The sequence below is a fragment of the Thunnus albacares genome, chromosome 22 (genome assembly GCF_914725855.1).
Source record: "Thunnus albacares chromosome 22, fThuAlb1.1, whole genome shotgun sequence".
Classification (NCBI taxonomy): Eukaryota; Metazoa; Chordata; class Actinopteri; order Scombriformes; family Scombridae; genus Thunnus; species Thunnus albacares.
Window position 1 is genome coordinate 711,611 of NC_058127.1, and position 62,834 is coordinate 774,444.

General features: G+C 41.9%; 3 protein-coding genes across 4 annotated transcripts in view; all 3 read left to right on the plus strand.

Moving 5' to 3' along the window:
- The window catches only part of LOC122973781 (RLA class II histocompatibility antigen, DP alpha-1 chain-like), a 32,903-nt gene extending 26,241 nt beyond the window's left edge, over positions 1 to 6,662 (plus strand). The window contains exon 4 of the mRNA XM_044341516.1: positions 6,116 to 6,662. Coding sequence (XP_044197451.1) covers positions 6,116 to 6,237 — 122 coding nt within the window. The 3' untranslated portion in view covers positions 6,238 to 6,662. The remainder of the gene's footprint in view (positions 1 to 6,115) is intronic.
- Positions 6,663 to 31,343: 24,681 nt separating this feature from the next.
- On the plus strand, positions 31,344 to 40,492 carry LOC122973479 (H-2 class II histocompatibility antigen, E-S beta chain-like). Of its 2 annotated transcripts, none has more exons than XM_044341042.1 (7): positions 31,344 to 31,453; positions 31,829 to 32,098; positions 36,261 to 36,474; positions 36,657 to 36,724; positions 37,379 to 37,492; positions 39,697 to 39,727; positions 39,806 to 40,492. In XM_044341042.1, the coding sequence occupies exons 1-6, from the start codon at positions 31,399 to 31,401 to the stop codon at positions 39,720 to 39,722; spliced, it is 747 nt and encodes a 248-aa protein (XP_044196977.1). In that variant the 5' UTR covers positions 31,344 to 31,398; the 3' UTR covers positions 39,723 to 39,727; positions 39,806 to 40,492. The 2 variants fall into 2 exon arrangements, with proteins under 2 accessions (XP_044196977.1, XP_044196976.1); XM_044341041.1 differs by having other exon boundaries at positions 39,812 to 40,492.
- Positions 40,493 to 43,384: 2,892 nt separating this feature from the next.
- On the plus strand, positions 43,385 to 57,080 carry tfr2 (transferrin receptor 2). The gene is made up of 17 exons (XM_044342440.1): positions 43,385 to 43,414; positions 43,498 to 43,572; positions 43,606 to 43,708; positions 45,625 to 45,817; positions 45,895 to 46,035; positions 49,524 to 49,632; positions 49,712 to 49,954; positions 50,117 to 50,256; positions 50,327 to 50,502; positions 50,576 to 50,695; positions 53,125 to 53,207; positions 53,881 to 53,944; positions 54,056 to 54,194; positions 54,496 to 54,580; positions 55,290 to 55,514; positions 55,616 to 55,756; positions 56,786 to 57,080. The coding sequence occupies exons 1-17, from the start codon at positions 43,385 to 43,387 to the stop codon at positions 57,029 to 57,031; spliced, it is 2,313 nt and encodes a 770-aa protein (XP_044198375.1). The 3' UTR covers positions 57,032 to 57,080.
- Positions 57,081 to 62,834: the final 5,754 nt, after the last annotated feature.

Below are 62,834 nucleotides of genomic sequence, written 5' to 3' on the forward strand. Positions count from 1 at the left end.
GTGTGTTAATGTTTCTGTGTGTTTCTGTCTCCAGATGTTGAGGTGAAGCAGTGTGTTAATGTTTCTGTGTTTCTGTCTCCAGATGTTGAGGTGCAGCAGTGTGTTAATGTTTCTGTGTGTTTCTGTCTCCAGATGTTGAGGTGAAGCAGTGTGTTAATGTTTCTGTGTTTCTGTCTCCAGATGTTGAGATGAAGCAGTGTGTTAATGTTTCTGTGTGTTTCTGTCTCCAGATGTTGAGATGAAGCAGTGTGTTAATGTTTCTGTGTGTTTCTGTCTCCAGATGTTGAGGTGAAGCAGTGTGTTAATGTTTCTGTGTTTCTGTCTCCAGATGTTGAGATGAAGCAGCGTGTTAATGTTTCTGTGTTTCTGTCTCCAGATGTTGAGGTGCAGCAGTGTGTTAATGTTTCTGTGTTTCTGTCTCCAGATGTTGAGGTGAAGCAGTGTGTTAATGTTTCTGTGTTTCTGTCTCCAGATGTTGAGGTGCAGCAGTGTGTTAATGTTTCTGTGTTTCCGTCTCCAGATGTTGAGGTGAAGCAGTGTGTTAATGTTTCTGTGTTTCTGTCTCCAGAGGTTGAGATGAAGCAGTGTGTTAATGTTTGTGTGTTTCTGTCTCCAGATGTTGAGGTGAAGCAGTGTGTTAATGTTTCTGTGTTTCTGTCTCCAGATGTTGAGGTGAAGCAGTGTGTTAATGTTTCTGTGTGTTTCTGTCTCCAGATGTTGAGATGAAGCAGTGTGTTAATGTTTCTGTGTGTTTCTGTCTCCAGATGTTGAGATGAAGCAGTGTGTTAATGTTTCTGTGTGTTTCTGTCTCCAGATGTTGAGATGAAGCAGTGTGTTAATGTTTCTGTGTGTTTCTGTCTCCAGATGTTGAGGTGAAGCAGTGTGTTAATGTTTCTGTGTGTTTCTGTCTCCAGATGTTGAGGTGAAGCAGTGTGTTAATGTTTCTGTGTGTTTCTGTCTCCAGATGTTGAGGTGAAGCAGTGTGTTAATGTTTCTGTGTTTCTGTCTCCAGATGTTGAGGTGCAGCAGTGTGTTAATGTTTCTGTGTTTCCGTCTCCAGATGTTGAGGTGAAGCAGTGTGTTAATGTTTCTGTGTTTCTGTCTCCAGATGTTGAGATGAAGCAGTGTGTTAATGTTTGTGTGTTTCTGTCTCCAGATGTTGAGGTGAAGCAGTGTGTTAATGTTTCTGTGTTTCTGTCTCCAGATGTTGAGGTGAAGCAGTGTGTTAATGTTTCTGTGTGTTTCTGTCTCCAGATGTTGAGATGAAGCAGTGTGTTAATGTTTCTGTGTGTTTCTGTCTCCAGATGTTGAGATGAAGCAGTGTGTTAATGTTTCTGTGTGTTTCTGTCTCCAGATGTTGAGATGAAGCAGTGTGTTAATGTTTCTGTGTGTTTCTGTCTCCAGATGTTGAGGTGAAGCAGTGTGTTAATGTTTCTGTGTTTCTGTCTCCAGATGTTGAGGTGAAGCAGTGTGTTAATGTTTCTGTGTGTTTCTGTCTCCAGATGTTGAGGTGAAGCAGTGTGTTAATGTTTCTGTGTTTCTGTCTCCAGATGTTGAGATGAAGCAGTGTGTTAATGTTTCTGTGTGTTTCTGTCTCCAGATGTTGAGATGAAGCAGTGTGTTAATGTTTCTGTGTGTTTCTGTCTCCAGATGTTGAGGTGAAGCAGTGTGTTAATGTTTCTGTGTTTCTGTCTCCAGATGTTGAGATGAAGCAGCGTGTTAATGTTTCTGTGTTTCTGTCTCCAGATGTTGAGGTGCAGCAGTGTGTTAATGTTTCTGTGTTTCTGTCTCCAGATGTTGAGGTGAAGCAGTGTGTTAATGTTTCTGTGTGTTTCTGTCTCCAGATGTTGAGGTGAAGCAGCGTGTTAATGTCTCTATGTTTCTGTCTCCAGATGTTGAGATGAAGCAGTGTGTTAATGTTTCTGTGTTTCTGTCTCCAGATGTTGAGGTGAAGCAGTGTGTTAATGTTTCTGTGTTTCTGTCTCCAGATGTTGAGGTGAAGCAGTGTGTTAATGTTTCTGTGTTTCTGTCTCCAGATGTTGAGGTGCAGCAGTGTGTTAATGTTTCTGTGTTTCCGTCTCCAGATGTTGAGGTGAAGCAGTGTGTTAATGTTTCTGTGTTTCTGTCTCCAGATGTTGAGATGAAGCAGTGTGTTAATGTTTGTGTGTTTCTGTCTCCAGATGTTGAGGTGAAGCAGTGTGTTAATGTTTCTGTGTTTCTGTCTCCAGATGTTGAGGTGAAGCAGTGTGTTAATGTTTCTGTGTGTTTCTGTCTCCAGATGTTGAGATGAAGCAGTGTGTTAATGTTTCTGTGTGTTTCTGTCTCCAGATGTTGAGGTGAAGCAGTGTGTTAATGTCTCTGTGTTTCTGTCTCCAGATGTTGAGGTGAAGCAGTGTGTTAATGTTTCTGTGTGTTTCTGTCTCCAGATGTTGAGATGAAGCAGTGTGTTAATGTTTCTGTGTGTTTCTGTCTCCAGATGTTGAGGTGAAGCAGTGTGTTAATGTCTCTGTGTTTCTGTCTCCAGATGTTGAGGTGAAGCAGTGTGTTAATGTTTCTGTGTGTTTCTGTCTCCAGATGTTGAGATGAAGCAGTGTGTTAATGTTTCTGTGTGTTTCTGTCTCCAGATGTTGAGATGAAGCAGTGTGTTAATGTTTCTGTGTGTTTCTGTCTCCAGATGTTGAGATGAAGCAGTGTGTTAATGTTTCTGTGTGTTTCTGTCTCCAGATGTTGAGGTGAAGCAGTGTGTTAATGTTTCTGTGTGTTTCTGTCTCCAGATGTTGAGATGAAGCAGTGTGTTAATGTTTCTGTGTGTTTCTGTCTCCAGATGTTGAGGTGAAGCAGTGTGTTAATGTTTCTGTGTTTCTGTCTCCAGATGTTGAGGTGAAGCAGTGTGTTAATGTTTCTGTGTGTTTCTGTCTCCAGATGTTGAGATGAAGCAGTGTGTTAATGTTTCTGTGTGTTTCTGTCTCCAGATGTTGAGATGAAGCAGTGTGTTAATGTTTCTGTGTGTTTCTGTCTCCAGATGTTGAGGTGAAGCAGTGTGTTAATGTTTCTGTGTTTCTGTCTCCAGATGTTGAGGTGAAGCAGTGTGTTAATGTTTCTGTGTGTTTCTGTCTCCAGATGTTGAGGTGAAGCAGTGTGTTAATGTTTCTGTGTTTCTGTCTCCAGATGTTGAGGTGCAGCAGTGTGTTAATGTTTCTGTGTTTCCGTCTCCAGATGTTGAGGTGAAGCAGTGTGTTAATGTTTCTGTGTTTCTGTCTCCAGATGTTGAGATGAAGCAGTGTGTTAATGTTTGTGTGTTTCTGTCTCCAGATGTTGAGGTGAAGCAGTGTGTTAATGTTTCTGTGTTTCTGTCTCCAGATGTTGAGGTGAAGCAGTGTGTTAATGTTTCTGTGTGTTTCTGTCTCCAGATGTTGAGATGAAGCAGTGTGTTAATGTTTCTGTGTGTTTCTGTCTCCAGATGTTGAGATGAAGCAGTGTGTTAATGTTTCTGTGTGTTTCTGTCTCCAGATGTTGAGATGAAGCAGTGTGTTAATGTTTCTGTGTGTTTCTGTCTCCAGATGTTGAGGTGAAGCAGTGTGTTAATGTTTCTGTGTTTCTGTCTCCAGATGTTGAGGTGAAGCAGTGTGTTAATGTTTCTGTGTGTTTCTGTCTCCAGATGTTGAGGTGAAGCAGTGTGTTAATGTTTCTGTGTTTCTGTCTCCAGATGTTGAGGTGCAGCAGTGTGTTAATGTTTCTGTGTGTTTCTGTCTCCAGATGTTGAGGTGAAGCAGTGTGTTAATGTTTCTGTGTTTCTGTCTCCAGATGTTGAGATGAAGCAGTGTGTTAATGTTTCTGTGTGTTTCTGTCTCCAGATGTTGAGATGAAGCAGTGTGTTAATGTTTCTGTGTGTTTCTGTCTCCAGATGTTGAGGTGAAGCAGTGTGTTAATGTTTCTGTGTTTCTGTCTCCAGATGTTGAGATGAAGCAGTGTGTTAATGTTTCTGTGTTTCTGTCTCCAGATGTTGAGGTGCAGCAGTGTGTTAATGTTTCTGTGTTTCTGTCTCCAGATGTTGAGGTGAAGCAGTGTGTTAATGTTTCTGTGTGTTTCTGTCTCCAGATGTTGAGGTGAAGCAGCGTGTTAATGTCTCTATGTTTCTGTCTCCAGATGTTGAGATGAAGCAGTGTGTTAATGTTTCTGTGTTTCTGTCTCCAGATGTTGAGGTGAAGCAGTGTGTTAATGTTTCTGTGTTTCTGTCTCCAGATGTTGAGGTGCAGCAGTGTGTTAATGTTTCTGTGTTTCCGTCTCCAGATGTTGAGGTGAAGCAGTGTGTTAATGTTTCTGTGTTTCTGTCTCCAGATGTTGAGATGAAGCAGTGTGTTAATGTTTGTGTGTTTCTGTCTCCAGATGTTGAGGTGAAGCAGTGTGTTAATGTTTCTGTGTTTCTGTCTCCAGATGTTGAGGTGAAGCAGTGTGTTAATGTTTCTGTGTTTCTGTCTCCAGATGTTGAGATGAAGCAGTGTGTTAATGTTTCTGTGTTTCTGTCTCCAGATGTTGAGGTGAAGCAGCGTGTTAATGTTTCTGTGTTTCTGTCTCCAGATGTTGAGGTGCAGCAGTGTGTTAATGTTTCTGTGTGTTTCTGTCTCCAGATGTTGAGATGAAGCAGTGTGTTAATGTTTCTGTGTGTTTCTGTCTCCAGATGTTGAGGTGCAGCAGTGTGTTAATGTTTCTGTGTTTCTGTCTCCAGATGTTGAGGTGAAGCAGTGTGTTAATGTTTCTGTGTTTCTGTCTCCAGATGTTGAGGTGAAGCAGTGTGTTAATGTTTCTGTGATTCTGTCTCCAGATGTTGAGGTGAAGCAGTGTGTTAATGTTTCTGTGATTCTGTCTCCAGATGTTGAGGTGAAGCAGTGTGTTAATGTTTCTGTGATTCTGTCTCCAGATGTTGAGGTGAAGCAGTGTGTTAATGTTTCTGTGATTCTGTCTCCAGATGTTGAGGTGAAGCAGTGTGTTAATGTTTCTGTGATTCTGTCTCCAGATGTTGAGGTGCAGCAGTGTGTTAATGTCTCTGTGTGTTTCTGTCTCCAGATGTTGAGGTGAAGCAGTGTGTTAATGTTTCTGTGTGTTTCTGTCTCCAGATGTTGAGGTGAAGCAGTGTGTTAATGTTTCTGTGTTTCTGTCTCCAGGTGTTGAGGTGCAGCAGTGTGTTAATGTTTCTGTGTTTCTGTCTCCAGATGTTGAGGTGAAGCAGTGTGTTAATGTTTCTGTGTTTCTGTCTCCAGATGTTGAGGTGCAGCAGTGTGTTAATGTTTCTGTGTTTCTGTCTCCAGATGTTGAGGTGAAGCAGTGTGTTAATGTTTCTGTCTCCAGATGTTGAGGTGCAGCAGTGTGTTAATGTTTCTGTGTTTCTGTCTCCAGATGTTGAGGTGAAGCAGTGTGTTAATGTTTCTGTCTCCAGATGTTGAGGTGAAGCAGTGTGTTAATGTTTCTGTGATTCTGTCTCCAGATGTTGAGATGAAGCAGTGTGTTAATGTTTCTGTGTTTCTGTCTCCAGATGTTGAGGTGAAGCAGCGTGTTAATGTTTCTGTGTTTCTGTCTCCAGATGTTGAGGTGAAGCAGTGTGTTAATGTTTCTGTGTTTCTGTCTCCAGATGTTGAGGTGAAGCAGTGTGTTAATGTTTCTGTGTTTCTGTCTCCAGATGTTGAGATGAAGCAGTGTGTTAATGTTTCTGTGTGTTTCTGTCTCCAGATGTTGAGATGAAGCAGTGTGTTAATGTTTCTGTGTGTTTCTGTCTCCAGATGTTGAGGTGAAGCAGTGTGTTAATGTTTCTGTGTGTTTCTGTCTCCAGATGTTGAGATGAAGCAGTGTGTTAATGTTTCTGTGTTTCTGTCTCCAGATGTTGAGGTGAAGCAGTGTGTTAATGTTTCTGTGTTTCTGTCTCCAGATGTTGAGGTGCAGCAGTGTGTTAATGTTTCTGTGTGTTTCTGTCTCCAGGTGTTGAGGTGAAGCAGTGTGTTAATGTTTCTGTGTTTCTGTCTCTAGATGTTGAGATGAAGCAGTGTGTTAATGTTTCTGTGTTTCTGTCTCCAGATGTTGAGGTGCAGCAGCGTGTTAATGTCTCTGTGTTTCCTGTCTGCAGATGTTGAGGTGAAGCAGCCAGGTGTTGGACCTGCAGTGTTTTGTGGACTGGGTCTGACTGTCGGTCTGCTCGGTGTGGCAGCTGGAACCTTCTTCCTCATCAAAGGAAACGAGTGCAGCTGATTTGCTGGGGCTGATGATGTCATGTAAACCAGCTGTTATCATGGCTGTGCATCTCATGTTTAAATCAGGCTTTAGTGTACGACAGGATTTCACTTTTATATCAGTTATGTAAATCTTTTTCCAAGAAATGTAGTCTGTGTGTTTCTTTAGTGATTTACAGGTGAAATGAATTAAACTGTTCATTGAAACTGGGCCAAAATACTTTGATAACTCACATTTTGTTATAAGTTCAGTTTGTATAACAACTGTTCAAACATCATTCTGATAACTGATATACTGCTGCATCCTGTATAGTTATTAAAAAGCTGTTGAAACAGTTGTTATACAGGATGAACCTCTACTGTCTGTGTGATGTTTGCTGTATCAATACTGTTGGTATGACACTTAAATTTCCCTCTGGATTAATAAAATATTTCTAATTCTTATCTTCTACATCTGGTTTTGTCACTAAAAACCCACACAGAGCGTTCTGAGCTGTGATCACCTGATCCAATAATAAACTGACACTTTGTAAAAAAACAGAAAGTAAAATCCACAAATGTCTGCTCAGTTGAATCTATTTCATTTCCATTAAATCCTGCTGCTCTGTTTCCTGGTAAAGAAATTAATTACACTTTTATGTTCATGTGGTTAAGATTTCTATGAAATGATGTTTTTAATATAATTACAATGCTAAATCAGTGATTGGTAGTTTATTGATTTACAACTAGATGTTACTAAATGCTAAGTAATTCAGGTTGTTTGATTGTTAATCAGCACTTTGAGCTACATTAATGTTTCTCTTTTAATCAGACTGTCAACTGTGATCAATCCAAATATAAAACAAATAAAAGAAGACTGTGAGATTTTCCAGGAGAGTTTTATTCACAGCTTTCACAGGAGCCTAAATGAACTGATCCAAACAGGTAAGAGGTGGAAGCAGCTTTATACTTCTCCTGTTCAGCTGTTTACATGAACACACATGGCAGCATGAAGCTCTGACAGCTTCAGCTGCAGGACTTCAATAAACACATCTGGATGTGTGTCAGCAGGTCAAAAACCCACCACAGACCTCCATTATAAAGGATACGCCTCCAGCTGAAAACAAGCTCAATCATTATTGTTTCTGTTATCAATTTTTAAAACATAAAAGTTTAAAATTGGTTTTAGTCTGCCTTGAAAATATGTTATTGATGTGACATCATCTTAATGTAAGAAGTCAGATACACACTAATGTACATGTGCAGTGAGCCACACAATGCAGAATACAACCAGGAAGGGTTAAGTGTTGAATTAGTAATATACATTGAAATGAACAGAGGCCATAGTGGTTTTAACAGTTTAATAACTGCTGCAGCTTCTGCACAGACATTTTCTTTCAACATGTTAAAGCTTTCTACTGTGGGAAAATAATATCATTCATTTATTTTGTGGGGGAAAAAAACTGCACTAGTAAAACTTTGACCTTTAGCTTCCAAATAAGGATAATTCACTCATCAACAGATTGTTGAATCACTGAATGAATGGAGTTTGAGCTGTGACATCATCCATGTGATAATATACTATACTGTGCAGGAGCAGCTGTGTGCTGCATTAACTTAAACATTATCATGTTAAATAACATACATAAACTATAAAAATAAGCATTAATAGGCAATAATGATGCACAGTGTGTACAGGTCTCACTGCACAATAATAATAGAAAAAGAATAGAAGTACAGCCATCGATTCCATAAGACAGTTTTTAATGCCTGTGTCAGGGTAATCAGTCAGTTCAAAGCACAGGTAGGAAACCACAGTGGTGCATCTCAGCCAAGAGATCAGATAAAGGCGAGTGCCTTCTGTGGGTCCTCACAAGTGCAGTGGCTCTCTGGGATCCAGATGACAAGCACAGCAGGGAAAACCAGGAGGAATTTTCATGCATCGTTTGTGGAGCAGCTTCTTGTATTCATTGAAGCTAAGGCGTCTGTCAGTAACCATCTTGGAGTAATCAGAAAAACCATCATGTTATTCATCATGCGTTTGCGGTCCTCAAACCTCAGGAACCTTGCTATGAGGGCTCTTACTTACTTACAGATTTTGTGTAATTATAATACTACATATTACTGCTGTATAATTGACTCTGTTACATAGGGAGACCTACATGGGAGACCAGGGACAGTTGTAACAATTTTTGCGATTTTCCCAGTAAATCAAAAACCATTGGAACTGGAACAGTCCATTTGCTATATTATAAACTGCAGTGTATCAACTACTGAAACATTGAATTTAACTGGCTTTAGGAAATATGCACAGGTTGCAAAATTAATTTAAATACAGTCACTCCACTGTTACAACTGTCCCAGTGTACAAGGAGGGTTGTAACATGTCAAAAATATACATGATTAATCAATCAAATACTCATAATGAAAAAGAATATTTAACATCCATGTTACTGTGAGTGTTCATTTCTTTTTTTAAAAAAAATAATGAATACCTTCTTTCACACTACATGACAAAAAAGAGCCATCAAATTATAATGCAAGTAAATTATTTAATGGGTAGAACACACATCCTCAAAAAAGTTTAAACATGAAATCAAAATGGATTAGTATGTGTTTTTAGCTATGTATAGTAGCATTAGAGTATAGCTGTCTGTCTGCTCTGTATGTTAGCTTCACAGCAGGTTATCCAGGCATTGCACAGGAACAATAAATACACCGCAGATATACATATCAACACTAGAAGAGAATAGAGAATATAATTTAAAGAAAACGTAGCATACACTATAAATATAATATAAAATATAAACATAGGATAACTTATTATATACATTGGACAATTGTGCAGTTGTTGAAGTCTTTAAAAATGCAATAAGGTAGAGTAGGAGTATAGTATATTATACAGTGTTTCCCCTCGAATATTCTTCAGGCCTGGTGGTATGCACCAAAAAAAACCTAAAGAGACAAGGCACTCAATCAGCTGTGTGACTCAATGGTCACACAGCTGATTGAGTCTTTAGTAGTCTTTAGATTGGTCTTTAGTAGATTTTTTAATTTGGCCTTGAATGTATTTATAGAGCTACAGTTCCTCATATCATCAGGTAGGACGTTCCACTGAGTTGTGGCTTTCACAGAGAAAGCTGACTGCCCAAATACAGTGCGATGAAATGGTCCAATCATCTATATAGGATATTCTGGAGGATCTAATAGAACTTACTGAGCGAGTGAACACAAAGTCATAGTGGAAAAGGGGCCAACCATTTAACATGTTATAAACTAGGCACAAATTTGAAAATAATGTAAAATTCTCAAAGCTCAGTAAATTGTATTTCTCCAGAACCCTACAGTGATGGAAATGCATTGGCTTTTTAGAGTTTGTTTGTATAAGGACTCAAGAGGTTTTATGGCTGTTTCTCCAGCCTGAACCCAACATGCGATCAATAAGACATATGGGAAAGAATCACAGCTGCATAAATATCTGCAGCGTCCAAAGAGAGACAGTTTCTAATATGTCTAAAATTTGCTAAGTTGTACTTTATGGTTTTAACCGTTTTTTAAACATGTTTCTTAAAGTTCAAATTTGGATCCAGTGTCACACCAAGATATTTAAAACTATATCAATATTTTCACCTTTAATGAAAATATCTGCGTTATGAGGTTGTACCATAGTCTTAGAGAAAAACATACCTTTTGTCTTGTTTACATTTAGACTCAGACATGATTGATCAAGCCAATGTGTGATCCTTTCCAATGCAATTGTTAGCTTTGCAGCAACTAACTCAGCTGTTTTTGCATGTGTGTACACAACGCTGTCATCTGCATACATTTGTAGTTCTACATCATGACACTGTCGAGGGGGATCATTAATATATAGACTAAATAATAGAGGACCTAACACTGACCCTTGTGGAACACCCATTGTGCACTTCATGTTACTGGACAGTGTGTCACCAACTTTAACACATTGTCTCCTATTAGATAAATATGAAGACATCCATGCCAGTGCTCTAGATGAGAAGTTAAATTTAGAGAGTTTCGATATTAAAACATCATGATTGACTGTGTTGAATGCTTTACGCAGATCTAAAAATACAGCAGCAACTACTCCTCCTTTGTCAAGTCTTGATTTAATTTGCTCTATGAAGTGCAAGGTAGCAGTTTCAGTGGAATGATTTGCTCTAAAGCCAAATTGCATACAATGTAGACCAAAGTTGCTTGTATTAAGAAATGTTGTCAGTTGTTTAATGACAACTTTCTCAGCAACCTTTGAGAGTACTGGCAGTATATTTATTGGTCTGTAATTACTGGCTTCAAGGCGGTCTTCAGATTTAAAAATAGGTTTGACAATGGCACATTTCCAGTCATCAGGAAAGGAGCTGTGTTTAAAAGACAAGTTAATTAAATGAGCAATAGGGGGAGTTAAAATATCTTTGTGTGATTTGACAAAGATGGTGTCAAATTGGAAAACATCTCTACTTTTGGAGCTTTTTAAGGAGCTGATGATTTTGTTTACTTGTAACTCATTAGTTTCTAAAACCTGACCTGTAGCATCTATAGGAACAATATCCAGTTTCCTTTTTGTAATTTTTTTCCTAACTCATTTACAGACTCAAGAAAAAAATTATTAAACACAGAAGCAACAGTAAGATGATCTTCAATTAACTTTCCCTGTACTATGAGTTTAATATCTCTTTAAAATTTTTGGGCCCCTCCTTGTAAGATTATAGATGTTTTTTCCAGATCAATTTACTGTTTCCTTTTGCCTCATTCAATATATTGAGATAAAAACCAGATTTAGCTTCTCTTAGCTCTTGGATAACTTTGCTCCTTAAACCTTTATAAATCAGCATGTCAGTGTCTCTTCTAGTTTTAATTGCCTTTGTGAGCGCAGCATCTCTAGATTTCATTAGTTTCCACAAATTTTCATTAAACCATGGTAAATTGTTTTTATTTTTAGATTTTATCTGTATCCACATATTAAATCTTTCCCTCATAGAGTTGATTCTGTGAGTAAAAGTATCACAGCCATAGTCCAGATCATCAGAGGACAGTATATCATCCCAGTTCAAGCTGTTAATTTTATTGGTAAATTCTTCTTGCTTAGCTCCAGGTTTCCACAGCCCAGCAGTGAAAAGTTATTCATGGAGCCATCATGCCTTGTGTTAACAAAGTTTAGTCTGTTAAGGGAGAAGCCCGTCTCAGAAAGTTGCTGCTCATTCATCACTGGCACCAGATGAGTCCCAGACACACTCTGGCACAAATCAGCATTGAAGTTCTACAGCACTCCAGGTGTCACTGGTCCAGGATTTAGCTGAACATCTCTGGAGAGCAGGACCAGCATGAAGAGGAGACCTGCTATTCTCCAAAATGGGGTGGCAGATGACCGGTCCACTGGATCAGTGATTCACTCTGGTACCTGGGCTCGTCCGTGCCACAGAACAGAGGAATAGATTGCAAAATATCCCTGTAAGTTATGATGAAACTCACTGTAGGAGCATCAACTGGCCATGAGCCAGCATTTGTTCCAAGCCCAATCACTCGGTGTCCCAATTGTTTTCCATCAATGTTGACTGCTCTGGCCAGACAAACATGTACAGGCAATACAGGAATGAGTACCAACAGTAGTCTGAAAAGCACCCCATAAAACACAGCCCAGATGTTTTTGCTGATGGAACACTGCTTTGAACTTGACACAGGTTTTGACAGGCATGCTCTGTGGTACGATAAACGGCCTTGGATGACAGTCCTATGTAGCAATCTCATCCAGGATCCCAGTGGCCAGAGGGTACAAGCTCCTCTTAAGCCTCTCAGCACTGGCCTGGTGCACCTGGAACCTCCTCTCGACCTCAGCGGGGAGAAAAGGCCGCCATCCGGGCGGTAAGAATCCCAAAAGATCCATGTGGCCAGGACCGTTTCCTGTGATGTTGAGATGGATGTACAGATGGTCTTACTGGGTGTTTAATCAAGACACTGGACCACAAGACTTACAATGGACAATACTGAGGTGCATCAAGACCATCTGAAGTTGTGATACAGTCAAGGGGAATTGCTACAACTATTGAATGGGTATTTTTCCTGTCTCAGTATAGATCTGATTTGTGACTTTTCATTTGTAGGAAACAAAGTTGAAAATTACATTTTTACATAAATGTGCATATGACTGATGATAGACTGTATTCCAGATATGTCCTCAAGGTCACATTTTGTGGAGGTGGACTTCCCAACCCACTCTGTAGTATGGGATGCATATTGGGGACTTCCTTCTGTCTACCACTATCCTTTTGTCAGGGAACAACTATGCCAAAATAGCACTGCTGTTCAAATTCATGAACATGTGAATGGTGAACAGGACAGTGTTATACAGGATCCAGGACCACTACTGTGTGGACACAATCAAGGAATTCTGGGATATGAAGAGAAACACATTATCTCCCAGCTACAGTCCAAACAGAGTGTAGTGGCCCTGGGTAAGTTTGTGTCTTTTCAATTTTGTGAATGAGTATTTCCAGTAATAGCTAACTAGCATCTAGATGTAAATGTAAAGTGCTACATGAATCCAAACTCAGTTATCACAAATGGTTAGAGGTTCCCCTCAACAGCCTTTACACTTCTCTCACATGCCACAGAAGTTGACATTATTCTTCCAATGACTTGCATTTTAGGACATGTGGATCGGCCTACTTCATCATGTCACAGGAGAGCATTCATGGGCACTGAGTAGCTGCCACCATGGTCTCCTAGTTGAGGCCAGGGACAAGGAGTGGATTGAGGCGGATTCTGTGGCCCATCAGAAACTTGCGGAAGTAATTATGGATGCACAATGGCTAAAGGACATCCCAAAGTATCTGCATTTTGCTCTACACTGTGGTTCTGTGCCCTTGTTAAAAATATGTTGTCATCATGGGGTCCTTTGTTTTTTTTCTTTTTCAAAATGCCCAGGTCTGCAGCAGAACTGGAGTCATTCCATAACCATGTCCTGATGTACGCTAGCAAACGCTTCAGCTTCACCCCCCATATACGGTGCGCAAGTCTTGCTTGCAGGCACACAAAAGAAAGGAAGACAGCATAAAAATCAATCTCTCTCTCACCCCCCTCCCATGGGGTAGTGGTGGTGTGCCATCTTCCTGATGTATCCCTGGATCTTGGTTGTTTCATCCTGGACAGTGGTTCAGACGCTCACCAGTCCTCGGCCTCCCTCGTTCTGCTTAGTGTACAGTCTCAGGGTGCTGGACTTGGGATGAAACCCTCCATGCATTGTGAGGAGCTTCCTTGTCTTGATATCAGTGGCCTCTATCTCCTCCTTTGGCCAGCTTATTATACCAGCGGGGTATCTGATGACTGGCAGGGCATACGTCTTGATGGCTCATATCTTGTTCTTCCCATTCAGCCGACTTTTCAGGACCTGCCTTACTCTGTGTAGGTATTTGGCTGTGGCTGACTTCCTTGTGGCCTCCTCAAGGTTCCCATTTGCCTGAACATCTGCAATGCTGCCCTCTGGTAGTTCAACCCCCTCGGTTCTGATCATCTTTCCTCTCTTCGATACCATCCGACCACACTTATCTAGTCCGAATGACATCCCGATGTCGTTGCTGTAGATCCTGATGTGGATCAGTGAATCGATGTCTCGCTCATTCCTGGCATACAACTTGATGTCATCCATGTAGAGGAGGTGACTGATGGTTGTTCCACTTCTGAACCGGTATCCGTAGCCACTCTTTGAGATGATCTGGCTGAGGGGGTTCAGGCCTATGCAGAACAGCAGCAGGGATAGTGGATCACCTTGATATATGCCTCACTTGATGGTAACTTGTGCAATTGGCTTTGAGTTGGCCTCCAGAGTTGTTTTCCACAGCCCCATTGAGTTGATGAAGGCTCTTAGTGTCCTGTTGATGTTGTACATTTCCAAGCATTCCAGTATCCATGTGTGTAGCATTGAGTCATAGGCCTTCTTGTAGTCAATCCAGGTGGTGCACAGGTTGGTCTGCCTGGTCTTGCAGTCTTGGGTGACTGCTCTATTGACCAGTAGCAGGTGCTTAGCTCCCCTGGTTTTATTACCCATTCCTTTCTGGGCCTGCTCATGTATTGGGCCATGTGCCTATTCATCTTTGCTGCTATGATGCCTGACAGGAGCTTCCATGTTGTACAGAGGCAGGTTACTGGCCTGTAGTTGGATGGGATCATGCCCTTCTGGGGGTCCTTCATGATCAGGACTGTCCACCCTTGGGTTAACCATTCTGGGTGGGTCCCATCCATCAGCAGTTTGTTCATTTGTGCTGCCAGGCGTTCATGGAGTCCAGTTAGTTTCTTTAGCCGGTAGGTGTGTGGATCATGTCCAGGCCCGTTGCTGTCCAGCTTTTCATACCTGACACTCGTTCTTGGATGTCTGCCATTGTAATGGTTACTGGATCTTGTTCTGGGAGATTGCTGTGGTCAGCTCTTAGATCCACTAGCCACTGAGCATTAGTGTTATGTGATGCCTTCTTCTTCCATATGCTCTTCCAGTATTGTTCAGTCTCAGCCCTGGGAGGATCTGTTCTCATGTTATTATCTTGCCACTGAGAGTACACTTTGGATGGTTCGGTAGAGAACATCCTATTTATTCTCCTGGCTTCTGCTTCTCCTGTGTATCTCTTCAGGTGGGTAGCCAGAGCTGTGAGCCTTTGCTTGGCAGTCTCCAGTGCATCAGGTATAGACAGTTTGTTGTACTTCCTAGGCATCCCTTTCGTCCCCACACCTTTCTGTAGCTCTGAGAGTTGACTAACTTCTCTCTGTGTTGCCTTGATCTTAGCCTCCAGCCTCCTTCTCCATGGGGGGTAATACTCTTTGTGGCTTATGGTGTTCATCTTGTAACCAAGCATCTTTAAGATCACTGTTGCTGTGGTGTATATCAGCTGATTGGTCTCAGTTATGGTCCTAGTAGGGATAGTACGTAGTGCTGTATTCACATCCTCTAGCAGACCGTCAGAAGGTACTTTGTCACTTAGCCTTGGTAATTGGCTATGGGGGTTATGAGTCATGATAGTCATGATAGTCATGATAGTCATGATAGTCATTCTTAGGTCAGTTGCCCTTGTGTTAAGGTCGTAAGGGCTTGTTGGGGCTTGGTACCCAATCTCGGAGTGTGGGGAGGATGATGATATCTCCCGTTTGACCTGTTGTCCTGTCCTGTTCGTTGTACCTCATCAATCTCTAGTTGTGATAGCAGTTGCCGTTTGCGGATGTTGGAACACTGAGCTAGTAGTTGTTTCTTTGTCAGCTTAGATGTTGAGTTTCGAAGCATCCATATATCCCACAACCTCTGGATGTAGCCCCTCTAATTGGGGTTACTTGTATAGTAGCATTCCAACAGATCCCTATTCTCTGCCCTACTCCATCTTTCTTGTTCCAGTATCCAAACTAAACTTTTACATATACCAGTCTGCCATAATCCATCAACATATTTTCCTCTGATCTCAACTATGGTTAAAATAATTCATAATTTCTTGGTCAGGATACTGTTTTGAAACAATTTCAATTTTTTTGTTGACAGCACATAATGACACCTGTTGTCCTCCCGGGTCAAAATTGACCTGAGGACAACAGGAGGGTTAAATAAATAAAATCTTTTTCTTCAGTCCTGCCTCCCCACATTTCTGTGTCACACACTTGGAGTAACTAGCTCCAGGTAACAACTGAGGATTGACTCCCTACATTGTGATTATATAAGACTGCACAATTCACAAATATATTTGTGTATATTTTTCTTATCGCTATTGATATTGTATTTGATTGTTCTCTACTGTGTTTTATCTTGATATTATCCATTCATAAGTATATTATACATACATTTATATATTATACATAGAATGCACTTTACTACTTTTTTTGCACATAAGGTTAGATGCTAAACTGCATTTTGTTGTGCTTGTGTGCTTGTACTCTATGCAATGACATTAAAGTTTAATCCAATCTCATGTTCTGTTGACCCTTTAGAGGGGGGAGTTTGAGAAATGTTATTACAAACACACGTGCCATTTTACATGTTTATTATAAATACATTTTCAACAAACAGAACCACACAATAAATAAAAAAGAAGTATAAAACTACAAAGTGAATAAAATATACAAATAAAAATAGGGAAATACAGTAACATTGTCTACATCTGCTAGGGATGTAGCCTGCGTACTGGCCCTGGGGATCTGGGTAATGGTCGCGGATCCTCCATTCACAGCAGCTTGGTATCACCAGCTCTCCCGAGGGTTTGGATGGTCATGCACAGCCTTGATGTCGTTCCAGATCCTCCTGGCCAGTCTGAGGACCCCTTCCTCCAAAATGTAGAGGTCCATGTGCAGTAATGTAGAAATGCAGGTGTTGGGGGCTTGGCTACAGCACTTCATCTCTATGTCGGAGGGCATCTCCCTGCATCTCTAGTAGACACCCCAGGTTTCACTGACTCTGGACAGGGTGGGGTGAGGCTGTAGAGTCTCCAAGTGATGAGGGCAGTAGGTCAAAGATCATGCTTGGGTCCCTTATCAGACAGTGCTGCAGCAGCTGATGAGACTGCTCAAGGTCCAGGCCCTGAATTATCTCCTGAGATGAGAAAAATGTTAACATTTCATTAGTGGTCCAAAATCAAATTTATCATGACCAGACACAGTTGTTTTCACATTACATGTGGAGCCAGTGTCAATCCAGAGGTAATATTGCTATATTGATGTAATATGGGACTTATTTCACAGGATAGGGTTGTTTATGTAGAGAACTGGTGAAATAATTCAAGCAGCAAGGCAACATACTTGCTCAGCTGCAAGTCTTTGAGCCTGCAGCATCTACACTTGCTGTAGGTCACTAGGTCCCAGGCTGCTTGTTGAACTAGTTGCACTCTGACCTCTGCCTCTCCCTCTTCCACGTCCTCGCCCACAAGGAACAGAGCTACACCATAATAGTAACACATCTAAATAACAACTGAGATATATATTTGCAAACTTATGTAGAAGGGTTAGTCTCGCCTTCACCTCACTTTTACCTGCCTAGCCCCGCGTAGTCACTTTTTACCTGGCTGGTCACGGCCACTTATGTCACTTCCCCTTGTTAGTATGTTACTTTCCATATAAGGGAAACAGCGCAATCAGGAAGGATGTGTGATGATATCGTTCAAAGGAAGAGCTGACGAAGTTCTTATTTTGAAGACGTTTATTAGACGATGGCCATCGGGTCCATTCCATGTACCAGGATGGTCTGGGCAACGTACCACTGTCGGTGCATAGCTTATATGGGGTTACACATCTGTATCTTATCACTTGAATAACATAGGTTTTCCATGGGCACTAGGTCAGTAGGGAGCCCTCCAATCAAGTGGTTGACAACTACCTCACCACATATTATGTGTCACAACATACCACATCTGGAACAGTTCCAAACTTGACCATAAACCCATTATTTGTATTGTAATAAATCTGAGTTCAGACAGAAACCAGAACTTATATGGGATAAATGACAGAGACCTCAGAATAATCAACACCAGACCATCAGAGTATCAAGAAAAATAGAAATCTTTATTAAGTAAACACCAATAAAAAGAAGGGGCTTCGGAGTTTCACTAAATAGGATAGTTATGCCCCTTAAGGGGGAGTCAGGGCTGGCCACACTATAAAATTTCACACCACCATCCAAAGATGCAAGACACTACAAGGATAAGAGCACATCACCACAACTTCAGGAAATGCCTGGGAGCACACCACACTGCACACAGTGGAGTCGCACGTCTACTTTAAGAGAGAGGGTGGGGCCAATACAAGACCTCCCCCTACCCGGGACCCAACTCAATCCCACCCAGCTTCTCTCCTGTCCCCACGACAGTAAAATACAACAACAAATACACAATACATACAAATTAAAATATATACTAAACTTGCGTGGTCGACGAGACCCCCCCCCCCCCCCCCCGGGGAACCACGGCTCCGTCGGACGGCGCAGCAGGTGCACAGTCAGGGAACGGCGGCGTGCCGGAGGCAGCAGCGAGGTTGAAGAGCAGCGGCGGCGGCTTGCGCTCCTAAAGCCCCATCCCTAACTAACTAAAGGAGGCAGCAGACCTCCCCTCCTAACACAGGAACTCACTAACCCCCTATCGTACCTGTCTTCGTTGCCGGCAGCCCTAAACGGCAGCGAACGACACCCTCCCGCTCCCGGAATGAACGCAGCCACACCGCAGAACAGCACGCTCTCCCGACCTCCACACACACGAATGCCTGCTCTCCCCTTCCCCTTTTTCAGAGTCCCACAGCTGCGCAATCAGCCACACCTGACACTCATTAGTCCATCACTTGTCAGTCCAATCAAAGTATCTTCGCCAATTCACATCACAGTATTTAAAGGTCCCCCCAAGAAGGGCTCTATCATATTACCTAAAATGACATGCAAATTATGGGATATTTAGGTCCCATGTCCAACATCCAAAATCAGTGAAATACATGGGGTCAGATAAAAGTCATACTAACACGGACACATTATAAATACTCATTGAATACACACACAGAGAGAAGTGTTTTCCCATCGCGTGCGGCAAAGTGCTATAGTCCCCGGTGATCAGCTGGCAGACAGGGAGTTCGGTCTTTCTGTTCGAGGTGCAGACAACCCCAGCTTTTGAACACCCAGATCCGTGGGAGACAGATTTCACTTGTAGAAGTGCGGAGGAGCAGTTGAGCTGCGCCATAATTGGCCGGTGTTATTATGGTAGAGGATAGTTTGCTACTGTTTTGCCTATAGTTTTTTTTATTTTTTTTTTTTATTATCGTTTCTTTTTTCTTTGTTTCTTTTGTTTAGTTATATTTAGTGTTGTTTTTGCCTCTTTTGGTTTAGTATATTTTGACTGACTGCAGGATTGGTTGCTTTGTGTTATCCGACGAACCCACTGCGCCTGAAGGACCTCGTCAGGTGTATTAATGCTGTCTCTGTGCCCCTTTATTTAGCTTCAGATACCCAGGCTGTACTGTTTGGGGGCTCTAGCCGTATGGGTTGTGGTGCACCTGCATGCAGATAAGTATTACACGGCACCTAGGGGTGTTAGTTTGGTTTGTGTGTGCGTGTGTGTTTGCAGTGGTGCCAGTGCTGTGAAGGCACATGGTGATATAGTCGTGGAAAAAAGCGGTTATCCTGTACCAGTCAGCCTGGTTTGTTAATCATGTTTTTTTTTTTTTGTTTTCCTTTAGAATGAGGAGTATTTTGAATATATATTTTTTTATTATATGCACAGACACAGCATGATTGTGAGGGTGTGTGAGGCACTTTAACTCTTAAATACCTACTTGGCAGATATTAACTTTATTATATTAATAAATTGATCTCTGGTTGTATTACAACACCACTGTCATTTTTAGAAATTGATCTTTTTAAATAAATTTTGATACAATTGGACTCGAAGCCACGTCTCTGTTTAATCTTTTACACTTATCTGTGTGTTGACCTGTATAGAGTAGGTGGTCTTGGGGGGAGCCCGGGTTAAGGTGGGATTAGCCTTACCCTCCAGTTAGGCAGGTCACACTTAGTATAAAAATATTTTATTTGCAACAGCAGACATACATCACATTAACTTCCCTTACATGCCCTCGACTGTGTGACATTACTCGTCCTGTCTATGTGCTCTTTTATCTCCTACTTACCTCATAGTAAGAAGAAAATGTAACTAATATCAATAATCTTAATAACGTCAGAGATACTGAATAATCGTGCCATGTTATTTTCTTCCCAGTTCTTTTAAAATCAGCAATAAACAGCACTGCTCCATGTATCACTGACGGTAGAATAGAAGTTACCATTATATATAATATTATGTTATTACTTGTGAAGTTAGCAGCAACGGCTAAGCTACTCCTCGGCTTAGACTTTGGCTTTGATAAGTATTTGGCTTCAGCACCTATTTAAATATTAACAGGCTTTTGGTGTTCAGCTTAAATATCAACAACCTAGTAATGGGCGGACCAAATCTTTTCACAGTATTGGTTTCTTCGAGTGGATACATGTAAATGTATCAAACCTTTGGAGTTCTGATACTTTTTGCAAAATGTGCCGTCAGTTTCTCCGTGACACTCAGTTATAGTACAGGCACATTCAACAGCTAGTGCTGCCTGACCCACAAAATTTCTCTTCAGTGTATTACCAGTCATCATGTATAAGTTTACATTAATAAAGATAAAATATTAATTTAAATGCATTAATTTAGCATCCCACTTGTATGTAGGTAGGCCATATAAGCTCAATGCGAAATGTGATGTGACACTGACCAACGATCTGTCGGTCTTTTTGAGGGGCAGGTAGCAGACCTCCTAGTCCGAGAGAGCAGCAGTTTGTTCAGTTTAACCTGCCGTCTGTCTCGACTCAAGTCCGATTAAATCGCTTCTCATTCACTCATACGTCCTAGTTCGAGAGAACAGTTCATTTGATCTTGTTCAGTGAGTAGCTGCCTGGCTGTCTCGACCCGAGTCACTCACTGACGTTCTCATTTTAGACAATGAGGTGCTCATTCATGTTTTGAGCAGCTGCACCACTGTAGTGGGCAGGCAGGCAGTGTGTGTATTTTTGCCCATCACAACAACAACCTTTTTCCAGCATCACTGACTCTACTGTTAAGGCCTGTTGACAGATTTGTAACATGAAGCTGTTTCAGTTTAACACAATGCAGTCAGGTTAACTATGGATTTCTGTTAGCTTACAGACTACTAGCTAACATAATAATGTTAGCACAACACACTTCTGAGCAGCCAGAGATCGATGTGAATAATTTAACTACAAAAACTAGCTTGTTGTGATGTCTGGTGTTAGTCAGGACTGAGTGTTTTAATGTTGAAGACACTGATCAGCTGCTGATGTCGGTGCCCCCTGCTGCTGCTGCTGCTGCTGCTGCTGCTTCGGACTGATGGCTAACGTTAACGTTACTCCTCACCACACTGCAAGAAGTGCACTGTCCACACTACAAAGAATATCTGCTGAACAGACGTCTTTGTGATTTTCCATATTCTTTCAGTGCAGATTTATGAATATATCTGAATATTTGAGTTTGTTGCTCCTTTATTTCAGAGTACTCTGGGGCGGCTGTGGCTCAGGAGGTAGAGCGGGTTGTCCACTAATCAGTAGATCGGTGGTTTGATTCCCGGCTCCTCCAGTCCTGATGCTCCTGATGGCTGAACCATCAGTGTGTGTGAATGATTAGATTTCCTCTGATGGGCAGGTTGGACCTTGCATGGTAGCCCCTGTACCCATTCAGTGTGTGAATGGGTGAATGGGATTCGTAGTGTAAAAAACGCTTTACAAGTACAGTCCATTTACTATTTAATTGTTAGCTGGTGAAGTTAGCAAGCTGTAGGATGTCAGAGAGTCCATCTATGATACCGTCTGACAACTGTACACCGAGCAACCACAGACAAGAATAAGAGCACTCTTAAAAAGTAATCCAAAGAGCTGTTAAATCCCAAACCGGCTGCAGTGCAGTAAGTTACTTTGGTGCCCAGACTGACGCAGTGACGCTGTTCAAATTTGAGATCACGTGATGCATTTCTTTGGCTCACAACTTCACAGCCTGTCATGACCTGATAAACACTGAGACAAAACTGAAAGTAACAGCCTGCAGAAGCATGAAGAAACATATGAAGGACTGAAACTGCCAAAATCAAAAATAAATAAAGAAATGACTCAATAAATAAATAAATGAAATAATAAAGAATATAGAAGAATATAGAAATAAAAGGCTCAGTTATCAAATAAATGTGCAGGTTAATTTGAAAATAAATAAATATGCACAGTAATATAAAAATAAATAAATCAAATGTATTTATTTATTTGACAAATTACTTACTTTTGTATTCATTTATCTTCATATTTAATTTTTTCCTAATTTCTTCTTTTCTGTTTACATTTATTTTTGTTTTTATTTTTATTTTATTCTGTATTTATTTATTTCTCCACTCATATCTATAATTAGGAGGCGTGCCTTGATGGTGTTACTTAACAGCCATTGGTTAATCTATATGAGAGTTCACAGATCGATTATACTTGAAACGAACCTACTGCAGCCTTCAGCCACAGTGGCCAATCACAGCCGAAGATCAGACTGATCAGAGCTGTAAACTCTGTCATGATAACATTAAAGGTAAAGTTAGAATTTGCTGTCGGCTTCCCGACTCATTTTAAAAAGACGAGAGAAAGAGAGAGAGAGAGAGAGAGAGAGAGAGAGAGAGAGAGAGAGAGAGAGAGAGCGGGCAGCTGTGGTCGAGCGAGCTGGAGAGTGAATGAAGAGAGGGAGTGCTGGTAGTGAGAAAGCCGGTGAATCAGATCAATAAAACATTATTTTCTGATTGTTTTACAGCGGTTGCGTTCTCGAACACAAATAAACACACCCACACCCCCACACCTGTGCTCAACCCTGTGGCAGTGGGCCGCACTGCCTGGTTTGGTCTGAATACGGCCTTACTCCCATGGATGTATTATAAGACCTACAGATATAGAAACTATGATGAGAGCACTTATAATACATCCATGCTAACTCCCGGCTAATCCAAAATGGGCAAAGAGGTGGAGCTGATGTGGGCTGAATGAAGCCTGGTTCCTGAAACACACCCACCTAGCTCAAAGCTGCCAAGCTAGCTAAGGCTAACAAGCTAGGCTATGTGGGTAAATCTGTGGTCTTCTTGCTCCTGGTTGGCACTGTTACAGTTCACGCTCCTTGAGGTAAATTAACCTCGAACTATACAACAAAACTTGAAATAATGATTTATGTTATTGAGATTATGCTACACAACCTTAAAATGCTTCATTGTTTCTTAAATATATAATTATGTTAATTTGCAACGCTAGATACTGTGAATCAGTGTAATGTTTAATGTTACTTAATACATATCTAAAGAACAATTTGAACCAAATCAATTAATCTGAATTTAGATTTCCTCACAACTTAAGTTATGAGTCATTTATTTGGATGTCATTCGATTATACTTTTAACAAGTTAACATTACAAGTTAAGCATGTAACAGTAGCCATTTAGTATCTTTACTAATATTTTACTGATACTGGCTTGCATAGCCATAATTATTATTGCCGCTTTTTTATCCTATGAAGGAATGACATCAAACAAAATCTGCAGTTTGATTCTCAGTGTGTATAAAGACTTACATTAAAGATTACAGTTCCCCACATCGCTATTGCAAACAGTGTGCATATTTAAGGTTTTGACACTGATAGAAGTCCGCAGGGGACTGAAACGTATGTGTATTGTTAATTGTTATCAACAGTGCTGTGCCAGATTATCTGGAATATGACTGTTGGGAAAGAAAGGCTCTTTTAAATTTGTTTAAAAGATGTTTATTTCTTTCAGTACATCCATCTTTGTTGAGGTCATGGCCACCTGTGATGCCTCCACCATGCCTGCTACACACAGCATCCACTGTAAGTACCAGTCTTGACTACTTGACTTTAGACAGCTGATGTTACATGTTACATGTCTGTCTTCAAAGGATAAAAAAAAAATATTTAAAGACTAGATTAGTCATCTATATTTGGAGGTGGTATGCCCCTGTTCCATTCTGTCCTACAGATGTGACATAATAGTACTGTCAACATAGAAAACTGAACCACCCTTTTTAGTTCACTCTATATTTTCCATTACCTGAAGTAGGGCTGTCACAATATCAAATTTTCATCACACAATTATGGTGCCCAAAATAATTCATGATAACGACATTATCACAATATCTATAAGATGATTCAAAAAATAATAAAAATAATGCTATCAGTCAAATTCATCTTAAACTTTGTTTATTGTGTTTTGTCTCTTTTTTGGCAAATGAATTAGCATACAAAGAGAACAATTACACCTGATGGACAGTGAAAAGGCAACCAGATGAACTGATAAACAAAACATCCACAAGGCCTAACATCTCTCATCAATACAATGTTCACTGAAACAAAATCACTTGTGAGATCACAGGCTGACATCTAACCACTCTGATATACTGCTCACTGACCACGTCCTTACATATTATTCTTTCCATTTTTCACATTCTCAAATGTTTATGAAGCATGTTCAGTTCATCAGGTTTCAAGCTGGAGCGAAACAGTCTGAATGTTCCCTGAAGAACTGAAAAGTCTTTCTGAGGGGACACTGGTGGCAGGAATACAAAGGACCGTCTGTGCCAGTTTTGTCAACCCATTGCAAAACTCTTTTCTTCTCCACTGACTCAAACAGCGTTAGCTGACCTGAATCCCTGTCTCTCTCTCGCTTCTTTGAAGCTGCCTAACAAATAAGCAGATGAGAGAAAATACTGTCAAGTCCAACACCATGATAACTCAGCTTCAACAACACAACTAAAACCTTGATGTAACATTTCCCGTTTCAGTGCTAGCAAACTAACTGCAGCTTATTCTTTCTATCGTGGTGAAATCTGCAGGATGATGGAGGTGAAGGTGGGTGAACAGGTTGGTGGTGTTGCTCACTTTTGCATTAACTGTAGATCAGCTTTTCCTGCAGACTGGGGTGTCTACCAACACATTGTCTTTTTTACAGAATCCAGACACTGGTGAGATAACTTTTTTGGATGCAGGTGAAGTGTCTCACTCTGTTATCTCTGACATGATTTTGCGCTGCAGTTGTGGCCTCACACTGTGGTAGTAGCTAGCTAGTTACTGCATCGTCTTCTTCTTCTTCTTTCCGTTTTATGGCGGGTGGAAACCAGCGTTAAGGCACATTACCACTATGTTGGAGTGTGAAACAAAATGAAATGGAAATGATTTAAGAGGCACTGCGTTATTTACACAATATTATCTTATGTGTATTATTAACATGATATCAGTTTTTCATTTTTTTAATATCATGGTTATCGTCAATACTATAGTATATTGTAACACCCCTAACGTGAAACATTAATTATACTCATTTATTTTCCTCTCATATTCACAGTGTGGGTTACTGGTGAAGGCATGTCCAGTGTGGTGCCCAGAGAGACACAGAGACTATGTGAAGAACGTGCCGGATGTCCCTTTCATTAGACACGACTGTCCTGGGCTAAAGATGGAGATCAGTTCACACCGAGGGTAAATGACATGTTTTTAAGTAAATTACCTAATTGCCATAAAAACCACCTCCAAACACAGTGAACTGCTTACAGTTGGCAGTGTCACTGCCTTTGAATTTGGCCTTTAGGACCCATTTTGTTAGGCCTAAACAGAGCCCTGACTGTCATCACTAATGCTGAGATTATTTTTTCAGTTTTAACTATTCCTTCTGTTTAAACATTTATTTGAGAGTAAATCTATGATAACTTCTAGTTCACATTTCAATAAATTCCATTTATATTTGCATTACTTTTGTCTTTAATACTGACTGGAAATGTGAGATTTCACATTCAAATCTGACTATTGATTGAAAGGACAAGCGAATCATACAATACAGATAAAACATTTAGCATTAATGCTCAACTCTTTTGCTGAATTGTGCCACAAAACTTTTCAGACTTCTGACCTTTCTCAAGACATTTCAAGACATTGTCTTGAAATGTCTTGAGAAAGGTCAGAAGACTAAAACGTTGAGAAATAATTATGTGGATTCCATTTCTGTGTGTGAGGGCGTATTTTCACTTTCTGCTTTAAGATAACTACTGGGAGTCTTACACCCAGCAGCAGAGCCTGAGAAGGTTTTGGAGAGTGCCTTTTGTTTGCTGATTTGATAGAAGTCTAGTTTAAACACAGAAGAATGTGACACACAAACCAGCCAGTGGGTCAGCTGCTGAATAAAAGGGATCAAAGAAAGCATCATTTATTTGTGGCGTGGCAAACTCTGAGAAGGTGTTCCTCAGGTAAATACCCAGGCACAGGTATTGTGCGGTTTATATAACGATGAAAAGAAACAATCAGCTGCTCAAATGCACCTACAGCAGGTGTGTTTGATCTGCTGATTGTGTGTATGTTTGTTTTTTTGGCCTCACTATATAAGCCTCACAATGCCTGTGTAATACCCACAAGACCTTCTCAGAGGTCGCAACGTTGCAGATAAATGATAATAACCTCCTGCGGGGCTGAAATCTATTCAGTGTGCAGGTAATTCTTTGTTTACCCTTGGACATTGGGCATTTGTCAATATTTTCTTCAATATCTTTGATATCTTGTAGAAACATAAACAAGTTATTGATTTAATGAAACAGGTGATGTTGTTCTGGCTGTTCTTCTTTGCCCTTGGAGAAAGAGGAAATGGAGGCACAGCGGTGTCCTTCAGACATGTCCCTCTCTGATAAAAATCACAAGAAACATAAAAATATGACATTATTGCAAAGTAATTGACTGTTATTCATAAAAGAGGTTTGTGTGTTTAAGTTCTGTAGATATCCAGCTTTGTATTTGAATGTGGTTTTAAATTTAACAGTGTACTACCAACTGGAGTATGAATGTACATTATGCAGTTCAACCACATTGAAATTATTGTTGCTATTAAAAGAATATTTAAAGCTCAAAGCTTACTGCCACCGTAGAATCATGTTGTGTTCGGCTTGCAGAATAATTTTCCCCACAGACTGTATGTGGGGAAACATGTAGTAATACTCACTATGATAAAGAGTCTTTGCATTAAATGCACTGAAAAGTGAAAGTTGGCAAAAAAGTGTTGTCATGATGCTTGATTGGTGAAATCTTCATTTGGCCTTTTGCATCAGGGGAATACTAAACTACACTGTGTGTCAGTAATTTCACCTTAACAGTGACAGCACAGAGCAAACTGTGCCCTAATCAAGTAGATAGTAATGTAATATGTAATGTATTGTAATTTAATGTAATGTATATTAATGTATTATGGTCAATACCTCATCAGTTTAAACCAATAAGTTGCTTGATTCTTTGTAAGGTCCTGTATGAAAATGTTTCTGTACCCTGGAGTCAAACTCTCACAGTGTTCACTGCATGTGTAACAGGGGACTACATTAGCCTCACAGTTTATAACGCCCCCGTTCAGTTTCCTTTATATCGCTGATAATAGTGACAGCCTACAGTCTCTGTGTTGTGTTGTGATGATGATGATGATGATGATGATGATGGTGGACTAATGGCTGACAGTCACTAACATCAGTTGACTCCAATGAAGACGCCCAGACAGCTCCGATGTCGATTCAATGATGTCTGTTTATTGCTTACAAGCACTTCAGGATCTGGTGGATACGAGCCCGGTCTGTAAAACTATTTAACATAAATAAAATCATAATCAAAGGAAACTTACAATACTAATAAATGATTTCTGTGATGAAACTTAATAACCATTAAATAACAAATTACAGGGCCAACAGTCGAACCTTGACCAGGATCAAAGACTCACTATATTACAGATTATTGATAGAGATGAATCAGTTCACATATATAATCACTCTGAATGTCAATATAATTATAATTAGTAATAAAGTCTATCTCAGGTCAGCTATACATTATTATTTACAGGTTTCCATTTAACAGTCACACTCACCTGGTCTGACTGGTTCCCGGTGATGCTTTATAACTGCATCGTTACCATGGATACTATGTAGCCAAGTATTAAATATGAAATATAAGATAACAGCATAAAATAATGAAAATAACACAAATATGTACACCTTACAACTATTAAATAAAGGTAAAATTATATTCTATATTAAAAGATTTTGCTGTTTGACATAGTGACCATTTAAAGCTCAACTAATGTATTTACTGTAACATGCAAGAGGCAGATGTTACACACGGACTAGAAATCTTATTAGGAGTCCAGTTTGGTCTTCTCATGTTGAACTTCCACTGGTCCCTCCTGTCACCTGATCATCTAGAGCAAAACCTAACACAGACAAATAGATATGTAAAGTGATATGTGTATTACCTACTTCACAGAGTTCTTTACATGCAAACAATACAACTTAAATTACTTCAATGTTTAACGCGTCATAATCAATTTATTTTAGCTAAACAAAGGTGGTGACATCACATACCTCATTTCCTGTCTGCATTGTTTATTCTAGTGTAGTTACAGACCTATTTCCTTATTAAATTCACTTATTTTTATAGATTTTTCATGTGACAGTCACATGCAGTTTTTTCATGCCATAAATCACTTATTTAACACACGATTGACATAAATTTAATAAGTTCTGTAAGTATCAAGGACGACAATGTAAAAACAATAATGCAACAGACAAGCTTACTTTTCACTGAAGTCAATACATAAACAATTAAAACAAACATTTTCAGTATAGTCTGTTTTAGTAAATGTTACGCTACTGAAATGCAGGCGTAACGTTATGTCAACGTTTCTGTTTGTTTGTTTGACTCTTTATGTTTTTATGTTCTTCAGGGTTTCCTGTGTTACACTCCTGTTGTCAAGTCCTTCAGGGGTCTGTTTCAGAAAACTCTGAGTTTGTTCACCCTGAGTTGAGGGAAACTCTGGGTTTTCAGTTTCAGAAAGAGAGTTAATGTAAACTCTGGGTCAGTTACCATGGTAACTGTCTCTTCAACAAACCCTGAGTTTCTCTCTGTCTCCTCTAACAGAGTCAGACACGCTGGTTCATTTCCTCATTCAGTCGTATCAAAGCTTGTTCGTTAGTGGAGGTTTACTGTCTGTCAGAATCTAAATCCTGGTTGGATGTAAATTATATATATATATGTTACTGCTTTTATGTGCATCAGTCATTTCTTTGATCAGCGGTTCAGATATTTCACAGCATGAATTGATCCTCAGCTCAGAATCAAACCTCTTCATGTCCTTCTGTTATAACTCTGAGACTCTGTCAGTTTGTTAGAGCAGCTGCTGACCTCTAATCTTCATTACACATAATGTTTAATCTCAGTTTAAACTTAAACAATCTGTATGAGGCTTTAGACACGTAGGATCAATGAATAATGATCCCTATCAGTCATGATGTGATTGGTCCACTGATGGAACATCATTCCTATAATATTGTAGATTATATATTAATATGCTGAGTGAGCAGGATCATGGTGCAGCTGCAGGATGTAGTTTGAAAGTGAGATAATAAGATAATAGATAGATAATAAGTAAATAGGAGCATAATCTGAACGTTTTAACAACATTTCAGTAACAATATTTAAATTTACTACATCTGTTGAAGCAGCTGAAATAAAGTCACTGAATGTTGTTGAGCTGAGATACAAACAGATGTTTAAACATTTAAAAATAAAAAAAATCTGCTGTATTTTAACCACAATGCCTTTTCAAGTACAAATCATCAAACTCATTATTATTGATCAGACTGTGAGCTACAGTCACGTCTCTGTGTCTTTGATCTATTTATGTTTTAAATCTTTAACTATATTTTCTTCTTCAGTTGCTGCTTCCTGTGTTTTGAACAAATATATTTAAATGTAGCTACAGCCTGATACACAGTCAGATTCCACTTTATCATCATTAAGCAAATGTGAGTCTGATAAATAATCAATTAATGGATGACACTCAATAAAACTTTATTGTGTTAACTTATTGACACTTTTTTTTAAAGAATTAATAATAACCCTGGAGTCAAGGAAAAAGAGCCAATTCAGTCTAAAAATTTACTAAGTTATCCATTTGGAACTTTAATTAATGATTATCAATAACTAGTGAAGGTTGAAGGATTCAGTTCTTTGCAGAGCATTAAAACAGACAACAAAAGCATTTATTTAACAAACAGGTGATGTTTGTTTATGTATGTTTAATAAATGAGTTATTGACGTGTCCATCACTCTTAAGTGTCCTCTGGAAACACTTCTGTTGTGTTTTTTTATTGTCTTTTGTTTTGTCTATTTGAATGTGTTTTCTTCAGTTGCAGCACGTTTGTCCTTGTTGTCCACCGTACTTCTGCCATCTAGTGGATCTCTTTGTTTTTGTGTTTAACAGTTTGTTCCCAGTTGAGTAGTGAAATAAGTTATTGTTATTATCATTTAAATGTGACCACATGGCCTTAGTGTGGTACGGTATAAAAAATGTAGCACTTATATCACACTTAGATACCATGTAGCTGATCTTTTTAAAAAAGAAAATGAAAAAATGAAGAAATTAAAAATGTAAATGGAAGTTGTCAGAACATAAAACCAACAATCTGTTGATCTTTACAAATTAAGACTCAACAGTCTAACAATAGCAGAGCTGAAAAAATGTTTAACTCGAAAATCAAATTGAATCATTGACTCAGTGTTCTCTGTGAAAGATCAACTCAGTAGAATAAAGAGTCTCACTGGTTATATCTTTAAAGCCAAACAGAAAGATCTAACAGCTATAAGTTATTTATCTCTGGAAGCACTGACTCTGTGTTTGATTGGTTTGTCTTTGCAAACAAACACTTTGGTTTTTAAACAGTCTAACATCCACCTGTACTGCTGTGTGTAATGTTGTATTGTTTAGTGTTCTGTCACTGTGTGGATGTTTTCAATGTGATTAACAGGAAACAGCTGAGCTGAATCTGGTTCAATGTTAACATTTATGTTTAATATTTTAACATTTAAAGGTTCTATATGTAGAAGAAATTTACATGTATTAATGTTTTTTACTGCCAATGAGTGAACAGGTTGTAATGTAACATAACAAATGACATTGTCAGTTGTCTGTATCAGCTTGTGGACTGGTTTCTATGTGAAGGATCCGGGCTGGAAAATCCAAAGGATGTAACATGTCTGTGCTCTCCAGAGAGTCTTGCTTCTCTCCTGATAATGTAAACAAACGACCAACATATGAGAGATGTGAGTGAGGAAAAAGACATCACATGTAATTGACAGGATGTTGACTGCTGCTCACTTAACACCACTGTCACTAATGACAATGAATTTATGATTCCTACATATAGAACCTTTAATAATTATTATTCTTTTATTGATGGTACCAGAACATTTCAGAACATTTTCCTCATCTGTAGTTACTATAAAAGTCTCAGTGAGGCAGCAGGTTGGCTGTGTGGAGATTTTCTTACCTTTAAACTAAAACTTGTGACTTTCAAAACCAACAAGTTAAAGTTTGATCACAAGTTAACATGTATTGATGTTCATGAATCATCAGTTTTACTCCTGCAGACAGTGAGATACTGTAACATGTGTCCTGTGACTGTGAGTTGGTTCTCCAGCAGCAGACGTTTGTGTGAACAGTCTGCCTGGTAACAGCTGATCAGCAGGTCATGTGATCAGCTCCTCTGGTTTTTAGAGCAGCTCTCAGTCAGACTGTGTCAGTGTTTGTCAAGAGAACAGAGCAACATGGCTTCATCCTTTCTGAGCTTCTCCCTCCTCTTCATCACTGTCTACACAGCAGGTAGGATCAATACACTGATCACTGATCAATACACTGATCACTGATCAATACACTGATCACAGATCAATACACTGATCACTGATCAATACACTGTTTATACTTCATCACTGTCTACACAGCAGGTAGGATCAATACACTGATCACTGATCAATACACTGATCACTGATCAATACACTGATCACTGATCAATACACTGATCACAGATCAATACACTGTTTATACTTCATCACTGTCTACACAGCAGGTAGGATCAATACACTGATCACTGATCAATACACTGATCACTGATCAATACACTGATCACTGATCACTGATCAATACACTCAGCTGAAGGTTCAATTCTCTGATTCACAAACTGATTGTGTTTATCTTCAGATGGATTTATGGAGTATCAGGCAGGTCGCTGTCAGTTTAACTCCTCTAAGCTGGAGGACGTCCGGTACATCTTCTCTTTTTATTACAACAAGTTGGAGTACGCCAGGTTTGACAGCGTTGTCGACAGGTATGTTGGATACACTGAGTTTGGTGTGAAGAACGCAGACAACTGGAACAACGGTCCAGAGCTGACCAGGAGGAAAGCTCAGAGGGAGACGTACTGCCTGAACAACGTTGGGATCTGGAACAACAATGTTCTGACTAAATCAGGTGAGTTTGTGTTTGATCACATTAAACCTTGTTAACAAACTGATTGATTAACATCATGACTCATATTTACTGTTTATCAATAAAGTTTAAACTGATGAATCAATAATCAGATCAATGTTTCTACTGCAGTTTGTTTTATTTTGTGTTTATAGTTTCTGTTTCTGTCCTCAAATGAAAATGACGTTGTTATTAAAAACCTTTAATCTGCCTGATATTAAGATTATATTTACAGACACACGTTTGTTTCCTAAAACACATCAGACTAGAAACTCCATCTGGTGGTGAAACACTGCAACTACTGCAGTACTACTACAATACTACTGTAATACTACTGCAATATTAATACTGCACTACTACTGCAATACTACTACTACTACCACTGCAATACTACTGCAATACTACTATTACTACTACTGCAACTACTGCAGTACTACTACAATACTAATACTGCAATACTACTACTGCTACTACTGTAATACTACTGCAATACCACTACTACTGCAATACTACTATTACTATTACTGCAATACTACTACTGCTACCACTACTGCTACTACTGCATATACTTACTTTACTCTACTGCAGTAAAGTAAGTATATGCAGTATATTAGTATATAAGTATATAAGTATTGTAATATCAAATGTCTTGTTTTGTCCACAGCTCAAAGATTTTCAGTTTACTGTCACAGAGACTAAAAAAAACAGAATATATTCATATTTAAGAAGCTGGAATCAGAGAATCAGATAATTTGGATTTTTCCTTCTTAAAAAATTACTCCAAACTATTAATTGATTATCCAAATAGTTGCTGATTGATTTAAAAGTCGGCAACTAATCGATTAATTGACTAATGGTTGCAGCTCCAATGCCAACGTAGACCAGACTTATTTAAATAAACTTTATCAAACTGAATTTCCTGAAAGTAAAGTCAGGAAGTTTGTTTTATAAAATACAACTGACACAGCTGACACCACTGCTATTAATAATAATAATAATAATAATAATAATAATAATAATAATAATAATAATAATAATAATTACATAATATATGTGATGAAATGCGGCTCCACACTACTGTCGTTTCTACACACCACAGACGATGACCAGGGGTCCGTTTCACAAAGCAGGTTTAGTGAAAACTCAGAGTTTGTTAACCCTGAAATGAGGGAAACTCTGAGTTTTCAGTTTCAAAAAGGGAGGTAACTCAAACCAGAGAAAGAGGGGTAACTCTAGCCTGTTTCAGAGAGAGGGGTAACTTAAGCTCTCGGTCAGTTACCGTAGTAACAGACTCTATGAACCTAACCTGGTCGGGACCAGGTTTTTCTCAATGAACCTCGACTTTCTCTCAGTCTCCTGCTTTCAGAGCCACACACTCCATTTGATTTCCTCATTCATTCAGTCAGCAGGCGAGTTTTGGCGTAGCCTAGTTCTGCCGTCTGTCATTTAAAAAAATCATTAAAACAATCAGAGTCAGTATATTAGAAGTCCATTAGGCACAGTAGGTGGCGACTTTTTCACTAACATGGCATGTCCTTTTGATAACGATCCCGTGGATGAAGGTGCAGCATTACTGCGCAGAGAATTAAATATTCGTTGAGGTTATCAGACCGCGCATAGATGTTCTAGCATTTCCAGCCATTATCTTTTTGAGCGGTACCGTTTCACGTCACAGTCCATCATCTACATACACAACCTAATCCGTCCTTACATTTGCAACATTACTAATCGTAATCATGCTCTCACATCAAAGCAGATATTGTGTGTTGCGCTGCGTTTCTTTGCAAACGGAAGTTTTTTGTACAGTGTCGGAGCCAGCCACTGGCCTTCCTATAGTCTGGCTTAGGGCCAGCTCCTCTGCCTCCGTTAGAGGTGGCGGTGCTGGACCACCACCCGTTTTACGGACATCTGCCTTCTTTCTATTGGCTGAGTAGAAGTCTGTGTTAGTTTAAATAGGATTAATTATTTAACAGAACATGATGTAGATGAGAAGACATTTATGTGTGTGAAACCAGCATTATGTTGGGGATAAAACAGCTGCTCAGTCAAACAGCCACTTAATATTTACTTTACAATGTAAAAATGATCAAAATGAGGTTCCCCCATGAGATTATGCCGAGGTCTCACCTGTTTGAACAATGTTTTTATATTTTATCCTAAACTGCTGCCAAGTGCGCTTCTCCCTCGCGGGATTGGACCTAAATGAAATAAATTAATAGGCGACCAATCAAGCAGTTTTCCTCTGTAATATTATTGTGATTGCAAAGGACTACATTTAAACTTACGCAATGACCCGAGCAGCGATGTTCTCCCACGCCGTCTCCCTCTCTTTTGCAGTTGGAGCGGTGTTGCACTTCTTTTTGAAAACATGCTCAAACTCGCCGTATTATCGCATTAAGATTTCTAGCCCTAGTGGGGTGAAAAACGCCGCCCTCCGCTTCCCCGTTGCCATGGTGACTCGTTGAATCGGGGCTCCATTGATGCTGGCTTTTTATAGTTGTGGTGCACGCGCTTAACTCCAGGTGAAACTACTCCGAGTTGAATAAACTGACTCAAATCAGCTGTTCTGGAACCGGAAACTCAGAGTTTTCTATCTCAGAGTAGATCAACTCAGAGTTCAGGATTAGACTCAGAGTTTGTTGAACCTGCTTTGTGAAACGGACCCCAGGTGGATGACCGGGTTTCATCCATCATCTCCTGCAGCCAGGGGCGCCGGATTCATTACAGAAGCGCGGGGGGCAAAAAGTTTCTGTGTGCGTGTGTTCTGCGGACACAGACGCACTACGCATGCGCACTAATGAACATGGTTGCAGCGTGATACCTTTCCAGAGTTGTGAATGTTACCGCTGTGCAGTGTTTTCCTGATCAGCCTTTAAATGCAATAATCAGCTGATCTCTTTATATAAGATGTGTGTAGATGTGTCGCAGAACACAGAACATTAATTACCGTCAGATCCTGACTGATCCTTTTACTGAAGTTACCGCTGCTGTGTCACGTGCGTAAATGCGCGCATCACTCTGTCAGTTTAAAGACGCACTTATCGTTTCTGCTGCTGCAGATGTTTAATAAAGTCAAAGGAAAGAATCTGATGCACAGCAGCTGTGAGCAACAAACAGAACATCAGTGCTGAACAACATTAATGTTAAATCATTAATGTTAATGTTAAAAGCCTGAAACACTAGAAACAGCAACTTCACTGCCTGTAATACATCCACGGCCTGTATGCGTCTTGTTATGTGCATCAACATATATCTCCCCCTCCTCCTGTCGCTCCACATTAAGTTCCACTCTGTTACATTAAAATACCAGTTCTGAGGAGCAGAAATATGCAGCTCAACTCAAACCACCCGGGACTGAAGCAGTAGCGCCCCGGACCTAAAGCTTTGGCACCGCGCTCAAAGCTGTTGTGTTCATAAACGAAATGCGCACTTTTTACCGTAAGTGTTGCAATATAGGGGCATTTGAGGGGACACAATGATTCGCAACTTAAAAAGAATATTGGAGGAGGGCAAAGTGTGTGTGTGTGTGTGTGTCGGGGGGGGGGCAATGGCCCTTTGGCCCCCCTACTTCCGGCGCCAGTGCATCCAACACAGTGGAATGAGTATATGACCATAAAATTGGTATTACAAAATACATATGCAAATATTATTATACTATTACAAACATGTATGCAGTGACATATATATGGCATATAACAGTATGTATATATTGTAACGTCCCTCGATAAGCAGACGATGAGACGTTAGCCGGTTTTTGCTGCATCTTTATTGTGCACAGTAACACAGACTACTGTGGGCTGTAGGCAGCACTTAGATAAATAAAAACCCTGGTGTGAATTCTACACTAGCGTCTCACTTAGCCTCTCGTAACATAAACTAACTGCCGAGTGCCCACAACAGGAAGAAGAAAGAACAACCCCCCCAACTCTCAGCCAGTTACAGGTGCACTACCTCTCGTTGATCACTACAGGTAGATCACATGACAGACAGGCTTCACAGCGTCTAAGCTGACAACATGTTCACTGACAGTCTGGAAATATCAGTACTACAACTCAGCAGACCTTATCTGAACTAAACTAACATTCTCACAGTAACAATCATAACAGTGAAACACTAACATGAACACAGTCCGTTACTTTATATACATAATGTGACTGTGTTTCAGTGAAGCCCTACGTCGTCCTCCACTCGGTGGCGTCCTCTTCTGGTAATCATCCCTCCATGTTGGTCTGCAGCGTCTACGACTTCTACCCCAAACAGATCAGAGTCACATGGCTCAGAGACGGACAGGAAGTCTCCTCTGACGTCACTTCCACCGATGAACTGCCAGACGGTGATTGGTACTACCAGATCCACTCCCGCCTGGAGTACACGCCCAGGTGAGTCTGGCTGCGGGTGATCAGTAAAGGTGAGGCGGCTCCGTCAGGACGCTTCGCTGTCAGTCAGGTTGAGTTTGTGGCTGAACGTTGAGCAGAGTGATTTACTGAGAATGAAGGAAACTCAGCTCAGAATGTTGCTGCTGGAAGTTTGTCACAAACTCTGATGTTTGTTTGTGTTGAAGGTCTGGAGAGAAGATCTCCTGTATGGTGGAACACGCCAGCCTGCAAGAACCTCTGGTTACTGACTGGGGTAAAGACCTGTCTGTCTGCTCACCTGTCTGTCTGTCTGTCTGCTCACCTGTCTGTCTGTCTGTCTGCTCACCTGTCTGTCTGTCTGTCTGCTCACCTGTCTGTCTGCTCACCTGTCTGTCTGTCTGTCTGCTCACCTGTCTGTCTGCTCACCTGTCTGTCTGCCTGCTCACCTGTCTGTCTGCTCTCCTGTCTGTCTGCTCTCCTGTCTGTCTGTCTGCTCACCTGTCTGTCTGCTCTCCTGTCTGTCTGCTCTCCTGTCTGTCTGTCTGCTCACCTGTCTGTCTGTCCACCTGTCTGTCTCTCTCCTCACCTGTCTGTCTGCTCACCTGTCTGTCTGCTCACCTGTCTGTCTGTCTGTCTGTCTGTCTGTCTGTCTGCTCACCTGTCTGTCTGTCTGCTCACCTGTCTGTCTGTCTGTCTGTCTGCTCACCTGTCTGTCTGTCTGTCTGTCTGTCTCTCTACCTGTCTGTCTGCTCACCTGTCTGTCTCTCTACCTGTCTGTGTGCTCACCTGTCTGTCTCTCTACCTGTTTGTCTTTCTACCTTTCTGTCTACTCACCTGTCTGTCTGCTCACCTGTCTGTCTGCTCACCTGTCTGTCTCTCTACCTGTCTGTCTGCTCACCTGTCTGTCTCTCTACCTGTCTGTCCTCAGATCCGTCCCTGCCTGAGTCAGAGAGAAACAAGATCGCCATCGGAGCGTCAGGACTGATCCTGGGTCTGATCTTATCTCTGGCTGGATTCATCTACTACAAGAGGAAGTCCCAAGGTCAGAGCAGGAAACCAGTCTGACCAGTCTGACACCAGTCTGACACCAGTCTGACCAGTCTGATACCAGTCTGACCAGTCTGACCAGTCTGACACCAGTCTGACACCAGTCTGACACCAATCTGATACCAGTCTGACCAGTCTGATACCAGTCTGACCAGTCTGATACCAGTCTGACCAGTCTGACCAGTCTGACACCAGTCTGACACCAGTCTGACACCAATCTGATACCAGTCTGACCAGTTTGATACCAGTCTGACACCAGTCTGACACCAGTCTGACCAGTCTGACCAGTCTGACACCAGTCTGACCAGTCTGACACCAGTCTGACCAGTCTGATACAGTCTGATACCAGTCTGACACCAGTCTGACTAGTCTGACACCAGTCTGACCAGTTTGATACCAGTCTGATACCAGTCTGACACCAGTCTGACCAGTCTGACACCAGTCTGACCAGGCTGACACCAGTCTGACACCAGTCTGACACCAATCTGATACCAGTCTGACCAGTCTGATACCAGTCTGACACCAGTCTGACACCAGTCTGACCAGTCTGATACCAGTCTGACCAGTCTGACACCAGTCTGACCAGTCTGACACCAGTCTGACCAGTCTGACACCAGTCTGACCACTCTGATACAGTCTGATACCAGTCTGACACCAGTCTGACCAGTCTGACACCAGTCTGACCAGTTTGATACCAGTCTGATACCAGTCTGACACCAGTCTGACACCAATCTGATACCAGTCTGACCAGGCTGACACCAGTCTGACACCAGTCTGACACCAATCTGATACCAGTCTGACCAGTCTGATACCAGTCTGACCAGTCTGACCAGTCTGACACCAGTCTGACACCAGTCTGACCAGTCTGATACCAGTCTGACCAGTCTGACACCAGTCTGACCAGTCTGACACCAGTCTGACCAGTCTGATACAGTCCGATACCAGTCTGACACCAGTCTGACCAGTCTGACACCAGTCTGACCAGTTTGATACCAGTCTGATACCAGTCTGACACCAGTCTGACCAGTCTGACACCAGTCTGACCAGGCTGACACCAGTCTGACACCAGTCTGACACCAATCTGATACCAGTCTGACCAGTCTGATACCAGTCTGACACCAGTCTGACACCAGTCTGACCAGTCTGATACCAGTCTGACCAGTCTGACACCAGTCTGACCAGTCTGATACAGTCTGATACCAGTCTGACACCAGTCTGACCAGTCTGACACCAGTCTGACCAGTTTGATACCAGTCTGATACCAATCTGACACCAGTCTGACCAGTCTGACACCAGTCTGACACCAGTCTGACACCAATCTGATACCAGTCTGACCAGTCTGATACCAGTCTGACCAGTCTGATACCAGTCTGACCAGTCTGACCAGTCTGACACCAGTCTGACACCAGTCTGACACCAATCTTATACCAGTCTGACCAGTCTGATACCAGTCTGACACCAGTCTGACACCAGTCTGACCAGTCTGACACCAGTCTGACCAGTCTGATACAGTCTGATACCAGTCTGACACCAGTCTGACCAGTCTGACACCAGTCTGACCAGTTTGATACCAGTCTGATACCAGTCTGACACCAGTCTGACCAGTCTGACACCAGTCTGACCAGGCTGACACCAGTCTGACACCAGTCTGACACCAATCTGATACCAGTCTGACCAGTCTGATACCAGTCTGACACCAGTCTGACCAGTTTGATACCAGTCTGATACCAGTCTGACACCAGTCTGACCAGTCTGACACCAGTCTGACCAGGCTGACACCAGTCTGACACCAGTCTGACACCAATCTGATACCAGTCTGACCAGTCTGATACCAGTCTGACACCAGTCTGACACCAGTCTGACCAGTCTGATACCAGTCTGACCAGTCTGACACCAGTCTGACCAGTCTGACACCAGTCTGACCAGTCTGATACAGTCTGATACCAGTCTGACACCAGTCTGACCAGTCTGACACCAGTCTGACCAGTTTGATACCAGTCTGATACCAGTCTGACACCAGTCTGACCAGTCTGACACCAGTCTGACCAGGCTGACACCAGTTTGATACCAGTCTGATACCAGTCTGACACCAGTCTGACCAGTCTGACACCAGTCTGACCAGGCTGACACCAGTCTGATACCAGTCTAAAACATGGTTCTGTTGTTGATCTTGTTCTCGTCTCTTCTTCTTTAACCCAGGACGCATTCTGGTCCCCTCTAACTGATCCTGGTCCCGGTCCTGGTCTTACACCTGGTGCTGGTCCTGGTCCTGGTCCTGGTTCTGGTCCTACTCCTGGTCCTGGTCCTGGTCCTGGTCCTGGTCCTGGTCCTGCTCCTACTCCTGGTTCTGATTCTGGTCCCCTCTAACTGATCCTGCTCCTGGTCCTGCTCCTACTCCTGCTCCTACTCCTGGTCCTGCTCCTACTCCTGGTCCTGGTCCTGGTCCTGGTCCTGGTCCTACCCCTGGTCCTGGTCCTGGTCCTGGTCCTGGTCCTGGTCCTGGTCCTGGTCCTACTCCTGGTCCTGGTCCTGGTCCTGGTCCTGGTCTTTCCCTTCTTGCGTCCTGCTGATATTTGAACCAGTGATGATGCTTCATGTGTGAATGTTTGTGTTTAGTGGGTAAAATGTGAAGCAGCAGCGTAACCAGTAACATTTATCTGTCAGTAAATCAGTGGAACAATGTTTCCTCTCAACTACTCAGCTGCATCTTTAAGAGCTTTTGGGGCCTTTTGTGAGTTATTTCAGGTACAAAGAGTCAGAACAGCAACATAATTCAACATTTTATATCTAAACATCATAATTCATCTACAGATGTTTGGGTCCTTCTAGTCGCCTGCGCTGCCTGATGATAAAGTGACTCCTGTATCCACTGACTGACTCCTTAACTCTGCTTCAATCAATATAATCCAGTGATCTGATTGATTTGTGTGTGATTGATCGATTTGATACAAGTTTTTAACCACAATAAACCTTCAGAAAACCTTCAGAAAACCTTGTGACTCTCTGTGAACTGTACCTGAGCTTCTTGCTTTCAGTGATTGGTTGTTTTCTCCGTCTGTTCTGATTCCACAAAAAATGAAACTACAAGTTTAGTGAGTGTGAATAAAGTGATACATGATGATATTATTGATCAGACATTGATCACTACAGCTGACACACTTCCTGTTTATTAAACTCATTAATAAACTCGTAAAGTTTTACAGGTTTCACACAAACAACAGTTATTAAAGTCCAGTTGATTCCAGGATATTTATCCTTCTTCTCCTGTTGAAGTCGGAGGATAAAAGTCATTTTTCAGTGATTGAACAGAGTTGATTATATTGATAAGAGGTGGTGGGAGGCTCCTCTGGAGCTTTTATCACAGTTATTTTACTCGCAGCCGTAAAATCTTCAAGTGTTCAACACATCAACATATTTCCAGAGCAGCTATTCTCATGCAATTAAGACCAGACATTGTTATCAACTCAATAAGGCAACACAGCTAAAGAAATTATAACATTATGTTGGGGATATGCGAGGGGAGTCTTCGATGAGGGGAAAACACGTGCGTGGGGTACCCCCTTCAGTCAGCTGACTCACAGAGGAACAGGAGTTACCCCTAGCTCAGTGACATGGGAAAGGCGTGTGCTTCAGGGCATGTTCAGTTTTTAAAGGGGTGGTGATGTCACGGCTGCGTCATCAGGACGCTCCGCTGTGCAGGAGCGTCTCCGCCAATGAGACTGTATGTTGACTGCTCCCTGCTGAGGTGTGAAAACCGCAAAGCATCCTTGGAAATGGAGTTTGCAAAGGACTCCCATTGTCTAAGCAGCATTTTTTGGCGCTTTTCCTTTGTCTCGGGGAAAACAAAGGAACAAAGCACCTCGTGGTCAGGCCTCACAGGTTACATGTAGGCCTGCTTTGTGTGACCTCATGGTTTGAGGCCCAACAATTATAATCAATAAAAAAAGTTCTGTGCATTAACTTGGAATGACGCAGGAAAAAGTATTGACATGTTAAGTGAATGTAATTGATACTTGGTAGAGAAGCTTCTGTTTGCAATGAGCTTCAAACCTTCCTGAAACTAATCTCAGTGTTCAGGGAGGATTTTGGCTCATTCTGCTAAGAGTCTTCAGATGTTGAAGATTCTGGTCCTGCTGGTGAATCTTTATCTACCTTATTGTAGTAAAAATCACGGGTGCTGGTGTATAAATGAACTGTCCTTTTATTCCAAAAGTCGTAAAGAAAGCAAGGAAGTACATTTAATGAAGCCCTGGAGGATGGAGTGGATGAACCCGGTTAAAGGGTACCCGCCCGTATGGGACGCTCTGAGAAGTAAAGCAAACAAACTCGCAAGGAGGCAGGGATCATTTCATTGGTCAACACTAAACCTGGCTTTCTAGTGGTTGGGGGAATTTGACGGTTGTTGCACAAAAAATCCCAGAGCAGAAGAGAAATCTGAGAGTAGAAGCAGCCTGAGTGAGGAGCTGAAGCTGAAGCAGCAAATCTGTGCAACATTATATTTGAGTGGAAGCAAACAGTTTGAGCAGAAACAGCAAATCTAAGCGCTAGCAGAGGATATTTGAGTGCGACGGCAGGGTTTTGAGGGACAATATTATAAAATTTGAATGTGAAATCAATTAATTATGCTCTCAAATTGATATAAACGCTCTTGAATAAAGATAGGGAAAAAGCTCCATAGAAGTTCTGCATGTTCATGTATCTGACCGCTTTAAACATGTTCACGTCTCAAACTAAACCTTCCTAAAACAGCATTTTATTTATCATAGATCAAAGTTTCCATTTGCATTTTAATGTTAATGTTTACAGTTTTTATCTTATTTTATCATATTTATATTTCATATATTTAATGTAATTGTGGTGCTGAACTGTTTTAAATGTTTCCTGTGTAACATGTGATCATCGCTGGTTTTATCTCTGAGTCAGTTTCATGATAACAGCTGCATGAACGTACTAAATGACGACAGAGGAAGTTATTAGTTAAATGATCAGACAGAAATATATTGTGCTTTTGCTGCATTTCTGTGTTTTTCTGTGTTTTTTTAGAGGTAAACACTGGCGGATGAAGGGGGCGGAGCTCTGTCAGGTCACTGACCATGAGGGTGGGGAGGGGGGGGGGGTCGGACTTTCCAGAGTTGATTGACATGTTTACTGATTGACAGAAACAGATGAATGGACGGAGAGAGAGAGAGAAGAGGAATAAAAGAGGTCAGTAAAACTTTACATTCACTCAACACATGAAGTGAACATGTGACATCATTCATACCAATAACTAAGTACATTTACTACTGCTGTAGTACTCTGAGGTACATGTACTTTACCTGAGTATGTACTTCTACTGCACATCATTCATCTGACAGCTGTGGCTACCAGCTGCTCTTCAGATCAATAGTTTATCTGTAATCAGTTTATAAGATGTATGTTAATAATAATGTAAGTCAGACACACACATACGAACTATAACCTTCACTCTGATCTAATGACATATGATGATTTATGATATGGAGCTCTCTCCTCGTTAAAACATCAATCAATAAACATCTGAAACAATGTTTGTTATTTATTATTTATTATTTACTGTCATCATTTCTCCTCATTTTAAACTCACAAGTTCAGAACATGTTTGATGTTTGTTGTAAACGTCTCTTTAGTTTGTCTCAAACTGTTGAGTTTTAATCCTCAAATTCTTAATTCCACCTTAAATCAGACAGTCTGAATGTGTGTGTGTGTGTGTGTGTGTGTGTGTGTGTGTCTGTGTGTGTGTGTGTGTGTGTGTGTGTGTGTGTGTGTGTGTGTGTTTACTCTGCTGTTAATAAAGTTAAGCAGATCAAACAGACTCTCGTTGACCTCTGACCCCTCTGAGGGGCCAATCACAGCAGCGACAGTCGGCATGGACGCCATCAGGACTCGTCTGAGACAGGTGAGGCCGCCAAGTGCCCCGCATGGCCCCGCCCCCTCTGACCCGTTGCCATGGTTACCATCTCTTTCTCTCTCTCTCTTCAGTCAGTGTCTCTCCACCGCTCAGGGGGTGTGGCCATGGAGGAGGAGGAGGCGGGGGGAGGGGCCCAGAGGGTGGAGGTGAGGTTTGTGACATCACAGGAGGAGGAGGAGGAGCCAAGCAGTGACATCACAGCGCTGGTGCTGCGGGGTCGCCGTGGTTACCGAAGAGCCGGCGTGTTTGTGTTTGTGTGTGGAGTCATCGTGTTTACCACCGGTACACACACACACACACACACATACAAACACACACACGTACAAACACACACACACACACGCACGCACACACACTTTATTGATTAGTGTGATCATGTGATTAAAGGAGGTCTGGCAGGACAGGAAATCACACATTTGTTTTGTGCTCCATATTAAAAACCATAGAAGAAGAAATGAGGCAAAGTCTGTTGTTTAAGGTCAAGGTCACTTTTATTGTCTACTGCAGGAGACATTCATCTTGGACAAAGAGAATCGCTGCAACAACAACAACAACAACACAATAAAAACAATTTAAGAAAAAACACAGTAAATAAGATCACACATGCAGACAGAAACATTCACTCTATTAAAAACTGCAGTCTAAGGTAATAAGATATCAAACATTCACAGCTCAGTAAATAATCCCAGACTTTACATGCTGACGGTGGAGAGCAGCAGGTATCTGAGAGCCTCGCCGTCTGTCTGTAAGTTTAACTGATAAAGGAACAAATGAATGTTTATAATGATTGTGTTTAACACAGAGGAACCCTGAACCTCCTCCCAGAGTTCATCACCTGAGAGGCGTCAGATTAAACTCTGTTGTGCTGCTGTTGGGCAGTGAAGGGTTTCTGGCTGCTTCTGTAATCTTTCCTGCTGTCTCAACCAGACTGAAGATTACAGCCCTGAACCAGCAGCTAACACCATGATGTAGAACGGACTCGATGGCAGCTCTGTAGAGCAGAACAGTCCTGCAGACACCAAAGACTCTGAGTGACAGAAATGAGGGGGCTGATGATTTAGACTTAGAAGTTCATGGGCCTGGAGGGATAGCTCAGGGCTTCTGCCCTTTTCTATCCATAGTAGGTGGATCTTGTGTCCTTTTGGTCTTGGTCAGCGGAGGAGAGGCAGAAGGATGTGGGGGGACTCATGAGGTTTCAGGACACATGTGGGCCAAGGCACAAACAAGAACAGAAACAAACAAACAAAAAAAAAAAAGGAGCTGATGATTCTCACACAGACAGCTGATCCTCTGTCAGTATGGACGTCTGAGTAACGGTTAACGTACAGCGAGTGAAATGATGGAGATGCATGAATCAGCCTGTCAGGGTTCATTTCACTATAACCACCTGCTCGCTGTACATTAACCTGCTTATTACACTGATGTTTACTAAAGAAATCAATAATTTGACACAAAATATTGATTCAAAAATGATTTTATTGATTTAAAAAGTATTTTATTGCTTCCTCTGAATAAATAGTCTGTTAGACTCTATGGTTGGAACTGTATCCATGGCAACATAAACACTGTAGCCTTCTTAAGATGAACTTACTGTTATAATTCATGTTAAACCGAACATTTCTATTGATGTTGAAGTGAGACAAAAACAACATTTTTTTACCACATGATGTCAGGAATGAGCTGCTGGTAATTTTACTGGACTTCTTTCTGTTAATTGATATGAACTGCGTCCATAGCAACAGTCTGTTATTCAGAAATAACAGCCATGTAATAAATATGTATAATTACTGACCTGTGTGATGTGAGGACTGTGTATGGAAACAGAGCTGTGATCTGATAGTTTCTTTAGTTTATCATACAGTGATGTGCAGATGATGCTCATCATGAGTCCACAAACTGATCCACTTCAGCTCCGCAGCTGCTGATGTTAGAGCTGCTTGTGAGTAAGCTGAGAATAACAGTATCATCTGAAAATGTCACATGACTAATTGATTAGGTTGGGAGCTGACATGATCATTCATATACAGAGTAAACAAAAGGAAACGTTCTTTTCTGTAAAACTGCAGCATGTTGCAGTAAAATGTTCAGTGTTCAGCCTGTTCTAGTCGTTATTAGAAGCTTCTTCTACACAACAGTGACGGCAAAATATTATCAGAACATCAAAGTCTGGATGCTCTCTCTGTCTGTCTCTCTCTCAGCGTTCCTATTGGCCTACACCGTGTTCGGTGGGCGGTGCCACAGCACGCAGGTGGGGGGGTGGGGAGAGGAGGGTTGGCAGCCGGGGGGCGGGGCTAAGCCACCTGCAGAGGGAGGGGCGGGGCTTTACCTGGGAGAGCTGAGAGTGATGATGAGGAAGTTGCTACAGGACGAAGATATTCACAACACCATCAGGTATGATCGGGTGACTGATCAGTTATCAGTCAGATATAATGGAGTGATTGACTGATTGATGATTGATTGTTTTTCAGTCGGGTCAGCAGAGCGAGTCACCCTCCCGGATCTGCAGAGGGAACGTCTCTGGCCTCAGAGATCCTGCGTCGCTTCAGACGGCTGCAGATGGATCACACCTGGACCGAGTCTCTGTACGCCACGCTGCAGTTCCCCCACAGGTACGGACCAATAAACAACCTGACAGCAGCAGGTATGAACCGATAAACAACCTGACAGCAGCAGGTACGGACCAATAAACAACCTGACAGCAGCGGGTACGGACCAATAAACAACCTGACAGCAGCAGGTACGAACCAATAAACAACCTGACAGCAGCGGGTACGGACCAATAAACAACCTGACAGCAGCGGGTACGAACCAATAAACAACCTGACAGCAGCAGGTACGAACCAATAAACAACCTGACAGCAGCGGGTACGAACCGATAAACAACCTGACAGCAGCAGGTACGAACCAATAAACAACCTGACAGCAGCGGGTACGAACCGATAAACAACCTGACAGCAGCAGGTACGAACCAATAAACAACCTGACAGCAGCAGGTGCGGACCAATAAACAACCTGACAGCAGCAGGTACAGACCAATAAACAACCTGACAGCAGCAGGTACGAACCAATAAACAACCTGACAGCAGCGGGTACGAAACAATAAACAACCTGACAGCAGCGGGTACGAAACAATAAACAACCTGACAGCAGCGGGTACGAACCGATAAACAACCTGACAGCAGCAGGTACGAACCGATAAACAACCTGACAGCAGCAGGTACAAACCAATAAACAACCTGACAGCAGCAGGTACGGACCAATAAACAACCTGACAGCAGCGGGTACGAACCAATAAACAACCTGACAGCAGCAGGTACGAACCAATAAACAACCTGACAGCAGCGGGTACGGACCAATAAACAACCTGACAGCAGCAGGTACGGACCAATAAACAACCTGACAGCAGCAGGTACGGACCAATAAACAACCTGACAGCAGCGGGTACGGACCAATAAACAACCTGACAGCAGCAGGTACGGACCAATAAACAACCTGACAGCAGCGGGTACGGACCAATAAACAACCTGACAGCAGCGGGTACGGACCAATAAACAACCTGACAGCAGCAGGTACGAACCGATAAACAACCTGACAGCAGCAGGTACGAACCGATAAACAACCTGACAGCAGCAGCTTCAAACCAATAAACAACCTGACAGCAGCAGTTACTAACCAATAAACAACCTGACAGCAGCGGGTACAAACCAATAAACAACCTGACAGCAGCAGGTACGAACCGATAAACAACCTGACAGCAGCGTGTACGGACCAATAAACAACCTGACAGCAGCAGCTTCAAACCAATAAACAACCTGACAGCAGCAGGTACGAACCGATAAACAACCTGACAGCAGCGTGTACGGACCAATAAACAACCTGACAGCAGCGGGTACGGACCAATAAACAACCTGACAGCAGCGGGTACGAACCAATAAACAACCTGACAGCAGCAGCTTCAAACCAATAAACAACCTGACAGCAGCGGGTACGGACCAATAAACAACCTGACAGCAGCAGGTACAAACCAATAAACAACCTGACAGCAGCGGGTACAAACCAATAAACAACCTGACAGCAGCAGCTTCAAACCAATAAACAACCTGACAGCAGCGGGTACGGACCAATAAACAACCTGACAGCAGCAGCTTCAAACCAATAAACAACCTGACAGCAGCAGTTACTAACCAATAAACAACCTGACAGCAGCGGGTACGAACCGATAAACAACCTGGCAGCAGCAGGTACAAACCAATAAACAACCTGACAGCAGCAGCTTCAAACCAATAAACAACCTGACAGCAGCAGCTTCAAACCAATAAACAACCTGACAGCAGCAGCTTCAAACCAATAAACAACCTGACAGCAGCAGCTTCAAACCAATAAACAACCTGACAGCAGCAGTTACTAACCAATAAACAACCTGACAGCAGCGGGTACGAACCGATAAACAACCTGACAGCAGCGGGTACGGACCAATAAACAACCTGACAGCAGCAGCTTCAAACCAATAAACAACCTGACAGCAGCAGTTACTAACCAATAAACAACCTGACAGCAGCGGGTACGAACCGATAAACAACCTGGCAGCAGCAGGTACAAACCAATAAACAACCTGACAGCAGCAGCTTCAAACCAATAAACAACCTGACAGCAGCAGTTACTAACCAATAAACAACCTGACAGCAGCAGGTACGAACCGATAAACAACCTGGCAGCAGCAGGTACAAACCAATAAACAACCTGACAGCAGCAGCTTCAAACCAATAAACAACCTGACAGCAGCAGGTACGGACCAATAAACAACCTGACAGCAGCGGGTACGAACCGATAAACAACCTGACAGCAGCAGGTACGGACCAATAAACAACCTGACAGCAGCGGGTACGAACCAATAAACAACCTGACAGCAGCGGGTACGAACCAATAAACAACCTGACAGCAGCGGGTACGAACCAATAAACAACCTGACAGCAGCAGGTACGGACCGGTAAACAACCTGACAGCAGCAGGTACGGACCAATAAACAACCTGACAGCAGCAGGTACGAACCGATAAACAACCTGACAGCAGCAGGTACGAACCGATAAACAACCTGACAGCAGCAGGTACGAACCAATAAACAACCTGACAGCAGCAGGTACGGACCGGTAAACAACCTGACAGCAGCAGGTACGGACCAATAAACAACCTGACAGCAGCAGGTACGAACCGATAAACAACCTGACAGCAGCAGGTACGAACCGATAAACAACCTGACAGCAGCGGGTACGAACCGATAAACAACCTGACAGCAGCAGGTACGAACCGATAAACAACCTGACAGCAGCAGCTTCAAACCAATAAACAACCTGACAGCAGCGTGTACGGACCAATAAACAACCTGACAGCAGCAGCTTCAAACCAATAAACAACCTGACAGCAGCAGTTACTAACCAATAAACAACCTGACAGCAGCGGGTACAAACCAATAAACAACCTGACAGCAGCAGGTACGAACCGATAAACAACCTGACAGCAGCAGCTTCAAACCAATAAACAACCTGACAGCAGCAGTTACTAACCAATAAACAACCTGACAGCAGCGGGTACGAACCGATAAACAACCTGGCAGCAGCAGGTACAAACCAATAAACAACCTGACAGCAGCAGGTTCAAACCAATAAACAACCTGACAGCAGCAGTTACTAACCAATAAACAACCTGACAGCAGCGGGTACGAACCGATAAACAACCTGGCAGCAGCAGGTTCAAACCAATAAACAACCTGACAGCAGCGGGTACGAACCGATAAACAACCTGACAGCAGCGGGTACGAACCGATAAACAACCTGACAGCAGCGGGTACGAACCAATAAACAACCTGACAGCAGCAGGTACGAACCAATAAACAACCTGACAGCAGCAGGTACGAACCAATAAACAACCTGACAGCAGCAGGTACGGACCGATAAACAACCTGACAGCAGCAGGTACGAACCAATAAACAACCTGACAGCAGCAGGTATGACCCGCCCTCTGACCCCCCACAACACCTGGAGGCTGAGGTTTGTTTTTAGTTGTTTTTGTTTGTTTGTTTACTGTTTGTGTGTGTGTGCAGGTCTCAGAGGAGTTCTCTGTGGCTGGTGGACTCTGCAGGTCTGATCTCAGAGCAGATTCCTCTGAACCCGGCAGACTTCTGTCCATACAGTGCCACAGGAAGTACCACGGTGAGACGCACAGACAGGATGTACATGTTGCTATGGTAACCACAGTCCCACTCACCTTTACCTGTCTGTCTCTCTGCAGGGGGGCGTGGTCTATGCCAACTACGGCCGTCCGGAGGATTTCAATTGGCTGAAGAGTTCGGGTGTGTCTGTGATTGGCTGTGTGGTGGTGATGCGTGTCGGGGGCGGGGTCAGCTTCGCTGAAAAGGTCTGGATGGCTGAGAGGTACGGAGCAGGTGGAGCTTTGATCTACCCCGACCCCGCTGACCTGCCGCAGGACCCCCGACGCCTCGGACTGAACACACACACCGCCGTGTCTGAACATGTAACACACACACACACACACACACACACACCGCCGTGTCTGAACATGTGACACACACACACACACCGCTGTGTCTGAACATGTGACACACACACTTAAGGTGTAATATATCACTGCTTCTTAACACCAATCAGTATCTCCCTCTCTGTTGTCCAATCACAGGTACACCTGGGGTCAGGTGACCCCTTCACTCCCGGCTTTCCTTCCTTCAATCACACACAGTTCCCGCCAATTCAGTCTTCCGGCCTGCCGCTCATCCCGGCTCTGCCAATCAGTGCCACCGTGGCAGCCAAGTTGCTCAGGTGAGCCCCGCCCCCTCAAATTACCTATTCAGGTGTGACTGTGACCTCACTGCATCCCTCTGTCTCTCAGCCAGCTGTCTGGTCCGTCCTGTCCTCCGTCGTGGCGGGTTCGGCTGCCATATGTGCGCTGCGTGGTCGGTCCACAGTTCAGCTCAGGGCGCCGAGTCAAGATGGCCGTCCACAATGCCATGACACCTGTCCTGCTCAACAACATCTTCTCCTCTCTGGAGGGCCGGGACGAGCCAGGTGAGCTCTGAACACAGATTTATGTTTTACTGAACCTGTTTCTGCAGTGATGCAACTCACTGTGTCCTGTCAGACCAGTACATCATACTGGGAGCTCAGAGGGACTCGCTGGGTCCAGGAGCCGTGAAGTCTGGAATCGGGACAGCGATCCTGCTGGAGCTGGCACGAACATTCTCTGCCATGGTGAAAAACGGTAAGACTCACCTGGAGACAGGTGTGCTCACTGATGGAGGTGATAGGTCACTATGAGGTTACCTTGAGGTTACTATGTGGTTACTATGTGGTTGCTATGAGGTTATTATGTGGTCTCTATGACGTTACTATGTGCTTGCTATGAGGTTACTATGTGGTTACTATGTAGTCACTGTGAGGTTACTATGTGGTTACTATGTAGTCACTGTGAGGTTACTATGTGGTTACTATGTAGTCACTATGTGGTTACTATGAAGTTATTATGTGGTCACTATGACGTTACTATGTGCTTGCCATGAGGTTACTATGTGGTTACTATGTAGTCACTATGTGGTTACTATGTAGGTACTATGTGGTCACTACGAGGTTACTATGTGGTTACTATGTGGTTACTATGTAGGTACTATGTGGTTACTATGAAGTTATTATGTGATCACTGTGATTACTATATGCTTGCTATGAGGTTACTATGTGGTTACTATGTAGTTACTATGTGGTTGCTATAAGGATATTATGTGATCACTATGACGTTACTATGTGCTTGCTATGAGGTTACTATGTGGTTACTATGTGGTTACTATGTAGGTACAATGTGGTTACTATGTGGTTAATATGTGGTTACTATGTGGTTACTATGTAGTCACTATGTGGTTACTATGTGGTTACTATGTAGGTACTATGTGGTCACTACGAGCTGCTGCCCCTAAAAAATGCCTTGCCACCCCAGCTGCCACCCCAGTTTTAGACATCTAATCCAAAAATAAATGAAAAGTTGTGGCTGATTGGAAATTCACAGGAGTGAAACTCCAATGTCCCAGTGCAAGTGAATACAAGACTATTACAATACAATACAATACAATTCCTGTAGACTCCTGTCAGAGCCATGTATGCTGCCGTTAGTCGTCCCTGCAGCGGGCAGCAGCTCCTGGACCAAACAGCTTTCTGTGCAGCCTCTCCTGGTCCTCGCTGGCTGCACACAATGACTGCTGATGGCTTTTTTCCAGCTAAATGTATGTGTAGTGTTGCCAACTTCCAATAATAGAAAGGTGGATAGTGGGTGGGTCATTTTGCTGAAGCGTGTTCTGTTTAGTAATAGTTACACGTTTGATTGTGTGAGGAACTGATTAAACCTGACTAAACACAAATATTCACCAGTGTTTATGAGTGTCTGCATCTATCAACATCTCTGAAACTGCATGTCCTGCAGACAAATGTCCACATTTTAGATCAGTCATATAAGTGCAACACATGAAAGCATCCAGTTTAAAGAAAGCACTAAAATCACTCGCTCCAAGCGCCAAACAAAAAGTCACATTAGTCAGCAGTTCATTCAAAGCTTTCCTGAGAGTTTGCACTTTCACCATATATTCAAATTGAAGCTCAGAGAAAAGAACTTTTGTTTAATCAGCATTACTGGATAAACACTGGATATCTTGGATTGTTGGCAGCATTAAATGTGCGACTTCACAGAGTTTAAGTGACACAATTAGTGAATATGGTCTTTATATGTAGGAGCCAGTTTAAACCCTCAAAGAAAGCTGCATTACCATAATTACTGATCACTTTGAATCTTATTTCAGAAATCTGTTGGGAAACATTGAAGAGCTGCAGGAGGTTGAAACAGACAGCAAGTGAAAAACATTCACTCAAACTTTCCACAACATTCAGTATTAAGTTGTTCACCACTATTAATAATGAAGACTATTAAAGGACAAACATCAATTCACTCTGAATCTTGTAGGAGACACTTGTAAAAATGAAGAAGGGTGACATCACCAGTTTTTTTTTCTACCAAAGAAGAACCAACTAATGAACAGAGATACATCAGGAGAACTGGTGAGAGAAATAGAGCACCAGGGAAGTGAAAAGGTGACCAGAGAGATGACGAGGAGGAAGGAGAACATCACAGAGATCAAACCACAGAGATGAATAACGACATATATTTGGAAAAATGTCTAAAGATTTGGAAATAAAACAACTTATTGATTGCTGCAGTTTGTACTCTGTTGGTGGTCTGTAGTGCATCACTGTAGTGTTAATGGGTTGTTTGGAGATGGTTGCTAGACTGTTGTTAAGGTATTTTTGGGCTAGATGGGGACTTTGTATGTTGAACAGGTGGTTGCTAAGGTGTGGCATTCTCAGTGATGTTTCGGGTGTAGGTGGTGGTTTGCTGCAGTCTCACAGGAAGTGTTTTTACCAGTGTTATTGTTCAAAATGGTAAAAACCCAACTTCAAACCCTCAATAACCAGTTAACCTGTCAGTCAAGATAACAAGGACGGATATGATCAGTCATGTGACCGACATTAGTACCCAGAACCTCGACGTCATAGTGTCTGTTTGACAGTAGAACACAATGGAATCATTTTCTGATGTTTTCTATGAATCAGTGCCTTCATCACAGCAGTGTTGGTGGATTTCTGCGTTCTCAGGTTTCAGTCCCAGACGCAGTTTGCTGTTCGTCAGCTGGGACGCCGGAGATTTTGGGAACGTTGGAGCTACTGAGTGGCTGGAGGTTCGTCCAATCAGAGAGCAGAGAACACCACTGTAACACATTGAAATACATCCTAAAACAAGATATATGTTTATTCATATCAATAAACTACACTCACTGGTCACTTTATTGATATGACCAGGTTAAATCATATTAGATACAATCTGGATGCAAGGTGTAAAGGGACTATTTGTCAGGTTATTGATCATTTTGCATTATATTGGAAAGTCATGTATGTTAATGCGGTGGACAAAATATTAGGAACACCTCAGTACACCCCCATCCACTACGACCTCAATAATAAACATAAATTAGAATTATCACTTTTCTGACAATGTCAACAAAATTTGAAAATGTATAAGCTTCATGAAAGTAGAATTGATCAATCAATAAATCAATCAAACTTTATTTGTACAGCACCTTTCGTACAGGTCTGTGCAGTTAAAACTACTTTGCAGATGACTGACGATCCAATAATAAGACAGAACAAAAACAGTAAAACAATTTGAAACTAATGCACACCAGTAATAAAAATCATGAAATAAATTTAAATAGATTTAAAAACCTCAGGAGATTAAAAACTACAAACTATAACATTTTAAAATTGTTTTTTTATTGTGCAGCAACAATAAAAGCTACTAAAACCTGCTATGGTTGCCATAGTAACTTCTGACCTTTGACCTCTGGTTGCCAGGGTTACCTGTCCATGCTCCACCTGAAAGCTGTGGCTTACTTCAGTCTGGACCAGGCCATCATGGGTAACACAGCTCTCAGCCAATCACAGGAGACCTTGCATGTGCTGCCAGCCAATCAGGTGGTGAAAAGTGATGAAATAAACTACTCTCTGTGTGTTTGTCCCGCCTCCCCAGGGGATGACGTCCTGTCAGCCTATAGCAGCCCTCTGCTGGTCGACCTGCTGGACGCCGCCATCAGACAGGTGGAGCATCCGAAACATGCTGGTCAGACCATCTACAGTCAGGCTGAGAGAGACGGAGGCAGCTGGAGGATGTGAGACACCGACACAGCAACGTAACACAAGAAACAGAAGGCTAACAGTTTCCCCCCACTTCCAGTCTTTATGCTAAGCTACGCTAACAATGTCCTGGACAGAGGTGGAAGAAGTACTCAGATCCTTTACCCCTCCAAAGGGTCAGCAGATAAATCTGAGGGGTGGTGAGATGATTAATGGGAGAGGAAAGAAGAAACAACAAAGTTCTGATACACAAATCTGTTTTCAGTTTTTGGACTTTTTCTCTAATCTTTGAGTTTTGGTCCTGATGTCTCTTCTTCTTCTTCTTCTTCTCCTCAGTATGAAGCCGTTGTATCTGAACAGTGGAGCGTACAGTTTCACAGCGTTTGCAGGAGTTCCAGCCATGGAGCTCAGATTCACTGAGGTACTCTTCATATTCAGAATCATCATCATCACGTACTCATCGTAATCTGAGTTGTGTCATATCTCAGCCTGTGATTACATCATGCCATCATGCATCCTGTTGTGTCCTGGTAGTTAATTTATGTTAAATCTCTTCATGTTACAGCTTGCTTTCACGTTATTTTTTGTCAGTTTGTCATTTACTTTATTTCATGTCATATCTTGGTACTTTTAGTCATTTCATGTTGCTTCATGTCCTTTCACATGTTACACATGTTAGATGTTTTATCTTGTTACTTTGTTTTATGTAACTTCATGATATTTTTAGTCATTTCATGTCATGTCCTGTTTTTATGTCACATCATGTTACACTTCGTTGTCATGTGATTTCCTTCATGTCAAGTCACTTTATTTTCATGTCATGTCTTGTTTATGTCAAGTAAACATCACGTCAGGTCGTATGATGTCATGTTACACTGTTACATCACATCTTGTTATATCATCTCATGTTACTTCATGTCACGTCCTGTTATGTCATCTCATGTCGGCCATGTTCCATGTTTGTATTCTACATGATACATTGACTCATGCACCGTTGTTATGACATGTTACACCATATTAGATATAATAATGTATAGACTATGTCCTGGATATGATGTTCTTCCACAGTGTCTCATGTTATCTGAAGTCATGTGACCTGTACACAGCTTGTCCTGTCTGTGTATGTTCAGGAGCGAGCGTACCCATTCGTCAACACGCCGTTGGACAGCGTGTCCCGCCTACAGGAAGTGCTGGGGGGTCGTCTGGGGGTCACGGGGCGGAGCTTAGGGGAGCTGGTGGGGGAGATGGTGCTGCGATTGGCCCACGACCACATCCTGCCGCTACGCATCACGTCGTACGCTCAGACGGTGCTGCAGTTCAGCGCTCAGCTCAACAAGCACTCTGCTGAGCTGCAGGTACGCACAGCATGATGACATCATACTGACGGATTTCTGAACATTTCAGTCTTTCTCTGTTTCTAAACACTTTCTAAAAGTTTCCGTCTGTCTGTCTTCAGTCCAGAGGTTTGTCTCCGCAGTGGGTTTTCAGCGCCAGAGGTGATTACAGCCGAGCAGCCGAGACGCTGCAGAGAGCCAGCGACTACAGCGACCTGCACGACCCGACCACCGCACGCTCTTACAACACCCGCATCATGAGGGTACAAATACTGCAAACACTACCTCTGATACTGCACAAATACTGCAAACACTACCTCTGATACTGCACGCTCCTACAACACCCGCATCATGAGGGTACAAATACTACAAACACTACCTCTGATACTGCACAAATACTGCAAACACTACCTCTGATACTGCACAAATACTGCAAACACTACCTCTGATACTGCACAAATACTGCAAACACTACCTCTGATACTGCACAAATACTGCAAACACTACCTCTGATACTGCACGCTCCTACAACACCCGCATCATGAGGGTACAAATACTACAAACACTACCTCTGATACTGCACAAATACTGCAAACACTACCTCTGATACTGCACAAATACTGCAAACACCACCTCTGATACTGCACGCTCCTACAACACCCGCATCATGAGGGTACAAATACTGCAAACACTACCTCTGATACTGCACGCTCCTACAACACCCACATCATGAGGGTACAAATACTGCAAACACTACCTCTGATACTGCACGCTCCTACAACACCCGCATCATGAGGGTACAAATACTGCAAACACTACCTCTGATACTGCACAAATACTACAAACACTACCTCTGATACTGCACAAATACTGCAAACACTACCTCTGATACTGCACGCTCCTACAACACCCGCATCATGAGGGTACAAATACTGCAAACACTACCTCTGATACTGCACGCTACTACAACACCCACATCATGAGGGTACAAATACTGCAAACACTACCTCTGATACTGCACAAATACTGCAAACACTACCTCTGATACTGCACAAATACTGCAAACACTACCTCTGATACTGCACAAATACTGCAAACACTACCTCTGATACTGCACGCTTCTACAACACCCGCATCATGAGGGTACAAATACTGCAAACACTACCTCTGATACTGCACAAATACTGCAAACATTACCTCTGATACTGCACAAATACTGCAAACACTACCTCTGATACTGCACAAATACTGCAAACACTACCTCAGATACTGTGATATTGTGTCTCCTCCAGGTGGAATACTACTTCTTGTCTCAGTACGTGTCGGTAGTTGAGACGCCATTTCGTCATGTGATCCATGGCCGTGGAAACCACACTCTGAGCGCGCTCACTGAGCACTTGGCCCTGCTGACCTCTGACCCCGGACGCTTCGACGAGGGACGCTTCAGACGACAGCTCGCCTTGTTCACCTGGACGCTGCAGGGCGCCGCCAACGCTCTGAACGGAGACGTGTGGAGCATACACAACATACACACATAACACATAGATACCTATATACACACATATATATACACACACACACATACTGTATATACACACTAAATATACACACACACACATACTGTATATACACACATATGTACAGTACATACAATAATAACAGTAATATTTTTATCAATTAGAATGTAAGTTTATTGATGATTATTATTGGTTCTGCTGTTTATAGAACAATAAATATTTCACTTTCATTCTTTATTGTCATAGAAATCAAGTTACTGAATAAGTCCCTTTTTAAATTACTTTTAGGACATTAAAATATCATAAATAAATGATCAATAATCATTTATTGACTATGACTTCTGTGCTAGCCATGGATTGGCCATAACAAACACCATGTTTGAGCATAAGGTTGTTTATAAGTGTATCTGGTCACAAAACACTTTAGGCCAAAGATCGATGATCAACTTCATCGTTGCATCATCAGATCTGTGGCTGCATGTCTTGGACAGAGCGGTCAGCTGATCACTACCTGGTGGTGAGTTGGATCAGGTGGTGGGGGAGGCTGCTGGACAGACCGGGGAGAGCCAAACAAGTAGTGAGGGTGGACTGGGAACGTATGGCAGAATTCCTCCTGCATCCCGGGGTGACTGAGGACATGGCATCTCAGTGGCTCATGTTCAGGACCTCAGCTGTGGAGGCGGCTGCTCAGAGTTGTGGCCGGAAGGCTGTTGGTACCTGTCTTGCAGAAACCCGAGAACCCACTAGTGGACACTGGCGGTGAAGGAGGTCTTTCATGTTTGGGTGACCCAGTGGTCTCCTGAAGCAGCAGATAGGTACTGAAGGGCCAACAGGGCAGCAGCTCAGGAGGTTGCTGAAGTGAAAACCTGGGTGCAGGAGGAGTTCAGGGAGGCCATGGAGAAGGACTTTCAGTTGGCCTAAAAGAAGTTCTGGCAAACTGTCAGGCAACCCAGGGAGGGGAAGCAGGGCCTAGCCCAGGCTGCTTTCAGCAGGGGTGGAGAACCGCTGGTTGACTGGGGACATTGTCAAGTGGTGGAAAGAACACTTTGAGGATCTCCGAAAGGCCTCTGTCCCAGATGGAATACCTACACATATTTATAAAAAGTTCAACGACAAATTACTCCCCATTATTAGACATGTTTGAAGAATCTGTGGAAAAGGGTCAGTTGCCACCTTCACCAGTGAATAATTCTAATATTAAAACCAGGGAAACCTCCCACATAGTGTGAATCCCCATGTCTCTAATCATGACAAAATTATAGCAAAAGTTCTTGCATGTAGGCTTGAGAAACACCTGCCATCTATCGTAGCATTGGATCAAAACAGTTTTACAGATACAGCAGTGGTAGAACTTCATGCTGAAAAGGATTCAAGTGCATCAGTAATGACCAACTATATGGTATCTGCACAGTTTATTCTTTCCAGAGACACATAACAGCTGTTCTCATTGTCACCATTACTGTTTGTTCTGAACATTGAGCCTTTAGCTGTTAGTATTAGACAGCAACAAGATAACAGGTATTAAGATGAATGATTGTGACAATAAAATAGGACTGTATGCTGACAATACTGTACTTTTTCTAACAGATGTAAAACAGTTAATACCTGATTTATTAGATCTAATTGAAACATATGGAGGTTTCTCAGATTATAAATTTAATGCCTCTAAATATAAAATAGTCTTTCTTAAAAATTCTGGAAGACAAACATTCCCTTTATCTTCTCCTTCAGAAATGTTTCAGAAATCATTATATTTCTCAGTATAAAGATCACTCCAGAACCTACAAACTATAACCCTGTTATTGATTCAGTGGTAAAATAGTTAATAGATGGACAGCTCTACCATCATCTATGATTGGATGTATTGATATTATTAAAATGAATATTTTCCCTGAGCTCCCATACCTCTTTCAGACCATTCCTTTTGCTCCTCATACACATTTTTTAACAGAAACGAGCTTTTTTGTAATTTTATTTGGAACCATAGATGCTCAAGGCTGTTGACCTGCCATATGAATGAACCTCAGACCTGTAAGGGTGTTACTGGGCTGCTCAGTAGTGGGCAGCCTCTCTCTGGTTTGTGTGTGAGTCTCTGTTACCGCGGTTAAGGATTGAGGAGGCTAAAATCTCTAAAATACCTTTGTCTTCTATCAAAACTGAAAAAACGCACAGTAAATCCCTTTGTTAATAATACAATGATTGTGTGGCACGAAGTACAAAATTATCTTGAAGGAAATCCTCCTCTATCCCAGTTTTCACTGATCTGGGGAAAGTAGACTTGTACAATAATGGTATCCTTCTTAGTTTTCAGGATGTAAAACATACATTTAACATTCATCCAAAGCATTTTAAGTATCTCCAGATAAGAAACTTCATAATGATGATACAAATCTCTCTAGATCAGCTGAGTTTAACCACTTCAGAAAAGACTGACCTAACCCATATTAAAGCTATAATATGTAATTATTCCACATTAAATGTCTAGAAACAACTAGACCTGTGTTATATATGTTGTTGAGTTGTGTATTTTCAAACTCAGAGAAATCTGTAATTTAATCAAAGTAACGGACCGTTTCATTTGGTCGCCTGTCGATGATGTCATACCTCCTCTACCAAAGAGTAAACACGCACCAGATGCATACGGCGGCGCTGTGTTTGTCCGCTACAATGGCGTCTACCAAAGAGTAACTTACACACATACAAGATAATACATCAGCGTTGTGGTTGTTCCACACAAACTGTTATAAATGGACTTTTATTCAGTTTTAAGACACATTTTCATGATAAATTTAGGTGGTTTTTATCTATATCTTTTAGCCGGAAGAAGGATTTTAGTCATTGGACGTCTGGATCTTAAGTTATCAGAGAAATAAACTGGACAAACGTTAGCAGCAGCTCGGCTAACAGCCCCTCCAGGAAGTCCGGTGGTCACCAAACATCGTCAGAGAAATATTGTTTTTTTAGGTGAAACAGCTTTAATTAGTATTTTAAACGATTTTAATCTGCGTGTATGTTTGTTTCTGGAGAGGAGGAGACCTCTGCGGGTAAAAACATCCTGAACGATGAACACTGGAGTAATCCTATCCTGCTGAAGATGGTTATTTAACAACGGAGACAACAACTCCCATGATCCCTTGCTACTTCACACCGTCATCCACTCAACTTTTTGTTCAACGTTTTGAATGAGACGCCTAGCGGCTGAAATTACATATTGTGCGTTTAAAGCAGGCGGCCGAATATCTCACTTTTAACAAATTATTGTAGCTGCAACAAAGGAATCCTCAGAAGATGAAAGACTGGCTTGGTGTTCAGATCTCAATAAAGGAATCATAATAGAGGAATGGCAGGAGATCTGTGTGATCCATGTGATCCATGGCCGTGGAAACCACACTCTGAGCGCGCTCACTGAGCACTTGGCCCTGCTGACCTCTGACCCCGGACGCTTCGACGAGGGACGCTTCAGACGACAGCTCGCCTTGTTCACCTGGACGCTGCAGGGCGCCGCCAACGCTCTGAACGGAGACGTGTGGAGCATACACAACATACACACATAACACATAGATACCTATATACACACATATATATACACACACACACATACTGTATATACACACTAAATATACACACACACACATACTGTATATACACACATATGTACAGTACATACAATAATAACAGTAATATTTTTATCAATTAGAATGTAAGTTTATTGATGATTATTATTGGTTCTGCTGTTTATAGAACAATAAATATTTCACTTTCATTCTTTATTGTCATAGAAATCAAGTTACTGAATAAGTCCCTTTTTAAATTACTTTTAGGACATTAAAATATCATAAATAAATGATCAATAATCATTTATTGACTATGACTTCTGTGCTAGCCATGGATTGGCCATAACAAACACCATGTTTGAGCATAAGGTTGTTTATAAGTGTATCTGGTCACAAAACACTTTAGGCCAAAGATCGATGATCAACTTCATCGTTGCATCATCAGATCTGTGGCTGCATGTCTTGGACAGAGCGGTCAGCTGATCACTACCTGGTGGTGAGTTGGATCAGGTGGTGGGGGAGGCTGCTGGACAGACCGGGGAGAGCCAAACAAGTAGTGAGGGTGGACTGGGAACGTATGGCAGAATTCCTCCTGCATCCCGGGGTGACTGAGGACATGGCATCTCAGTGGCTCATGTTCAGGACCTCAGCTGTGGAGGCGGCTGCTCAGAGTTGTGGCCGGAAGGCTGTTGGTACCTGTCTTGCAGAAACCCGAGAACCCACTAGTGGACACTGGCGGTGAAGGAGGTCTTTCATGTTTGGGTGACCCAGTGGTCTCCTGAAGCAGCAGATAGGTACTGAAGGGCCAACAGGGCAGCAGCTCAGGAGGTTGCTGAAGTGAAAACCTGGGTGCAGGAGGAGTTCAGGGAGGCCATGGAGAAGGACTTTCAGTTGGCCTAAAAGAAGTTCTGGTGAACTGTCAGGAGACCCAGGGAGGGGAAGCAGGGCCTAGCCCAGGCTGCTTTCAGCAGGGGTGGAGAACCGCTGGTTGACTGGGGACATTGTCAAGTGGTGGAAAGAACACTTTGAGGATCTCCGAAAGGCCTCTGTCCCAGATGGAATACCTACACATATTTATAAAAAGTTCAACGACAAATTACTCCCCATTATTAGACATGTTTGAAGAATCTGTGGAAAAGGGTCAGTTGCCACCTTCACCAGTGAATAATTCTAATATTAAAACCAGGGAAACCTCCCACATAGTGTGAATCCCCATGTCTCTAATCATGACAAAATTATAGCAAAAGTTCTTGCATGTAGGCTTGAGAAACACCTGCCATCTATCGTAGCATTGGATCAAAACAGTTTTACAGATACAGCAGTGGTAGGACTTCATGCTGAAAAGGATTCAAGTGCATCAGTAATGACCAACTATGTGGTATCTGAACAGTTTATTCTTTCCAGAGACACATAACAGGTGTTCTCATTGTCACCATTACTGTTTGTTCTGAACATTGAGCCTTTAGCTGTTAGTATTAGACAGCAACAAGATAACAGGTATTAAGATGAATGATTGTGACAATAAAATAGGACTGTATGCTGACAATACTGTACTTTTTCTAACAGATGTAAAACAGTTAATACCTGATTTATTAGATCTAATTGAAACATATGGAGGTTTCTCAGATTATAAATTTAATGCCTCTAAATATAAAATAGTCTTTCTTAAAAATTCTGGAAGACAAACATTCCCTTTATCTTCTCCTTCAGAAATGTTTCAGAAATCATTATATTTCTCAGTATAAAGATCACTCCAGAACCTACAAACTATAACCCTGTTATTGATTCAGTGGTAAAATCAGTTAATAGATAGACAGCTCTACCATCATCTATGATTGGATGTATTGATATTATTAAAATGAATATTTTCCCTGAGCTCCCATACCTCTTTCAGACCATTCCTTTTGCTCCTCATACACATTTTTTAACAGAAACGAGCTTTTTTGTAATTTTATTTGGAACCATAGATGCTCAAGGCTGTTGACCTGCCATATGAATGAACCTCAGACCTGTAAGGGTGTTACTGGGCTGCTCAGTAGTGGGCAGCCTCTCTCTGGTTTGTGTGTGAGTCTCTGTTACCGCGGTTAAGGATTGAGGAGGCTAAAATCTCTAAAATACCTTTGTCTTCTATCAAAACTGAAAAAACGCACAGTAAATCCCTTTGTTAATAATACAATGATTGTGTGGCACGAAGTACAAAATTATCTTGAAGGAAATCCTCCTCTATCCCAGTTTTCACTGATCTGGGGAAAGTAGACTTGTACAATAAT

What these genes read in the sequence shown, in the direction of transcription:
- tfr2 (XM_044342440.1), top strand. Translation starts at nt 43,385, where the DNA reads ATGGACGCCATCAGGACTCGTCTGAGACAG. An exon ending in GTGGCAGCCAAGTTGCTCAG is followed by an intron (nt 50,257 to 50,326) that starts GTGAGCCCCGCC and finishes TCTGTCTCTCAG; the next exon opens with CCAGCTGTCTGGTCCGTCCT. An exon ending in TGGAGCTCAGATTCACTGAG is followed by an intron (nt 54,581 to 55,289) that starts GTACTCTTCATA and finishes GTGTATGTTCAG; the next exon opens with GAGCGAGCGTACCCATTCGT.
- LOC122973479 (XM_044341042.1), top strand. Translation starts at nt 31,399, where the DNA reads ATGGCTTCATCCTTTCTGAGCTTCTCCCTCCTCTTCATCACTGTCTAC. An exon ending in CATCACTGTCTACACAGCAG is followed by an intron (nt 31,454 to 31,828) that starts GTAGGATCAATA and finishes GTTTATCTTCAG; the next exon opens with ATGGATTTATGGAGTATCAG. An exon ending in CAATGTTCTGACTAAATCAG is followed by an intron (nt 32,099 to 36,260) that starts GTGAGTTTGTGT and finishes ACTGTGTTTCAG; the next exon opens with TGAAGCCCTACGTCGTCCTC.